Genomic DNA, 70727 nt, shown 5'->3' on the forward strand with positions numbered 1-70727 from the left:
CTGTGGCTGTGGTATAGGCTGGCCATAGCTCCAATTCTACCCCTAGCCTGGGAACCTCCATATGCTGCAGGTGTGGCAGTAAAAAAGAAAAAAAAAAGCAGAATTTTAAAATGCACTGTATACATTTGTTGACAAAAATAAGATCAATAGTCTAAGGAAGAAGTAGATTATTTTATCTGAGCCAGCTGAGGATCATAAACCAAGAGGCAGTCTCTCAGACGCAAGGATGATTCAAAATTCAAAAATCAATCAATATGAACACCACACCAATAGAATGAAGGGGGGAAAAAACCCTGATTATCTCAACTGATGCAGAAAAAGACATTTAACAAATTTCACAAATATTCAAGATGCATGCACTCAACTAGGAAGCACAGACCACCTCACGTTATAAAAGCCATATATGAAAGCACACAGTTAACATCAAAATCAACAGTGAAAAACTGAAAGCTTCACCTCTAAGATCAGGAAAAAGGCAAGGTTGCACATTCCCCACTCTGCTATTCAAAAAACAAATACTAGGAGTTCCTGTTGTGGCTCAGCAGAAACCAGTCTGACTAGCATCTGTGAGGACGCAGGTTCAATCCCTGGCCTTGCTCAGTGGGTTACAGATCCAGCACTGCTGTGAGCTGTGGTATAGGTTGCAGACGCAGCTTAGATCTGATGTTGCTGTGGTCATGGTGTAGGCTGGCAGCTACAGCTCCAATTTGACCCCTAGCCTGTGAACCTCCATATGATTCTGGTGCGGCCCTAAAAATACAAGAGTTCCCGATGGGGCTCAGTTCCCGTTGTGGCTCAGAGGAAACGAATCTGGTTAGCATCCGAGAGGATGCCGTTTCAATCCCTGTCCTCGCTCAGTGGGTTAAGGATCCGGGGCTGCCATGAGCTGTGGTGTAGGTCACAGATGCAGCTCGGATCCTGCCTTGCTGTGGCTGTGGTGTAGGCCAGTGGCCACATCTCTGATTTGACCCCTAGCCTGGGAACTTTCATGTGCTGCAGGTGTGGTCCTAAAAAAAAAAAAAAAAAAAGGCAAAACAAACAAAAAAGCACTATAAGTCCTAGACAGTAGAGTAAGACAAGGAAAAGATATGTCATTAATCCAAATTGGAAAAGTAATAATATTATCCCCTCCTTTTTTTGCAGATAACAAAATCTTAAACGTACAAAACCATGAAGATTCCACAAGAAAACTGTTAGAACTAAAAAACAATTTTACAAAATTGCCAGATACAGAATCAACACACAGGTGCAATCGCTATGGAAAACAGTAGGGAGGTACCTCAGAAAACTGAATACAGAACTACCATGTGACCCAGCAATCCCACTCTTGGGCATATATCCGGACAAAACTTTCCTTGAAAAAGACACCTGCTCCCATATGTTCATTGTGGTGCTATTCACAATAGCGAAGACATGGAAACTACCTAAATGTCCATCAACAGATGAATGGATTGAGACGATGTGGTACATACACACCATGGAATACTATTCAGCCATAAAAAGAACAAAATAACGCCATCTGCAGCAACATGGATGGAACTAGAGACTCTCATACTAAGGGAAGTAGCTCAGAAAGAGAAAGACAAATACTGTATGATATCACTTACATCTGGAATCTAATACACAGCACAAATGAACCCTTCCACAGAAAAGAAACTCATGGACTTGGAGAACAGACTCGTGGTTGCCAAGGGGGAGGGGGAGGGAGTGGGATGGACTTGGAATCTGGGGTTAACAGATGCAAACTATTGCCTTTGGAATGGATAAGCAATGAGATCCTGCCATATAGCCCTGGGAACTATACCTAGTCGCTTATGGTGGAACATGATGGAGGATAAGGTGAAAAAAAGAATATATATATATATATATAGTGTGTGTGTGTGTGTGATTGGGTCACTTTGCTGTACAGTAGAAAATCGACAGAACATGGTAAACCAACTATAATGGAAAAAATAAAAATCATTAATTAAAAAATACATAGTCTACCTTATTTATACCTATGGGAAAAAAATCCACAGACGAAAACCAGTTGCATTTCTGTACACTCACAAGGAACAATCTGAAAAGGAAATAAAGAAAACACTGCTATTTGTTGTATCATCAGAAAAGATGAAATAGGAGTAAACAGCCAAGGAGGTAAAACACTTCACTGAAGATGACAAAACACTGCGAAAAGAAACTAAAGGGGGTACAAATAAACAGAGGTTTCTGCACACTATGTGGAACACATATCTGACACTTCTGTGTAGACAACCTTGTTTTAAATGTTATTTGTGCTTATTTCATATATTGTCCATAGAAATGAGAAATCCACATGATCTGGAGGAACTCATCATCATGGTAAACCATAAGAAATTAAAATTGAGACAAATAATCTGTTCCAAATATATTTACATGCATCTCTCAGAACACACACACTTTAACTGAACAGATCTTTGCACCTCACTCCTCTTCCTATCTTTTGTGTGAACTTAAAAACTCTCCTCGGGAGTTCCTGTTGTGGCTCAGTGGAAGCCAATCTGACTGGCATCCATGAGGACGCAGGTTCCATCCCTGGTCTCACTCACTGGGTTGGTTAAGCACAGCCGTGAGCTCTGGTGTAGGTCACAGACACAACTCAGATCTGACGTTGCTGTGGCTGTGGGGTTGGCCGGCAGCTATAGCTCCAATTCGACCCCTAGCCTGGGAACCTCCATATGCCCCGGGGGAGCCCTAAAAAGCAATAAAATAAAATAAAAACTCTCCTCATGGCCCCTTGGTGAAATGGTTTCCCCTTCAGGGACCATTGACCTTGGAGGACGTGGCCATCGAGTTCTCCCAGGAGGAGTGGGCCTGCCTGGACCCTGCCCAGAGGGCCTTGTACAGGGACGTGATGCTGGAGACCTGCAGGAACCTGCTCTCCCTGGAGGAGCATCGCTTCCCTCTGGGAGTCGGGATCTGCCCTTGGGTATCTTTGCATTTTCCCCTGTGTGCCTCGTGGGAGCCTCTGCTTTGCTTGGCTGAGCACTAAGCCCTGATTCAGACATGAAAAAACTCCATGATGTGGCATCAGAAGTTTAAACTTACCTCTTAAAGGTAAGTGGGTGATCTGCCCACTTCGTGATACACCAGGAGTTAAGAGCTCAATTATTATTATTATTATTATTTTGTCTTTTTGCTATTTCTTTGGGCCGCTCCCGGGGCATATGGAGATTCCCAGGCTAGGGGTCGAATCGGAGCTGTACCACCAGCCTACGCCAGAGACGCAGCAACGCGGGATCCAAGCCACGTCTGCAACCTACACCACAGCTTATGGCAATGCCGGATCGTTAACCCACTGAGCAAGGGCAGGGACCGAACCCGCAACCTCATGGTTCCTAGTCGGACTCGTTAACCACTGCGCCACGACGGGAACTCCAAGAGCTCAATTATTTATAAAGCCAAATGGCAAGCTTTTTAAATATCCAATTCCATTTTGTATCCTTGTACATTTGATTCAGTTGTTCTAGGAAGAGGCTACATATCTGACTATTATACTATCCCCATACATGCAGAAGGAGGCAAGCATTAAAAGAATTCGTGAAATATTTTGTCTAGGTCCATTGATAATATTCTCTCTCCTCAGCGGACCAAAGAGCTAGAAAAGCCACAATAGGAGTTCCCGTCGTGGCGCAGTGGTTAACGAATCCGACTAGGAACCATGAGGTCGCGGGTTCGGTCCCTGCCCTTGCTCAGTGGGTTAACGATCAGGCGTTGCCGTGAGCTGTGGTGTAGGTTGCAGACGCGGCTCGGATCCTGCGTTGCTGTGGCTCTGGCGTAGGCCAGTGGCTACAGCTCCGATTCGACCCCTAGCCTGGGAACCTCCATATGCCGCGGAAGCGGCCCAAGAGATAGCAACAACAACAACAACAACAACAGACAAAAGACAAGTGACAAAAAAAAAAAAAAAAAAAAAAGAAAAGCCACAATAGCATACTACTTTTTTTTTTTTTCCTTCTTGTGGGCAGGAATCTCAGTTTCTGATCTGAATATTTCTTCTGTTTTAGAGCAAGAGAGTGAACCCTGAACCGTGAAAAGTGACATGAAAATATCAAGAAACGCAAATGGGCACGGAAAGCGCCAAGAGTGTGAACTGAAATCAGAGCTCGGATGGACAGAGAAGAACCTGTGGGAGAGTTCTATGAGAAAACACGTTTATATCTTGCGAACTCTCAGAGGAAATTTTTCTTCTCTCCAACCTATTGCTCTGGTTTTCAACATGTAAAATTTATACTTTCAGGAGTTCCCATTGTGGCTCAGCGGTAATGAACCAGACCAGGATCCACAAGGATGTGGGTTTGATCCCTGGCCTTGCTTAGTGGGTTAAGGATCTGGCATTGCCATGAGCTGTGGTGTGGGTGGCAGACAAGGCTCGGATCTGACATGGCTGTGGCTGTGGCCTAGGCTAGCAGCTAGAGCTCTGATTAGACCCCTAGCTTGGGGACCTCCCTATGCTGCGGGTGTCGCCCTAAAAAGACAAAAAAAGAGAAAGCATATCTCAATGGTGCTGTGACAATGGTTTTGGGGTTTTTTTTTTTTTTTTGGTTTCTAGGGTGTCAAGTTGGGAGCTGTAGCTGCCGGCTACAACACAGCTCAAGGCAATGCTGGATCCTTAGCCAACTGAGAGACCAGGGATAGAGCCTTGTGGATACTAGTTGGGTTCCTTACCGCTGATCAACATCAGGAACGCCTGCTGTGACAATGTTGATGAGCATACTAATGCCATCCCTTTTGTTCATAGTAAGGAATATAGGAATTTCTGCTCAGGACACAATCCAAGTTCATGTTCTCATCTCTGAGACTGTCATCAATGCTACCGTTCATTGTCCATTCCCTGTGTGTCGCTGTTCCTTTCAACTCAACAAATACAGCTTTGAACGCTCTTAATAAGGGAGCCTATGAAGATGAAAGTTGCCTTCAGTGAAACACTGTAATTTGCCATGTTTACGCTTTCTCCGTGTGGAGTTAGTTCACCAACCTAGCGCTCTCTGAACCCCCGACTGGCAGGATTCTATCTGAGGCTTCCTCATGGAAGCATGACCAATTTTTAGGGGTAGGGCTGAAGGTTCCAAGCTTCTCACTATGGCTTGTTCTGGTGACCAAACCCCCATTTAGGAGCCATTAAGTAGCCCACCCAGAGTCACCGCAATAGAACCAAAGACATTAGGGAGCTCGTGTCACCTAGGGATTGAGCTCTTTGCCAGGAACCAGGGGAAGAGCTCAACACATGTATTTTCTATTATCTCACAGTCCTATAAATGTCAATTGTGTTATTTCATTGATTCAAAGTATTTTTAGAACCATCTTGGTACTTAGGAGATTTTCTGTCGTTCTTCTCTTACTGAGAGAGGGGGCATGGAAATTGCTGATCCTAAGTTTAGGTTTATTTCTCCTTGTTGGAGTCCTGCTTTTTTTGTTCAGAGGTTTTGAAGTTCTACTGCTAGGTACATAGTTTAGGATTTTCATGTCATCTGATGGATTTATCCATTTATGATTATGAACTAGATTTTGTCATCCTTGGTCTTGTTACTTCATGTACTTTTTAAAAAAAATATACTTTGATCTTAATATAGCCACACTATTTTGAATAATATTGATTTTTTTCCCCATGCTTTTATTTTGTCCTTTAGTTTTTGGAGTGCATTTTTAAAAATTTTATTTTAAATTTAATTTTGTGCTTAACATAACTTTTATAGGCTTGTTTTAACTCTTTTTTTTTGCTTTTTAGGGGATGGAACCGGAGCTACAGCTAGCTACCCTATGCCACAGTCACAGCAATGCAGGATGTGAGCCGCGTCTGAAACATACCACAGCTCACAGGAACACTGGATCCTTAACCCACTGAGCAAGGCCAGGAATTGAACCAGCAGTCAGATTCGTTAACCACTGAGCCACGAAGGGAACTCCCCAAAATAAAATATTTTGTTAAAATACTTTGATGACATGGACATGGATGGTATGTCTAAGGCTTAAAACCCCCAAGGTACCCATATGAGGCTGCAGGGGTAGATCCAGGAAAAGTGTGTAACATAACAATTCCTGGGATCTAATCCCTGACAGTTTTAACAAACAACATTTATTATTGGAGTTTCCGCTGCTTTTTAGGGCGGAACGTGTGGCATATGGAAGTTCCCAGGCTAGGGGTCTCATCAGAGCTGCAGCTGCCAGTCTACGCCACAGCCACAGCAATGCCAGGTCCAAGCTGAATTTGTGATCTACACCACAGCTCATGGCAAGGCTGCATCCCTTGACCCACTGAGTGGGGCTAGAGTTTGAACCTGTGTCTTCATTGATACTAGTTGGGTTTGTTACCACTGAACCGCAAAGGGAACTCCCCTCCACATGTATTTTAACATTAGACTGTAACTTAATGGAAATACAACTGTTATATCATAACTCAGGGGTATTAGAATAGAGGAAGCCACATGTAATATTTCCCATGAAGCAGCAGTGATGTCAATAGGATTTCCTCGGGAACAGCGAACATACCCAAGTGAAAGGAACACTTAAAATGTTATTTTAAAGTTATGCTTGCTCTGAAAGACATGAAATAATTCTAACATATTTTTCAATTTTTACTTTTGTTCATGGTGATAACACCAACATAATAACTCTCCTCACCCTTTGAATAGCTTTGCATTAACGGTCAAGGGTCCCCTTAACTTCTCTACCTGCAGCCCCTTGAGGCCAGTTTTGCCAAAGAGGATGTGGGTGGAAGTGACACGTTACTCACCTGAATGATCAAGTCTGCATGTCATGAATCCCAGGATCATGGCCCAAATGTCCACTTTTCAAGTACACCCGAGAGAAGGGAAAACACATACCCACCACGACCTCTTGCGAAAGATGTCCAGAGAAGCATTCTTCGTTAAGAGCTCAAATGTGGGAAGAACTGAAAGCTCCAGCAAACGAGGACTGGATGACCAAACTAGATCATATTGCTCAGCAATAAAATGTCATGAGGCACCGATGTTGAAATGCGGATGACGCCTGTCAACAGAAAACTAACCGAAAGAAGGGAGCAATAAGGCTATAGAGAATCTGGCTGAATTTATATGAAATGCCCAAGAGTCACATTCATGCCGACAGAAAGTAATTGATTCTTTGTGGCTGGGACAAATGAGGAAGTAACTGCTTATGTGTGCCCCCCATTTTTTTTTAAAGGGGGTTGATGAAGGTCAGCCCCCGAAAATGTATAAATCCTACTGCACTGTGCACTGAAAAAGTGAGAATTTTGTTGTATGCAAATTCTATCTCTGCAGCACAATGGGATGGATAGCATCTCTGCAGCGCCAGGACACAGGTTTGACACCCGGCCTGACACAGTGGGTTAAAAGGATCCAGTACTGCTGCAGCTGTGATGTAGGTTGCAACTGTGGCTGGGATCTGATCCCGGGCCAGGGAACTCCGGATGTGGGGAATTCCATATGCCACGGGGTGGCCAAAAAAGAAAACAAACAAACAAAAAACCAAGCCAAATTTTCTCTCAATAAAACAAACATAGGCTGTTATTTCCATGTCAAATTCAGAAACTAGTTCTGACCTACTAACCATGTCCTACGAGGTGCTGGACAGATGAGCTCCGGTTTCCACTGTATTCATGGAAGGAAAAGACAGTGACAGGAACAATGGCCAGAAGGGGAGGAACCAGAGGGAGGACCATTTTAAGGTAAAACAATGTATCCTCTTTCTCAAAACCCCACTTGCACATTAGCGACAGGTATCTTGCGTCCGGGTTGTGAGGTCTCTGTTCATTATCTCGTGCCATTTCAATTCTCTCGCCCAAATTAAAATGTGAGGAGCCCCTCCGTGTTTATAGAACAGGTGCTGCTTTGCATCGGTCATTCCTCTGTGTTTATTTTAATGCCACACGAATCTGAAAGTAACTCCTTCATTTACGTACTCTCCGGATTTTCCACTAACACAATAAAAAGGAAATACCAATATACAAATTGAGCTAAGCAGGTTTTTTTTGTTTGTTTGTTTTTTGTTTTTTAGGGCGGCACTTGCAGCATATGGAGGTTCCCAGGCTGGGAGTTGAATCAGAGCTACAGGTGCCGGCGTACACCACAGCCACTCTAAGGCCAGATGGGAGCCTGGACTCTGACCTACACCACAGCTCACTGCAATGCTTAACCTCCTGAACAGGGGCAAGGTATTGAACTTGCATCCACTACTAGTTGGGTTGATTACTACTGAGCCATGATGAGAACTCCCTAAAATATATTTATCTTTTGGCTGTACCTGTAGCATTCAGCACTTCCTGGGCCAGGGTTCGAACGTGTGCCACAGCTGTAACCAGAGCTAGAGCAGTGACAACTTAGGATCCTTAACCTACTGAGCCACTGGGGAACTCTCACAGTAATTTTCATCAAACAAGTATAAAAATAGGTAATGTATCTAAATAGAATTTCACAACAATTTTCAACAGTCATATTGTGCAATGAGATCTACATGTGCATCAGGAAAAGCAATTTAGCAAGTATATTATCACATGATGGAAACTGTGGTCTTTTTTTTTTTTTTTTGCTTTTTAGGGCCACACCCACAGCACATGGAGGTTCCCAGGCTAGGGGTCAAATCCGAGCTGCAGCTGCTGGCCTACGCCCACGGCCACAGCAATGCTAGATACTGAGCAGTGTCTGTGACCTACACCACAGCTCACTGGCGACCCCCGACCCTTAACCCACTGACCAAGGCCAGGGATCGAACCGGAAAACTCAGGGTTCCTAGTCGGATTCGTTTCTGCTGTGCCACGACCGGAACTCTGAAAATTGTGGCCTTGAAAAAAAAAAAAAAAAAAAGAGAGAGAAATTGTGGTCCTTTCTCAACCAAGAATTCTGGAATTTCAAGTGTAAACATTGTTTTATATGAAAGCATCTGATTCCATGTCTAATGTCTGACTACTGATACCTTTAAGCCTTACTACAAAACCTGCTGATTCTGCCCAACGGGGCAGGGCAAACTGATGAGAAGGCCTGAGTGGGCTCCCTCCCTCAGCATTAGTTCCAAGTTTATCCTCTGGGTACCATCACCCCAGCCTGGTCCAGCATCCATCATAACACAAGCCAGCCACTGTTCTATCTAGTTATCTTTGGAATGACTTGGCAAGCCGATCCTGCACTCCCCGGAAAACCTCATTATGTAATAAGCATCCTTGTAACCCTTTAATATATGTAGGCATTAGTCCTGACATTCGAAGTTTAGGTGGGGCTCTGTCCTGTTTCAGTGGAGTACGCATCAGTGCAAACTAAGAAAAAACTGTTGGAGGGTGACTATATGAGCTGTCGAAAACAACTCTCATTGCATTCTTAAGAGGGAACTCAGGAACACGGATCCTTTCAAATTATTTCCTTAGTGCACCAAGCACAAAAAATAGGCTGTTATCTTTACTTCTGAAATGTTCTCCTATTCTCGTGTATTTTTCTTATGCTTACTCTATTTCTATTTTCTTTCTTTTTTTTTGTCTTTTTTTTTTGCCATTTCTTGGGCCGCTCCTGCGGCATATGGAGATTCCCAAGCTAGGGGTCTAATTGGAGCTGTAGCCGCTGGCCTACGCCAGAACCACAGCAACTCGGGATCCGAGCCGCATCTGCAACCTACACCACAGCTCATGGCAACACTGGATCCTTCACCCACTGAGCAAGGCCAGGGATCGAACCCGCAAGCTCAGGGTTCCTAGTCGGATTCGTTAACCACAGAGCCACGACGGGAACTCCTCTATTTCTATTTTCATCTCACATAAAGCTGCAACCCAGGGGTCTGATTTTCACCTCCACACGCAAAAAACCACGTAGAACTATAGTCAAATTGGGTCCATCATGAATGGGGAGGCAGGTTATTTGGGGGAGAGAATCTGAAAAGTTCACTAGTAGGATATTTTTATTAGAGCTTCAGACGTAACCTGGGATACACCATGGAGCACACAACTGAAATGCCGATTATGAACATAGCACATTTTCAAAACTGCAAGTTCCTTGACTCTAACATGGAGAGAGACTGTTATAGACGCCACACAACTTAGACAGCCAAACAATGTATTATTAGTGTTCACGGGTTCTGCCATCCCCCATGGTCTCTCGTTTACGCCACACTGCATCTTAAAACTGTGTCCTCGTTTTCTAGGTTACGTGGGTATGAATAAACCCCACCGGATGAAGCAGGTCCTTGCAGCGCACCGGTCCCTGCCCTGAGATCCTCATGGTGACAAATGAAAAAGCATGGAATGAAACGATCACATCCGTGGGTTTCGAACCTCAGGTTGCATGTCACCCACCGGCAATGGAGCCTTTTCTAGAAACCTCAAATAATAGAAAAAAAAAAAAAAATCTTGCAAGCTGAAGAAGATAATCACACTTTCCCCCAGATATCCTTGGTTCCGCTGACAGGCCTAGTTTCTCCAGTATAAAGTTTCCTATGTGTGTAAGAATCACCGCTACCTTTGTAACATTTCTGTTGAGTAGGACTTCTGTGGGGTATAACGTCCTGAGGTCACTGCCTAAAGGCCCTGACATGCTTGTATGGCTCCTATCTGACATGAATTCCTTCCTGAGCACAAAGGTACCCGTTTTGATAAAGCTGGTCACAGTCATTACCTTTGCAAGGTTTCTCTCCACTAAGAATTCTGTTATGTGCCGCGAGGCTTAAACTTTGGATAACCTTTGTGATACAGTCATCGCACTTGTGTGGTTTCTCTCAAAGGTGTATATGCTGGGAGTTCCCGCTGTGGAATCTAACTGCCAGTGGCTCGGGTTGCTGTGGAGGTGGGGCTTCGATCCCCAGCCCGCTGCAGTGGGTTAAAGGATCCAGCGTTGCTGCGGTGGCTCAGATTTAATCCCTGGTCCGGGAACTTCCATGTGCTGTGGGTGCAACTGTAAAATAAACAACTTAAAAAAAGAGATGTACATTCTGATACCAAAGGCCTGGTATTACAGGCTTTGTCATACACATAAATTATACATGATTTCTCTCCTTGACGGAATCTGTGATTTTAAGGCTTTAACACTTGCATAAGTTTTATCCCAGTCATTGTATTTGCAAGGTTTCCTTCTATTATGAATTCTCGGAGGATCCTCATAGCTTCAGCTTTTACTAAGAGCAGCGCTACATATATTGGGTTTGTTTGTTTGTTTATTTATTTTGTTTTTTGTCCTTTTAGGGCTGCACCCACGGCATATGGAGGTTCCCAGGCTAGGGGTCTAATCAGAGCTGTAGCTCCTGGCCTGCGCCAGAGGCACAGCAACATGGGATCCCAGCCGCATCTGCGACCTACACCACAGCTCACGGCAATGCCGGATCCTTAACCCACGGATCGAGGCCGGGTATCGAACCCGCAACCTCATGGTTCCTAGTTGGATTTGTTAACCACAGAGCCACGACGGGAACTCCTAGGTTTACAATGCTTCTTTTCAGTATGTATTTTCTGATGCCGAGCAAGGTTTGCAAATTGGGTAAAAGCTCTGCCACACACATGGCATTTGTAAGGCTTCTCACCCGTATGAATTATCTTATGTCGATTAAGATGGGAACGATCCGTAAAGGCTTTGCCGCATTCGTTGCATTGATGAGATTTCTCTCCGAGGTGAGTTCGCTCATGACGCCAAAGTTGTGAACGTTGGCTAAAAGCCTTATCGCATTTATTACATTTGTAAGGCTTTTCTCCGGTATGAATTCTCTGGTGTGCCACAAGGCTTGAATGCTGGCTAAAAGCCTTGCCACACACACTACATTTGAGTTCTCCGGGGTGACTTCTCTCCTGACCCCAAAGTTCTGGATGTTGGCTGCAAGCCTTGCAGCACACATCACATTTGTGCAGTTTCTCTCCAGTATGAGTTCTCTCATCATCTGAAAGCTGCGAATGTCGGATAAAAGCCTTGACACACCCACTGCATTGCTGGGGTTTCTTTCCCGGATGCCTCTTCTGATGTCTGCTGAGACTTGAAACTTGGGTAAAGGCTTTGCCGCACTCCTCACATTTATACGGTTTCTCTCCCGTGTGAATTGTCTTATGTTGAGAAAGATTGGACTGTTTCGTGAAGGCTTTGCCACACTCGATACAGATGTAAGGTTTCTCTCCAGTGTGGATCCTCATATGCTGGGTAAGGATTGACCGCACGGGAAAGGCTTTGCCACATTGATTACACTTGTAAGGCTTCTCCCCACTATGAACCTTCTCATGGATCCAAAGGAGTGAACGCTGAATGAACGACTTACCACACACGTTGCATGTGTACGGTTTCTCTCCCGTATGTAGCCTCTGATGACTGGCGAGGATGGAGTTTCGACTAAAGACCTTGCCACAGATGTCACATTTATATGGCCTCTCTCCTGTATGGATCACCTGGTGGTTCCTTAAGGCTGAATGCACACTAAATGCTTTGCCACAGGCACTGCACTTGTAAGGTTTCTCGCCAGTATGGATTGTCTTATGCTGAGTAAGGTTTGAATGCTTCCTAAAGGCTTTCCCGCACTCAACGCAGAGGTAAGGTTTCTCTCCAGTGTGGATTCTCTTATGTTGAGTAAGGCCTGAGCGCTTCCTAAAGGCTTTGCCACATTCATTACACTTGTAAGATTTCTCTCCAAAATGCGCTGTCTGGTGACTTGCAAGGACTGATTTTCGACTAAAGACCTTGCCACAGACATCGCATTCATACGCTTTCTCTCTTGTATGGATTATCTGATGTCTGGTGAGGTTGGAGCGCTGATTAAAGGTTTTGCCACACTCGTTACACTTGTAAGGTTTCTCTCCAGTATGAACTCTCCGATGACACGCAAGGTGTGAATTTCGACTAAACTCCTTGCCACATATATCACAATTATATGGCTTCTCTCCTGTATGGATTAACTGGTGTCTGCTGAGGTTTGAGCTGTAGGGAAAGGTTTTGCCACACTCATCGCATTGGTAAGGTTTTCCCTTGTACGCTTTCTGGTCTTGTGTCAGTACTGAAGGATGCATAAAATCACTCCCATGCGTATGAGAAATGCTGCGGTGGACAATGGGAGAAATTGTTTGCAGTGGTGAAAATGAGGCACTACGGCTGATAGTCTTGTCAGCTTGATTAAGTTCACCCACCTTCTCTTGACCTTTAAAAACACGCAGCTCATTCCGAAAGCTTAATGTGAGCCTGTTTTCAACAGGCTTGATTCCGACATCCCTTCTAATAGGTCCATCTCTTCTGTCAGTGAGACATTCGCTATGGGTTATGGGCATTTTTTTGTAATTTCTTTCATCATCTCTCCACTGACACCCAAAGATATGCACGGGGTCCTGGATTTCCTTGAAATAAAAATCTCCGATTCCGTGGCTTTCATGTCTTCCCAACATCACTGTCTGTAATGCTTCTCCCATGTCAACGTTCGCTTTTGGTTTTAATTTCTTGATCGCCTGCATATGTGAGACGGCTACAAGATATAAAGAATCAAAGGTATCCTATTAATTACAGATCGTAAATAAAGGATTCAGGTTGAAAATGTGCTATTACACCAGGAGTAATATTTATCCTAAACAGAGTTATACAATTTCCCAACCATGATCTTCAAATTTTTAGACACACTAAAGAAATAGGATTTATTAAAGAAAGGATAATCACATGTAATTCAAATTAATGTTAGGGTAACCTAGTCAAACACCCTATGACAAAAACACTCATATTGTGCAAACTTACATTAGCTGCTAAAGAAAGGGTATTCTTCACCGTGACCTCCAAAAACATACCTGCTGGCCGTAAACATACTGCTGTCTCATAACTGAGAAGAAAAAACTATTATATTTTCTTCGTAATTACTACATAAATAAATACAAACAGACAAAGTACTGTGAGGGTAAAGAATCCAAAACAAACTTATCTAACAAATAATCTAAATAACCAGCAGTTTAGGATTGCAAAACCATTTTAGCATTGAGACGATAAATCAATTATAAACAATTTATAAGAGTACAAAATATATATCTTTTTTTTTCCCTTTCTTTTTCTTTTTAGGATCACACCTGTGGCATATGGAAATTCCCAGGCTGGGGGTTGAATTGGAGCTGCAGCTGCCAGCCTACACTTCAGCTCCTGGCAATGCCGAATCCTTAACCCACTGATTGAGGCCAGGGATTGAACCCGCATCCTCATGGATACTAGCCAGGTTTGTTACCACTGAGAGACGACGGGAAGTCCTTTCTCTTTCTAAAAAATATTTATTGAGGAGTTCCCATTGTGGCACAGTGGAAACGAATCCAACTAGGAACCATGAGGTTGCAGGTTTGATCCCTGGCCTTGCTCCACCATTGCCAGGAGCTGTGGTGTAGGTTGCCGATGTGGCTTGGATCAGATGCTGCTGTGGCTCTGGCTGGCAGCTATAGCTCCAATTGTAACCCCTAGCCTGGGAACTTCCATATGCCATGCGTGCAGCCTTAAAAAAAGCAAAAAAAAAAAAAAAATGAGGACTTAATTTGAACCAGACAGTGAACCAGACAAAGGAGATACAGTGGTAAATGAGGTAGATGTGATCCCCAACTTCTTTTTGTTTTTGGTCGAAAGGCCAGGGAATGTGGAAGTTCCAGGCCAGGGATCAAACTGTGCCATGGCAGTGACAACTGCTGGATCCTTAACACACTGCACCACTTGGGAAATGGATAAATTTTTAGCAACACAATCTCTGAAGAATGAACAATGAGGAAATAAAAAAACTGAACAGACCTATGTCTATTAAGGAGATTGAATCAACTAATCCAAAACCATTCAATAAAGTAAAGCCAGATAGCTTCACTGCTAAATTCTAGCCAACATTTTAAAACAATTAACACCAAGCTCCTTCAAACACTTCAAAATAAACTGAAGTAGAGGAAACACTTCCAAACACCGGAATTACTCTTACACTAAAGCTGACAGACACTATAGGAAAACCACAGACCAATACTGCTGATGAATACTGATGAAAAAAATCATAAATAAGGGAGTTTCCTGGTGGCCTAGTGGTTAAGGATCCAGCGTTGTCACTGTTGTGGCACTGATTTGATCTCTGGCCTGGGAACTTCCGCCATGCCATGGTGCAGCCAAAAATAAATTAATTAATTAAAAAAAATCACAAATAAAACAAAAGTAAACCAAATTCAACAGCACATTAAGAGAATTACGTCCCATGACTAAGGGGAAATATATTTTTGGAATGCAAGGATGGTTCAACATATAAAGACTTTTCAATGTAAATCTGAACATTAATAGAGTGAAAGAAAAAAAAAGCTACATGATCATTTCAATTGATGCAGGAAAACCATCTGACAAAAATTAACAAGTTAAAAATACTCAATAAAGTGGACTACAAAACAACTACCTCAACACAAAAAAGGACATCTATTAAATGCTCAGAGCTAATATCATACTCAATGTTGAAAGACTGAAAGCTTTTCCTTGAAGATCAGGAACAAGACAATGATACATGCGCTCACTATTTGCATAAAACTTATTAGTGAAAAAAAGTTACTAGAAGTCTTAACCAGAATAGGCCGAAAAGGAAAGAAAAGGTACCCAACCAGAAAAAGGAAAGAAAGTTATGTTTTCTGCTGCTATGATCTAACATGCAGAAAAAAACCTGAAAATTCTGCAAAAATCCTGTTGAAATGAATAAACTCAGAAAAGTTGCAAGATACAGCAACATGTAAAAATCAACTGTGTTTATATATTAATGACAAACAATCTGAAAAAAAAAAAAGAGAAAACAATTCCGCTTAAAGTAACATCAAAGAGTATAAGACACTCAGGGAGTTCCCGTCGAGGCGCAGTGGTTAACGAATCCGACTAGGAACCATGAGGTTGCGGGTTCGATCCCTGTCCTTGCTCAGTGGGTTAACGATCCGGCGTTGCCGTGAGCTGTGGTGTAGGTTGCAGACGTGGCTCGGATCCTGCGTTGCTGTGGCTCTGGCATAGGCCGGTGGCTACAGCTCCGATTCGACCCCTAGCCTGGGAACCTCCATATGCCATGGGAGCGGCCCAAGAAATACCAAAAAAAAAAAAAAAAAGAGTATAAGACACTCAGGCATAATCTTACCAAAGTAAATTTCAATACTGTAAACTAAAAACACTGCTGAAGAATATCAGAAAAGTCACAAATAAATGCAAAGATATCGCAAGTTGATGGATTGGAAGACAATATTGTCAGGTTGTCACTACTACCCAAAGTGATCAACACATCCAGTGCAACACCTAGCAAAATTTCAAGTGTTGCTCGTAGAAAGAGACAATCCATCCTGAGATTCAAATAAAGTATGCAAGAGACAATGAACTGCAAAAGTAAGCTTGAAAAGAACAAAGTTGGAGGTCTTTCACTTGCTTATTTCAAAAATTATCACAAAACTAAGCTAATCAAAGCGGTGTGGTACTGGCATAAAGACAGACCAGCGGAACACAACAGAGATGTGAGAAATAAACTCCTGTGTACGTGGTCAAATGATGTACCGCTCGGTTGTCAAGATTATTTGACAGGAATGGAGCAAGAGACTCTCACACTAAGTGAGGCAAGCTAGAAAGAAAAAGACAAATACCGTACGATATCACTTATTCGTGGAATCTAAAATAGGGAACAAATGATCCTGTCTAAAAATAACAAACAAAGAAGCAATAAAAAACCAGAAACATCATGGCCAAGAAGAATAGACCTGGGGTTCTTTGGGGTGGGGGGAAGGGGAGGGAGGGGGATGGATGGGCACTATGGGGATTTGGGGTGCAAACTCACATTTGGAATGGATGGGCAATGGGATCCTACTGTACAGCAGAGGGAAATGTGTGTGACTGGGTCACTTTGTTGTACAAGAGAGCTTGATGAAACACTGTAGATCAACTATATTTTAATAATAATAAAAATAAAAAATAATAGAAAAAGATTACTTAATGGGAGAATGTAAGTACATTCCACAAAAGGTGCTGAAAAAACTGGATAAGCCCATGTGGAAGAATATAGTGGGACCATTGCCTTACACCACATACATCCATACATAAGACCAAGTCTAAAACTCCTAGCAGGGAACGCAGGAGGAAACCTTCATGATGTTGAATTCAGCAATGATATATGAGATATGACGTCGGAAGCACAGACAAAAGAAGTCCAATCGGATAAACTGGACTACATCAAAATTAAAAAGTATTGTGCATTAAAGCACACTCAGTAGATTGAAAAGACAATCTATGGTCTGGGAAAAGTATCTGCAAATCATCTATTTGATAATACGGAAATACAGGGAATATGCAAAGAACTCTATAAAAGGGTCTGATCGGCAATTCCATGATGGGGGTGGGGGTGGTTCTTCATGCCAGCAAACAACGTTCAGCCATCAGCTGGGGTCCCACCGTTAAACTCAATTGAGACACTATCCACCTGGAGATAATGTCATATATGACAGGCTAAGGGCTTGGTGTTATAAAACTGCCCCCAATCCCACACTTCAGATGCCAAACACAAGTCCAGGATGTCACCCGGGCTTCTGACCACTAGTCCCCTGTTCTCCCCCAGTCTCCACGTGTTCACCAACCTAAAAACGCTCAGAACCCTCTCCTCGTAGGTTTGCATGGAGGCTTTATGACCAAGGCATGATTGATTAAACCAGCGGCTACTGGCAAGTAAACTCAATCTCCAGCCCCTCTCCCCTCCAGAAGGTCAAGGGTTAGACTGAAAGTTCCAACCTTCTAGTCACATGGCTGGTTCCCCTGGCCACCAGCCTCCCGTTTAGGGAATGTCCAAAAGTCACTTCGTTGCCATAAACTCAGCTGTGACGGAAAGGGGTTTGTTATGAATAAATAACAAGACACCCCATTTTACCTTCGTGGCTCTGAAGTAATTTCAGACGCTGGGGACAAGACACCTAATGTTGTAACAGAAGATGTTCCTACTGCTGTCCTGGCTCAGGAAATTCCGAGGGTTCTCGCAGCTCTGAGGGGCCGCCTCAGAACCCAACCAGGCTGAGACTGTGCTCTCAGACTTCCAGCCTCCAGAAGGGAGAGAAATACATTTCTGTTGTTAATTTGCCAGGCAGTCTATGGCATGTTGTTATAGGAGCGGAAACTAACTAAGAGACCTATGATCTAGCAGTTCTGTTTTCTGGTATGTGAAACAAAGTAACTGAAAGCAGGATCTTGGAGAGACACCTGCATAGGCATGTTCACAGAAGCATTATTCACAGTAGCTGAGAGGCAGAAGCAACCCAAATGTCCACTGACAGATAAATGCACAAAAAGAAGGAAACCCCCAAAGACTCAAATCCTATCACTTGCCACAACGTGGATGAACCTGAGCATGTTACATGAAAGGAAATTAAACCAGTCACAAAACATACTGTATGAGTCCACTTATGTGAAATATCAAAAATTGTCCATTTTAGAGTTCTTGCTGTGGCCGTGGATTAAGAACCTGACCTCAGTGGCTCGGGTCACTGCAGAGTTGTGGTATCAATCCCTGGCCTGGGAGCTTCCATATAGCCTAAAAAGACCAAAAAAAAAAAAAAAAAAAAAAAGGAATGCAATTTCCAGGGAGCTCCCTTGTGATGCAGTGGGTTAAGGAATTGGCACTGTCCTGCAGTGGCTCAGGTTGCTGCTGTGGCATGGGTTTGACCCCAGACCCAGGAATTTCCACATGCCACGGGCTTGGCTGAAAAAAAAAAGGCAATTTCCATAAGGGGTAGTAGGAATGGATTGGGAGTTTGGATTAGCAGATGCAAACTACTGTTTGTATGTATGTCTGAATCACTTTGCTGTACATCAGAAACTAACACGACACTGGAAATCAACCACACTTCAATAAAATAAATTTTAAAAAAGAATGCAATTTCCAGAATGTTAGAACTTTTGCAGAAAATACAGGTATTAGAAACAACAGTGAAGGAATTTCCTGGTGGCCTAGTGGTTAAGGATCTGGCACTGTCATTGCGGTGGCTTGGGTTCAATTCCTGGCCTGGGAATTTCTGTGTATCTTGAGTGCAGCCAAAGAGAACAAACAACAACAACAACATTGTTGAAGAAGTCCGTGAAGAACAAGAAATGAGCTAAATTTCCTGTAAAATATAATGATATATATAAACATTAATTCAGTTTATCAACATGGATGTGTGAATCAAAACAGGGAGTGTTAATTATTAGAATATAGCAGTCAAGCCCCAAAATAAAAACTCAGTGAAATTTACACAAAACTCAACAAATTGTATGTAGCAAATGGAAAACATACAACAGAAAAAGTGATGAATTTTATATAACAAATTGCAGCAAGTCAATTTAAGGGTATTTCTGGGATTAAGAGCAACAATAAAAAAAATCACACATTCTCAATATGTTAACAATTCCCAACATAAGAATTTTAACAAATTTAATTCAAAAAATGTAACAAGTTTCAGTACTAAGTTAGGTGAAAAGAAAAGGGAATTAATAAGAATACGTTTGCAAAATTTTCTGGACGAAGTGTATTCTTTGGAACTGCTGCTTAACTCTGAAGAAGGAAATACTGTAAACTATAGAAAACAACATCCATTTCCCAATTCTCCCTCCTACACATTGCAAATATGAAGCAAAGAACACTATCATCAAAAAATATGGAGCTAATGATGAAAAAAATAAAAATCAAGTTCATTTATGACACACAGACATGTACAAGATGAAAGCAGCAGTGGCTTAAACACAATGAATTATGGTACATCACTGAAGGCATCAGACAACTTCAAGTTCCCTCAGAACCCTCAGCATCCTGGGACATGCTGACCACTCATGCTTCAGGTGGCACTTCTATGCGTAGCAGGATAACACTGCAACATGTGAGCAAAGGTATGTAGGTGTTCTCCATCAAGAATTTTGTTACCGGAGTTCCTCTCGTGGCTCCGTGGTTAACGAATCTGACTAGGAACCATGAGGTTGTGGGTTCGATCCCTGGCCTTGCTCAGTGGGTTAAGGATCCGGCGTTGCTGTGAGCTGTGGTGTAGGTTGCAGACACGGCTCGGATCCCACGTTGTTGTGGCTCTGGCACAGGCTGGCGGCTACAGCTCCGATTTGACCCCTAGCCTGGGAACCTCCATATGCAGCGGGAGCAGCCCAAGAAATGGCAAAAAGACAAAAAACAAAAAAAAAAAAAAAAAAAAAAGAATTTTGTTACCAAGTAAAGCCACTCCACAGGAGAGTCCACCAGAAAGCATTTGTTACTGAAAGGTGGACTACCACAGCAAAAAATAGGATAAAATTTTGGACCCGAGGACTGTGTATTTCAAAAGCAAGTTTCAGAGGCAAATTCATACAAACCTAAGAGAGTATGAAACCAGGAAGAATTTACAGAGTTCCCACTGTGGCACAGCAGAAACGAATCCAACTAGTATCCATGAGGACATGGATTCGATCCCTGGCCTCGATCAGGGTTAAGGATCCAGCATTTTCGTGAGCTGTGATACAGGTCACAGACAGGCTCGGATCTGGCATTGCTGGGGCTGTGGCTGTGGCCAGCAGCGACAGCTCTGATTCAACCCCTAGCCTGGGAACTTCCACCTGCTGTATTTGTGGCCCTAAAAAACAAAAACAAAAAAGAGAAAGAAAAGACAGAAAAGAAAAAGGAGAATTTTCTATTTTCCCCAACCACGTACAGCAGTGCATAAGGTAGAAAAATAACAAGAGGTGGGATCAGATATTGCAGGATCTGGAGATGGGACCTTGCACTCTGCCCACGGATGCCATGCTAAGAGCCTGCAAGACTGGTATATGCCTCACTTAGGACTGACCACGTAGGGATCAAAGAGAAGATCTCTCTGTCCACTGTCTACAGTTTTGCTAAGTAACAATCACAGATGATCCATCCCCCTCCCCACACCAAACTGTGTGGCAAAAATAACCAGAAGGGCTGCGGGATCTGAACAGGCAGACAGGGCTGGAGACAGCTCTCTGCAGGTTCTGGGGGGACAGACGGCGTCCAAGAGCAGCCCGTGCTTTCCCATCTCCTGATAGGTCTTCCAAGCACAGCAAATGGAGACGGAACAGGGAAAAGTCCAGGGAGGAAGACTGTGGAGGCACAAGCTCTGATCAAAACAGACTGAGAACCAAGCATCTGATGCAATCAAGAACAGAAAGAGGGGACCAAGCGGAAAAGTGACCCGTTCGAAACAGTCCGTCCCACGCTCCTCCAAGTCAAGGAAACAAAGTGGTTGCAGGAGCCAGACAGTGGAGGGCAGAGCACGGTGACAACCGTGCCTTGGGCTCTGCTGGACCTGCAGCGCCACTGGAGGGTGAAAAGACAAATTCTACATGTCGAGGGATGGATCGGTAAGTTACAGAGAAGAAAACCTGCCTTCAAGCGTTCCCAGGAAATAAACGTTTGTGTTCCCCTAGAAACCTGCCACTTTAGGAAAGTTTCCCCAACTCTATGAATGGTGTGGTTTCCCCTCTCTCTTTCTGAGCTCTGCTGGCACCTTTCATACATTCCCACTTGTTAGATTTTTTTTTTGCTATTTTCTCTTCACTCTTCAGAGCCCCCAGCTCTTTCCCTTGCTCCAAAATGGAGATACCATTCACACCAGAAACAGAAATTTGAGTTCCTCTTGCGGCACAGCGGAAATGAATCCAACTCGGATCCCTGAGGACATGGGTTTGATCCCTGGCCTCGCTCAGTGGGTCACAGATCTGGCATTGCCATGAGCTGTGGTGGAGGTCGCAGACGTGGCTCAGATCCTGTGTGGCTGTGGCTGTGGTGCAGGCCGGCAGCTGTAGCTCCCATTCGACCTCTAGCCTGGGAACCTCCATCTGCCATGGGTGTGGCCCTAAAAAAAAAAGAAAAAAGAAAAAAAGAAACAGGAATTTGTACTTATAAAAAGGGACACAGGGCCCTTGGACATTTCCAGAATCCCAGCTCCCTATCCAGCTGAGGAGCAGGACACTACAGATGGGACTGGAAAAATACTTCACGAGGTCAGGCACTGTCTCCTTCCTTCCAAATGCCGAGGGGAGGGTGTAACAGGCAGATGGCCAGCCTCTTCCAAGAACAATGATTCAAAAGCACAGGGGCAGAAAGTAGGGAATTTGATATTTTAAGTTGGCCACTGGGCTTTGTAAATACTTAAGCTCCGGAACAAATGCTAGTATATCATGAAGTGGGCAGATCACCCAAAGAAGAGTGAGTTTAAACTCCTGATGCTACAGCATATCTGAGTCCAAAGGGCTTTGAGATCAGTCAAGCAAGGCAGAGAGGCTCCCAAGAGGCACAAGAGGGAAAACGCAAAGATACCCAAGGGCAGATCCCGACTCCCGGAGGGAAGCGATGCTCACCCAGGGAGAGCAGGTTCCTGCAGGTCTCCAGCATCACGTCCCTGTACAAGGCCCTCTGGGCAGGGTCCAGGCAGGCCCACTCCTCCGGAGAGAACTTGATGGCCACGTCCTCCAAGGTCAATGGTCCCTGAAAGGAAAACCCGTTTCACCGAGGGGCCCTGAGGAGCATTCTTTTCATCACACAAAATGAGAAGAGAGGAGCTCCTGTTGGGGCCCTAAAAAGCAAAAAAAAAAAAAAAAAAAAAAACCCAAACAAAAGCCCTCCAAATAAACCAAGAGGATCCATTGGGTTGAAGAGTTTGTTCTGATGGATTTGAATAGAGGCATTTTGAGCAAGTTACGTGCCCGAAGTTGTAATTTCTTTGCTTCCTTAAGAGATTAGGATTATCAGCCACGTCCGTGTGCATGACTGATTTTTGTGGCCAATACACGAAATGTTCAAGTAAAAAGGTAACAGGGACTGTGGACACAGGGGTGTCAGGTATGATGCTCTACACGCTGAGGTGGAACATGCAGGCGAGCTGGGGCCAAGCGCGGTCTTCGGAGACGACCAAGTCCACAGTGGCTTTAAAGAAAGATCGGGATCTTAAAACCATGATGAGGATGACATAGGAATGACTGACTGTATTTGAACGTTTCCCCTGTGCGAAGTATTACTCTTAGCACTTTACATGTGTTAACATGTTACCAACATAAGAGCTCATAGAGAAGGACCCCTTCCCACCTCACAAAGGAGCAAACTGGGTCATAGACACTTCAAGAAACTTGCTTCAGGGGTTCCGGGATGGCACAGTGGTTAAGGATTCAGTGTGGTCACTGCTGTGGCTCAGGGTGGATTCCTGGCCTGCGAATTTTGGCTCAGCCAAAAAAGAAAAAAGAGAGAAACTTGCCTCAGAACAAACAGCTAAGAAATGACAGAGCAAGCATCTGAACTCAGGCGACTGGCCTTTAAAATCGAACCCCCAAAAATCAAAGAGTTGAGTATTAAAAGTACATTGACTGAGGAGCTCCCACTGTGGCGCAACAGGATCAATGATGCCTCTGCAGAGATAGGAACTCAGGATTGATCTCTGGCCGGGTGCAGTGGGTTAAGGATCTGGTGTTGCCTCAGCTGTGGCTTAGGCTGCAGCTCTGGCTTGGATTTGATCCCTGGCCCAGGAACTCCATATCCCACGAGGCAGCCAAAACGGAAAAAGAAACAAAAAAAAAAGCAAATGCATAAAAAATCATGATATATGCATATGTACACATCCACACACAATGTCACCATGCTTACTACTTAAATTACCAACACGATAGTGTAAAAAAGAATTAAGATATGTTTTCAATTTCAGAAAAACATAAAACATTTATAAAATGACAATGTCATGGACGTGAATATCCACACACTAACACACACATGGCAACACACAATTCACTAAAATGAGAGCAACTATTTCTCAATGTATTCTGGATTATTATTATTTTCTTGGCCATGTCTGCCAGCATGTGGAGGTTCATGGGCCAGGGATCAAACTCCCGCCACAGGAGCAGCCCAAGCCACAGTAATGACAATGCCAGATCTTTAACCTACTGAGCCACTAGAGAACGCCTTGGATGATATTTAATTATCATTTTTAGGGAGCTCCCATCGTGGTGTAGCGGAAACGAATCCGACTAGGAACCATGAGGTTGTGGGTTCAATCCCTGGCCTTGCTCAGTGGGTTAAGGATCTGGCGGTGCCGTGGGCTGTGGTGTAGGTCGCAGACACGGCTTGGATCCCACAATGCTGTGGCTCTGGTGTAGGCTGGCAGCTACAGCTCCAATTAGACCCCTAGCCTGGAACCTCCATATGCCGCGTATGTGGCCCTAAAAAGACACCAAAAAAAAATATATATATATATATATGTATAATATATATAATTTTTATTCATTGCAGCATCTCTGGGACAATGCAAATGTACTAACTGTACTTAATTTAGTTTGTCAACATTATTCTAGGGTAGGTTAGTAAAAAAATGGTACAAATATGAACAAATATCTAATACTTTAATTTTGATAAAATACATGTAATTGAAAATACAAATACAGTTTTATCCATTTAAATTTAGATATGTAGTTATTAACAAAAGCCAAACAGAATTTGTTTATTCCAGATAAGATATTGATTCAAAATTGGAAAAGTTATTAGTGGTAAACATTAATTTAACAGATTAAGGAAAAAATTATCAAAATAGTAGAGTTGAGAAATTCTTAGATAATTAAAAATCATGACAAAAAAAAAATACTTTCATTGAGCAAGAACACTCTTTAGTGTCAGAGAAGACTGGCAAGTCCAAAGAAAGGGATTTTGGAAGGACAGATGAAACAGTCAATTGAGACTATGACTTTACCTGAGAAACAGCCATTCCTGACTCCTTTCCTTTCCTTTCCCTCCTCTTCTGGATTTCTTCCTCAGGCAACATGAGTCTTTAGAGATCAATCCTGAAAGTTGAAAAAGATGATGCTTAGAATCAACACACCTCCTTCCTGTGCCACAACCACACACACAGGGGAGAGCTCACCATGTGGAAGAGACAGGCCTCTGTCACCCACGGTCACAGGAGGGACTCAGGACAGGAAACTCCCGCACAGAGACCAACAGGGGAGCTTTCCCACCCTTTCTTGAGATCGAGCTCCCCTCCTGATGAGGACCTTACCTTTACTGTGGCCATGGGCACCTCAGCTGGACCCCACAATCCCCTGCAGGTCACAAAGTAGCCCTGCTCCATCCCCGCCCCCTCAGCCCAGATCCCAGCTCTCAGGATTGGGAGGACACGGAGCCTTGCTGCTCAAGGATGGATCCAGAATGGAATCACCTGGGGAATTCAGACATCTTCCAAATTCTGCTTTTGTTTCCTTTGGGTAAACAGCTACAATGAGATTGCTAGGTTGTCTGTCTGCTCTAGTTTTAGCTTTTGAAGAAGCTTCCACAGCGTGTTCCAAGACTGCTGGACTATTTACATTTCCACCAACAGTGCAGGAGGGGTCCTTTTTACCCTCGCCCTTGCTGACACTTGTTCTTGTCTATTGCTACAGCATTCTGAAAGTGGTGCCACCTCCCTGTGGCTCTGCTCTGCCCTGGGGGCTTGGGGCCACAGGGACCCAGCCAGTGAAAGGGGAAGAAAGAGAAGGAAGGAAACTTGCAGAGCAGGCATTAGGGACCAGAGGTCGGGGTGTGGCTGGCAGGTTGAATGGGGAAGGGGGGTGGTCAGAGAAGGCTCCACTCAGACGGTGACAGCACAACAAACGCCTCGGGGAGGAAGGGTGTCTGTCACCTGCATAGGAGCAGATAGTTTGAGACAGAGACACCACTGAGAGGGCACTGAGACAGCAGTGACCTTGGCCCAGGAAAAGGAAGGAGACTGGAGTGGCTGGAGCAGGGTGAGGAGGAGACAAGCAGGAGAGGAGGTCAGACAGGCATCAGGGGAAGCGGAAAAGCCCCGTTTTGGTCTCCAAACATTCATCTTCCATAGCTCAAGAGAATTTTAGCAAGTGTGTATTCCATCACTCTTTTTTTCTTCATTATTATTATTATTATTTTTTTTTTGTCTTTTTGCCATTTCTTGGGCCGCTCCTGCGGCATATGGAGGTTCCCAGGCTAGGGGTCAAATCGGAGCTATAGCCGCCGACCTATGCCAGAGCCACAGCAACTTGGGATCCGAGCTGCGTCTGCAACCCACACCACAGCTCACAGCAACGCCGGATCCTTAACTCACTGAGCGAGGCCAGGGATCAAACCCACAACCTCATGGTTCCTAGTCGGATTCGTTAACCACTGCGCCACGACGGGAACTCCCCTTTATTTTTTTAATTAAAATTTTTTTATTATAGTTGATTGACAATGTTCTGTCAATTTCTGCTGTACAGCAAAGTGACCCAGTCATACATATATATATACACACACACACACACACACACACACATTCTTTTTCTCACATTATCCTCCATCATGTTCCATCACAAGTGATTAGATATAGTTCCCTGTGCTATGCAGCAGGATCTCATTGCTTATCCACTCCAAATGCTATAGTTTGCATCTACCAACCCCAAACTCCCACTCCCTCCCCCTCCCCCTGGCAACCACAAGTCTGTTCTCCATGCATGCCCATGAGTTTGTTAAAGAAAAAGACAAATACCATATGATATTACTTATATCTGGAATCTAATATAGAGCACAAATGAACCATCAGTCATTTTACCTTTTTTTTTTTTTTTTTTGCTTTCTAGGGCTGCACCTGCAGCATCTGGAGGTTCCGAGGCTAGGCGTCTAATCAGAGCTATAGCTGCCAGCCTACACCACAGCCACAGCAACAAAGCATCCAAGCCATGTCTGTGACCTACACCACAGCCCATGGCAATGCCAGATCCTTAACCCACTGAGCCAGGCCAGGGATTGAACCTGCATCTTCATGGATACTTGTCATATTCGTTTCTGCTGAGCCATGACGGGAACCCCCTATTTTTTCTTCAGTATCTTAAAACAATGATAAATAATGTTATGTATTTTATCTATTTCAAGGGAGAGATCTAGGCTTGAGAAGGAAACTGGGAGACAAGTGGGTGGTGCTGAAAGCCACGCGACGAGATGATGAGGAAAGGCAGTGGGTGTAAACAAGAGAAAAGGTTCAAGGACTAAGCCTGTGGATGCCCCCACATTCAGAGATCAGGGAGTTCAGAAAAACCCATCGGGGGAGAGTGAGAGGTGAATAGGGAGGGGAGAAGAAAACTGAAGCAAAGACATTTTTAAAGGTTTTTTTTTTTTTTTTTTTTTTTTAGAGCCGCACCTGCGGCATATGGAAGCTCCTAGGCTAAGGGTGCAATCAGAGCTGCAGCTGCTGGCCTACACCACAGCTCACAACACCGGATCCTTAACCCACTAACAGAGGCCAGGGATCAAACCTGCATCCCCATGGTTACTAGTCTGGTTAGTTATCACTGGGCCACAATAAGACCTCCGAGATTTCTAAAGGTTAACGGGATGTCTTTAAGGTCAAGAAAACCAGTCTTTCTTTCAAGGTTACAATTTACAACCTTGTAAATCAACTAGACTTCAGTAAAACTTGAAAAAAGAAAAGAAAGAGCCATCTGTGCAACTTGCTGCTGATTTTGGCAGGCAAGGTGAGAAAAGGAGTAAATTACTGGATTGAGAAATGAAGAGGTCGTTGGTGCCTGTGGAAAAGGCAGCATCTGAGGAACGGTGGATGTGAAAGCCTGAATGGATGATGTTCAAACGGTAACTGGAGGCAAGAAGTGAAGACAAAGAACACAGGCAAGGTTTTAGTACACCGTGCTCTGAAATGGATTGTTTAAAAAGGGTACTCAATAGGGGGAAAATGCATTTAATTGAGCATGCTTTGTTTTAGTAGTTCCCGCTGTGGCTCAGTGGAAACAAATCCAACTGGTATCCATGAGGACACGGGCTTGATCCCTGGCCTCGCTCAGTGGGTTGGGGACCCGGCACTGCCGTGGGCTGCGGTGTAGCTCAGATCCCCATTGCTGTGGCTGTGGTGTAGGCGAGCAGTTAGAGCTCCAATTTGACCCCTAGCCTGAGAACGTCCATATGCCGAGGGTGTGGCCCTAAAAAGAGGGAAAAAAAAAAAAAAGAATGCTTAGGAGCTCTCTACTGGCTCAGCAGGTTAAGGCTCTGGCGTCACTGCTGTGACGTGGGTTTGATCCCAGGTCTGGGAATTTCTGCCAGCTATGGGTGTGGCCAAAAATAAAATAAAATAAAATAAAAACAGAGAACCATAATAAAAAATGAATAATCACCCTTTAAAAAAAAAGAATGCTTGGAGTTCCCGTCTTGGCTCAGTGGTTAACGAATCCGACTAGGAACCATGAGGTTGTGAGTTCTATCCCTGGCCTTGCTCAGTGGGTCAAGGATCCGGCGTTGCTGTGAGCTGTGGTGTAGGTCACAGACGCGGCTTGGATCCCCCATTGCTATGGCTCTGGCGTAGGCAGGTGGCTACAGCTCTGATTGGACTCCTAGCCTGGGAATCTCCATATGCCAAGGGAGCGGCCCTACAAAAGGCAAAAAGACAAAAAAAAAAAAAAAGAAAAAAAAAAAAGAATGCCTCGTTTGAAAGATGGTAGAGCACATGATAAGGTTTGTGTGTTTGTCAGTGTGTGTGTCTGCTTGTCTGTCCCTGTCTGTAAGACACACAACTCCACCGACTGTGTACGCTGATGAAAATAAGCTCCTAAATGCAAAATATCTGATGCCAAAAGGAGCTGACAGGGGTGGAGCTGGCAGCTGGGGCACAGCCAGGAGCAGGGAGTGCTGTTGCTGGTCAAAACGGAACAGAGCACACAGGCCCTGGGGCAGAGGAGTGAGCCTCTCAGAGGGGATCTCGTCCCTTTGCTTCAGGGGCTCGTGGAAGAAGAAACAAGGTCTTTGAGAGAAAAGTTGGGGGAGGAGGAGTTAAACTTCTGGGGGGGCGCGAAAGGAATGGATCCGACAGAGAATTTGAGGGAACAGAGCCAGGAATCTGAAGGGAGACCAGGCAGTGTTGCTGCATATTTTTCTTCAACTTAGATCAGCCGCATGCACGCACACACAGGGCAGCACAGAGGAGGCAGGGCTGGACGGATGAGGTCTGGGAGAAGCAGGGAGTAGAGGGGGCGGAGGAGAACAAGTGCACTAGTCCCTGCTCTGGGGCAGCTGACCTGCGTGGCTGTAAGTAAAGGAAAGGGTGTGTTTATCTCCACGACTTAAAAGTAACCTGGGGGAAAAAAAAAACCAAAAAACCTGGGAGCTCCTGCTGTGGCACAAAGGGATTGGTGGCGTCTTGGGCATGCTGGGACACAGGTTCGATCCCCGGCCTGACACAGCGGGTTAAGGATCCAGGGTTGCCGCAGCTGTGGCTTAGGTTGTGACTGCGGCTGGGTTCTGATCCCTGGCCCGGGAACTCCATGTGCCCTGGGGCAGCCAGCAAAGAACAGAAATAAGAAAATAAAATAAAAATAACCTGGATAAGGGAGGGGAGTATATGCCATTGGCTTATCATTTTACCCTTGAGGCAGACAAAACCAGCCCAGAATACGGATCAGTCAGCGAATGAATGAGAAGAACACAAAGTGAAACCCGTACACCCTCCCGTGTGGTCGCCACTTTGGGGGACCGATGTGGGCAGCGGTCCTCTGCCCTGTAAAGGGAGAGGAGGGGGCTGGCCAGGAACAGCACAGGAGGGCAGAGCCAAGGGTCCTCCACCCAGACAATGCCCCTTGCCCTCAACAGGTGCAAAGAGCAAGTCTAAGTTCAACTAGAACCACAGTGAGCTCATTCAGGGGGTAGCTGCCTGAGCCTGGGCAGACCAGCTTTGGAAAATAAAAGAGCCTAAAATCAGCAGAAACAGCAGAGGCCTCCTGGCAGCCTAGACCCCTTGACGGAGGAAAGTTCTTGGGAGCTGAGAGTTCTCTCTCTGCAATGACACGGGCTTAAAAAAAAAAAAAAAAAAAATCACAGCCTGAGATCCTGACTTGAATGGGCTTGTTGGGATGGTGCAAACCCACAGCGGAAGAACTGCAGGAAGTGTGTGTCTGAACAGAAAGGTAGAGAGGAAGCTCAAGGACTTGAGGGAGAAAACACAAGTGAGTCAGGAAGAGAGGAAACATTTTTTCCTCTCAAGTTACCTAAGTGGGAAACCACCAGCGCTGCCGCTGTAGAGACAGTGGAGAAACGTGTGTGCATGTGAGGTGAGCGTGCGCTGCTGCGTAGGGACCCAGGATCCTTTCTGCATGTGTCCTCACTGGCTCAGCTCAATCTGAACTCTACTAACTGGGGAGCACGGGGTCACCTGGCGAGAATGGACAGAGCTTTTCCTTCATCTAGTTCCTGAGTTTTCCTGCAAGTATTAGGGCTCGGACTCCCCCAGACAAGGCCCCCTTCCTGCCTCCAGATTCCCTTCTCAGACTACAGTGTCTCTCCTCACTGGTTCCACATTTAGTTTAAAACATCTTGCTCTTCTGCACCCCTGACCCCCAGCTGCCCTGTGACTATAGTGTGTGTGTGTGTCTGTGTGTGTGTGTGTCTGTTGTGTCTGTGTGTGGTGTTCTGGGACATACGTGGAGAAGACACTAGAGAAATTACCACTGGCAGGAAGAAAGTAGCAGCTCCATCTTCCCAACAACGAGGCTTTATACTTCAATTTGCCTTGGTGTTGATGGTCCTCTATTTCTAGAACAATCTTTTCCCCCAAGTCATAGGGTCTTCTGCCCCTCTCAAGTTGTGCCCCTAAACTCATCCCCAGGAGGTCCCCCCATTAAACCTTTCTGCCATCTGCACCTTAAGAGCCAATGTTTCCCTTTGAGACTCAAACTTACAAAGTCTTATGGAGCCCAACACACTCCCCAGACAATCCACAAGGATCCCTCATCCTGCTATGAAGCCCCACACAACATTTCAAGCCCCAACAACTCATGCATTTAGATGGAATGATACACATGAAGACAGCCAAGGACGCACGAGACCCAAGAGACCCAAGACACCGTACTTTCGCAGTGACCTCAGCCCAAACACTGTCACCCCCCAAAACTACATGCCCCAGGGAGACCCCAACATCCTCAAAGAAAACACTCCAAATTCTTTGTCTCTTCCAAAATGCTGCTGAAACTTTCTTCACTGGCAACACAAAATATCTGAGAACAAGGTAACTCGCAAAATGTTCTCTGAGGTTTTCCCTACAATTACACTATGGGATGCATGATGCCTCTTGCCCTCCCAAAAAACCCTGCAGAAGGCACTGAGTGGAGTGGACTCTGCTGGACACCTAGACACCCATTAGGACTGAAGCACCCATCTTCCTGCAGGCTCAGCTTGGGACTTGTTCTAACACCAAAGGAATACACCTCCCTCTGCCGGTCCCATTGCCTTCATTCCTCCACAGGGGTGCTCAGTAGTTACTCAATTAAACCAGGCCCACAAATCTGAGTCTCAGCATCTGTGTCCCAGGAAATATGAGCTAAGACACTATAGCACCTCAAGCCATCTAATGCACCTCACTGGGATCCATAAACCCAGTTCCAGGTGCTCCAGCCGGAACCAAGACATCCTTTTTCAAGGGGCTCTACACAGCCCTTGGGCCTACAACACTCACTGGGCTCACCTAGGGGCCCACATTTGCCTCCACATCCCTCCTGCAGACTTTTTTTTTTTTTTTTTTTTTTTAGGATGGCATTTTATTTATTTATTTATTGTCTTTTCTAGGGCTGCCCGCACCTATGGCATATGGAGGTTCCCAGGCTAGGGGTCTAATCAGAGCCCCACTGAGCGAGGCCTGGGATCGAACCTGAAACCTCATGGTTCCCAGTTGGATTCGTTAACCACTGAGCCACGACAGGAACTCCCCCTCCTGTAGACTCTTACAGAAGTCCCTCTATCTTCCCCGTTTTTCCTCCTCTCCTCCATGCATGCATGAGCAAACAAGGCTGAGAGGCTCAGGGACCTCTGGGCACAAGCTTCTCAACGGGAATGCACACAAGCTGCAAACTGAAGGACACTGGGCATCCAGTGTGGCGATGAAGAAATTGGCCCTCCTGGGGAAACACGGAACGGGATCAGCTTAGGAATAAGCTCTGAGCAAATCTCTTCATCACGAATAGAGGGGCTGGGATGGGAGAAGGTTCCAGTCACCCCAGTCCATCCTTCATCACGTGCAGACAACAGTTAAGAGGGACCTGCGGGAAACATCTTCATAGCACCCCACAGCTCGCTACTTTAACAGATCACATAAAAGGGAAGAAAACGGAGTATGAGGCTGACTGATTTAACTGATCTCAACGGCTAAAAGATCCCTGACAACCGTGCCAAGTACTCACTGCAATAGGCCTTCACACCGTGTTGCTAACTGTTCTCATTCTTTTTTTCCCCTTAGTTTTCCTATTTCTCTATCAACAGCTGTGTCTACTTCTCCTAGTCCCCTCGCCCACATGTTTACAGTGATGCCAACGGAATAAGATGCCCCCCTACTTGAAAAGCACATTTTCCTGCGGGGTGGACCGTGGGACACTGGGTGTTACAGGGCTCGCCCGCGTCACCCCCCCCAGCGGGGTGCGGGGAAGGGCTGACGGCGCAGGGGAGGCCTGCGGGCCAGAAGGACGGCCCGAGGAGCCGCGAGGACAGAGGGGCTGGAGGGAGGGTGTCTCAGGAGAGGGCGGGCTCCCGAATCCCAGGACCAGGGCGAGGATGCGGCCTCTCCGGGAGCGGGGCGGCCGGTGCCGCCCCCAGGGGCCGGGGGCGAGGTGGGGGCGCGGGTCCTCCTCAAGGAAGACGACTTTACATAACGGTGGGATGGGGTGGTCCCTCGGTGAAGGGCCTAAAACAGGAAAACGGCGCCCAAGACGGTGTCTAAGTGGACTGAAGGCCGAAAAGCCGAACACAGGGACCAGCCTCAGAGCGAATTCAAACCCAGAGGGAAACGACCCCAGACCTGTAACGGCGTCGACTGGATTTACTCGGGGCGGAGGGCCGGGTGCTGCAATTTAAGGTCCACAGTGACTCCCCTACCCTGAGGATGGGCTGGGGGAGGGGCTGGGAAGCGCAGACTTAACACTAGGAAGAAACTTACTGCCGGGCAGAGCAACCGCCGTTCCGCGCTCTCCGCTTCCGGGTCCGTTGGCCGCTGCCCACGCGCAGAGTTAGAGGCGGGCTTCCGGGGGCGGGGCTTGGGCGGAGCGCTACGGGACAGGGGCGGGGCGAAGAGAGCGACTTGGTGTGCGCTGAAACTGGGAGAAGCCTTGACTTTGGGATTTAGAAGTGCTTTGGTGTTCTGTTAATGCAGCGTTGCTTCCTGCTTAGGTTAAGTTACTGTCTTAACTGTAACGCCGAAGGTTGTGTGAAACGCTTATGAGGAAACTAAGATGTTTTTCTCTTAAGTTGAAAACGGTTTAAGTCAAAAACTATTTATGCTAGTGGGTTGCACCGGAGTTCTGCGAGTGCGGCTGAAGCAATTCAGTGGTCTGGGAACTATTTCCCAGAGGGATCTGTATTTCCCTGTTAGATCCCAGAACATTTCCTGAAATAAGATTTAATTTAAGCAGTTTAAGTGAACGAGAACCGGAGGTGTCTGTGTGGTATGCGAACTAGAACATGACACACAAAACTGCCTGTGTAGAAAGGGCTATTTCATACTGACACACTACAGAACAGCACTTCCATTCCTCTTCCCCGTTTCAGCAGGTCAACTTAACATTACTCAGTTCTAGAGACTTGCAGGGACAAGACTGATAAAATAAATTTTCATATATTGAGATACAGGGAAGTCATTCTACCTTACACATGAGTTAATGTGAATTTTGTGCTAACTACAATAGCATATTTGTGGCCAATCAAACATACATTGTACATCTGCTTTTGTTGCAGAAACTGCAGAAACCATGGCAGCAAGAGACAAACCGCACTCAGGGCTGCGGCACAGCAGGGTTTATTCAGCACCAGTTTGGGCTCAGAGGAATCACCTCCAGAGTCTGAGCACCAGGTCTTTGTTCTCAGCAACTTTTACACCAGACAGGGTCTTGTTTTCCCCTGCAAGCAGCCTGGACCACCCCCTTGCCTGAGTAGAGAGTCTGCCTACTTAAGAAACTGAGCAAGCTAGGGTTCAGAAGCGAAACTGACAAGCAATGCTTGGAACACAATTAGCAGAGGTGCTGACTTGGACTTGGGCATGTAGTTGCTACACAGTTACAAGAAGGATGGTATGAGGGGAGCAGAGCTCAAAAGGCTCCCAGCTGCTTTTTCAGACAAGGGGGAGGTGTCATATCTCTTAGTTAAATCTCCCACTTCACTTTAATTATGAAAGAAAGGGACACAGTGACCGGAAGTAAAGAATGTCCGTGTTAAAAATAAAGATTAGCAGCAACATGGATGGAACTAGAGACTCATACTAAGTGACCTTAAGTCAGAAGGTGAAAGATCATATGATATCATGCATATCTGGAATCTAATATATGGCACAAATGAACCTACTTTCAGAGAAGAAACAAACTCATGGACATTGAGAACAGACTTGTGGTTGCCAAGAGGGAGGGGGAAGGAGTGGGAAGGATTGGGAATTTAGGGTTAGTAGATGCAAACTATTGAATTTGAAATGGACAAGGAGTGAGATTCTGTATAGAACAGGGAACTATATCTGATCACCAGCGATGGAACTTAATAGAGGATAATGTGACTAAAAGAATGTGTGTGTATGTGTATAACTGGATTACTTTGCTGTACAACAGAAATTGACAGAACATTGTAAATCAACTATAATAAAAATTTTTTAAAAAAAGATTAGAAGTTCCTATTGTGACTCAGCAGATCAAGAACCTGACTAGTATCCATGAGAATGTGGGTTCCATCCCTGGCCTCGCTCAGTGGGTTAAGGATCCAGCGTTGTGGTAAGCTGCTGCATAGGTTGCAGATGCAGCTGGGATCCAGCATTGCTGTGGCTGTGGTATCAGCTGGCAGCTCTGATTCAACCCCTAGCCTGGGAACTTTCATGTACCGCAAGAGTGGCCAAAAAAAGAAAGGAAAGAAAAGAAAGATTGAATGGCTCTTTTCTCGGGATGCAATGCTGGTTGTCCTTTGATGCTAAGACTCCTTTTCCAGGTGCCAAAGTCATGCTGACTTGCTGTGTATGTACTGGTCTGTTCTTTTTTTTTTTTTTTTTTTTTGAAACCATGAAGAAATACTGAAATAAGAGTTTTAACTAAAGAACAATCTCCCTCTTGTCTAAAAAGGCAGCTACAAGCTTTTCCAGCTATGCTGCACTATACCACCCTTCTTGTAATAATGTAACAACTGTGTGCCCCATGTCCAAGCCAGCAGCCCTGCTGATCATGTACCCAGCATTGCTTATGAGTTCTGCTTCTGTAACCTTGCTTGCTCAGTTTCTTAGGGAGAAACACTGTCTGCTTGGGGAAGGGGGGGGGGGGGAGTCCAGGATGCTTACATGGGAAAATCAAGACCTTGTAATGTATAAAAGTTACTGAGAACAAAGACCTGGTGCTCAGACTCTGGAAAGTGACTCCTCTGAGCCCAAACAGGTGCTGAATAAACCTTGCTTTTCCATATCTCTGAGTGCTGTTTGTCTCCTTCCACTGCCACGGTTTTTGCAACAATATAACCCTGACTTGTTTAATGTTCTTTGTTTTGGCAATGTATAAAACTGTGCTGAAAACCCTGCTTGTCTGGTGCAGTTTCTCAGAGAAATCTAGGAAGCAGACTTCCAGGTTAGTTCTCAGTTTGGCTCAAATAACTCTTTTCTAGTTTTATTATTGATTATTTATTGACAATTTTCATCAACATGACCTGGGAGATTTACCTAAGACCACCCACCCCCCCACCCCCCAAAAAAGCAGCTGCAGTGCCTTTTCAGTTCTGGGCCCCTCATACCATCCTTCTTGTAATTGTGTAGCAACTACATGTCCAAGTCCAAGTCAACACCTCTGCTAATTGTGCTCCAAGCATTGCTTGTCAGTTTCGCTTCTGAACCCTAGCTTGCTCAGTTTCTTAGGTAGGCACACTCTCTGCTCAGGCAAGGGGGTGGTCCAGGCTGCTTGCAGGGGAAAACAAGACCCTGTCTGGTGTAAAAGTTGCTGAGAACAAAGACCTGGTGCTCAGACTCTGGAGGTGATTCCTCTGAGCCCAAACTGGTGCTGAATAAACCCTGCTGTGCCGCAGCCCCAAGTGCAGTTTGTCTCCTTCCGCTGCCATGGTTTCTGCAACACTAGGACCTGAGACTGGAGGTCTGAGGCATGTGATAACTTAGGTCACTAACCATTGCTTTAAAAAGAGAGATTTCGGAGTTCCCTTAGTGGCTCAGTGGTTAACGAATCCGACTAGGAACAATGAGGTTGCAGGTTCAATCCCTGGCCTCGCTCAGTGGGTTAAGGATCCGTAGTTGCCGTGAGCTGTGGTGTAGGTTGCAGATGCGGCTTGGATTTGGCATTGCTGTGGCTGTGGTGTAGGCCGGCAGTTGTAGCTCCGATTCCACCCCTAGCCTGGGAACCTCCATGTGCTGCTGGTGCAGCCCTAGAAAATACATAAATAAATAAATAAAGAGATATTTTGGAGTTCCAGCTGTGGCTCAGAGGAAATGAATCTGACTAGTATCCATGAGGACGCAGGTTCGATCCCTGGCCTTGCTGAGTGGGTTCAGGATCTGATGTTGCTGTGAGCTGTGGTTTAGGTTGCAGATGTGGCTCAGATCTGGCGTTTCTGTAGTGTGGTGTAGGCCAATGGCTACGGTTCCAATTGGATCCCTAGCCTGGGAACCCCCATATGCCACAGGTGCAGCCAGAAAAAGACAAAAAAAAAAAAAAAATATATATATATATAGTTAACTGCTATAAATTGCATTCTTCTGTCTTTTTTGCTAAATTTTTAAAATTGCCTCTTAAAACCAACTCTTTCCCCTGGTTTTTTGTTTGTTGTTTTTTGCTTTTTTAGGGCTGCATGTGTGGTATATGGACATTGCCAGGCTAGGGGTCAAATCAGAGCTGCAGCTGCCGGCCTGCACCACAGCCACAGTGACACAGGATCTGAGCTACACCTGCTGCCTACACCACAGCTTTACACAACACTGCATAGTTAACCTACTGAGGGGGGCCAGGGATCGAAATCAAATCCTCATGGATACTCATCAGGTTCATTACTGCTGAGCCACAACAGGAACTACCTTTTTTTTTTTATCACCCCCCTGTTTTATTGAGATATAATTGATAAACATGACTATCTAAGTTTAAAAGTGCATAGCATAATGGTTTGACTTATGTTGTGACATGACTATCACAATAAGTTTAGTTAGCATCCATAATCTCATATAGATACAATAAAAATGCACAAAAGACATTTTTTTTTCATTTTTTATGAAGAGTGCATTTGTCTTAAAACATTTATAATTTTTTTTTCTTTTTATTCCTGGCCTTGCTGACATGTGAAATCTGAAAAAAGGACAAACTGAACTTCTTTGCAGAACAGATGCTGACTCAGACATTGATCCAGGCAGGGCTGCCGTGAGCTGTGGTGTAGGTCGCAGACGAGGCTTGGATCCTGCTGTGCTGTGGTTGTGGTGTATGTAGGCCAGCAGCTACAGCTCTGATTCGACCCCTAGCCTAGGAACCTCCATATGCTGCATGTGTGGCTCTAAAAAGATAAAAAGAAAAAATTTTTAAAATGAATACTATGGTTATGATTAGACAATACAAGCAGTAATGCAAATGTGAGACTTATTTACCTTCAAAATATAATCTGAATGAGTCTGGCATTCCCTCTTTTTTTTTTTGCGGGGCAGGGGGTGCTGTGCCCGTGGCAGGTGGAAGTTCCTGGGGCAGGTTTCAAACCAACGCCCCAGCAATGACCTGAGCTGCTGCAGTGACTACACTGGATCCTTAACTTGCTGTGCAGCAGGAGAACTCCATTTATTATGAATTTATTTTTTTAACAAAATTTTTTATTACTCAAATGAATTTATCACATTTGTAGTTGTATAATGATCATCACAATCCAATTTCATAGGATTTCCATCCTACAGCCCCTGTACATCTCCCCACCCCCCAAACTGTCTCCTCCAGAGACCATAAGATTTTCAATGTCTGAGTCAGCATCTGTTCTGCAAAGAAGTTCAGTTTGTCCTTTTTTCAGATTTCACATGTCAGTGAAAGCATTTGATGTTGGTGTCTCATTGTATGGCTGACTTCACTTAGCGTGATAATTTCTAGGTCCATCCAATTTATGAATTTATTCTTTTTGTCTTTTTCCCTTTTCTAGGGCTGCTCCCACAGCATATGGAGGTTCCCAGGCTAGGGATCTAATCGGAGCTGTAGCCACTGGCCTACGCCAGAGCCACAGCAACGCAGGATCCGAGCCGTGTCTGTGACCTACACCACAGCCCATGGCAACGTTGGAACCTTAACCCACTGAGCAAGGCCAGGGATCGAACCCACAACCTCATGGTCCCTAGTCGGATTCGTTAACCACTGCGCCACGACGGGACTGCCTATGAATTTATTCTTTACAGAGATCTAAGCACTAGAATGATCATATAAAAGAGAAGGTGTGAAAAAGTCTCCCACTTTATAGAATTCATAATGTAGTCGGCACAGCAGGCACTAAACTAAATACTATGTGCAATACTTTTGTAATTTCAGATTCATTTCTGCTGCGCCACGATGAGAACTTCCCTCTGGAGGGATTCTCTGATATCCTACTGACCACAACAAGAAAATGTCAATAGAATTAAGAAAAATTCAATGAATAATCATGAAGGAAAAAGGGAATTTTATTCAAGCGAAACTGAGGGTTCTGACCCTGGGGGATAGGCTCTCAGAAGCTCATGGAGCTGTCACTCTGGCTAGAAGTTGAAGGCAAGTGTCATATACATTTTCAAGACAAAGGATCATTTATCAAAATGACAGTGATGATTTCATGTAAAGTTCACCAAAGATATATAGCTCAGGTCAGCATGTTCAAGGTGAGAGAAAGTCACACGACCCCCCAGAGAGTTGGGGAAAAAAACGCTATTCTTTTTTTTGCCAGGCTCTTGGCATTCAAAAAACACCTGGGCCAGGAATGGAACCTGCGCTGCAGCAGTAACACCAGGTCCCCAGCATGCTGAGCCAGCAGAGAACTCCAAGAAACTATAAATTGACCTTTATTTTATGATGGAGGAGGCATTCCCACCCGTGAGGAGCTGTGGTTAATGTGTAACGCAGATGCACACTGCACATTAGGGAGGAGGCAGAAGGCGGGCAAGCACACACAGAGAAATTTTATGTTTAATTTCTCCTGTCCTGTCTTAAAATATAAATTTTCTTTCCTCAACTCCAAGCACAAGATATTGTGTTATATTTATCCCTATTTCTGAGATTCTAGTTCCTAAATTTGTGGCATATTTACCATGTCTTCATTTCATGTAAAGGTGCAACCCATGGGTCTTATCTTGGCACAAAAAATGTCTGCAGAGGAGTTCCCGTCGTGGCGCAGTGGTTAACGAATCCGACTAGGAACCATGAGGTTGCGGGTTCGGTCCCTGGCCTTGCTCAGTGGGTTAAGGATCCGGCGTTGCCGTGAGCTGTGGTGTAGGTCGCAGACGCGGCTCGGATCGCGCGTTGCTGTGGCTCTGGCGTAGGCCGGCGGCTACAGCTCCGATTCAACCCCTAGCCTGGGAACCTCCACATGCCGCAGAAGCGGCCCAAAGAAATAGCAAAAAAAAAAAAAAAAAAAAAAATGTCTGCAGAAATCACACGGTGTATGTTTACAAGTGGGAAGGTGGGTTTCGGGGGCGGGGGGCGTCGAGTCTGAACCTGGACTGCTGTGGTGTTTTCATTACAGCTACAGAAATAATCTGGATTACACCCTGGAGTTCATAACTCCAATGAAAATTATGAATATATATTTCAAAAATGTAAGTTGTTTGAATCTAACATGGGAAGAAATTGTTACAGATGTTCTTCAACCTAGAAAGCATAGTGATTGTTATCATGAAGCGCCCCCATGTGGTGGGATATGCTTGGGTTAATAGAAGGAACATGATTCATTAGGGTTATAAGAAAAAAGATTACATTTTAAGAGCTCCCGCCTTGGCACAGTGGGTTAAGGAGCTGGCATTGTCTCTCTGGTGCCTCGGGCTGCTGCTGAGGAACCGGTTAAATCTTGTGCAGTGGGATAAGTATCTGCTGTTGCCGCAGCTGTGGCTCCGATTTGACCCCTGGCTCAGAAACTTCCATATGCCCATGGGTGTGGCCAAAACTAAATTTTACTTTTTTGGGGGGTGGGGGTCCCTGTGACACATGGAGTTCCCGGACCAGGGATCAGATCTGAGCCATAGCTTTGACTTAAGGGGCAGCTGCGGCAATGCTGGATCCTTAGCCCACTGTGCTGGGCTGGGGATCGAACTTTGTGTCTCAGAGCTCCCAAGAGGCTGCCGATCCCGCTGCGCCACAGCGGGAACTCATTTTTTACTTATTTGGATGTGAGAAGTATGATATTCTACATAAAATGTTGTCCAGGAGTTCCTGTTGTGGCGCAGTGGTTAATGAATCCGACTAGGAACCATGAGGTTGCAGGTTCGATTCCTGGCCTTGCTCAGTGGGTTAACGATTCGGCATTGCCGTGAGCTGTGGTGTAGGTTGCAGATGTGGCTTGGATCCAGTGCTGCTGTGGCTGTGGTGTAGGCTGGCGGCTACAGCTCCGATTAGACCCATAGCTTGGGAACCTCCATATGCTGCGGGAGCGGCCCTAGAAATGGCAAAAAGACCAAAAAAAAAAAAAAAAAAAAAAAAAGTTGTCCAAATTACAGTTCCAGAGGCAAACCTTGCAGCCCTCACAAGCTTGCTCTACTCTGGTTCTTCAAATTACTACCCTCTATAACACGGTCTCTTCAGTTTTCAATAATAAGAGTAATCATTATTTTTTTTATACAGCAGCTATTCCTTTTCAAAGGACAGAGGCTGTTGCCCCCTCCCCATTCCCCCCCACCACATATGCCATCTCCAGTGACCCATCATTCTCCTCACAGGAAAACCTTCTCCACTTCCTGTCCTACTGCGTCATGGTCATCAGGCAGAGTAAGCCTTTCCTATACTGACCAGAGGCCCCGAGTCCCAGCAACAAATCCAGAGGGGCTGTGGCCACAGAAATCGCACTCACTTAGAAAACACTTTTACACTCAGATTCTGCTCCTCCATACCTTGGGGGAGTTCCTCCCCAAAACCTATATAAGCTGGTATTGAGTGAGGTGCAGGTTCTAGCTACTGGCTTTGCCACCGGCGTTAGTTTTATATATGGTTTGTCTCCTTGAGGGCAGATCCAGTCTTTATTCATTTTTCTTGACTGAAATATGGTTGATACACAACATTATGTTTCAGGTGTATTACCTATGGTTTAACAACTGCATACCTTATGAAGCACAGAGGTAAGTCTAGTAGCCATCTATCCCCAAAGTTATCACTGACTATACTGCCTATGCTCTATATTATAACCTGGCGCTTTACTGCGTAACTGGAGACCTGTGCCTCTTAAAGCCTTCTCCTATTCCACACACACCCGAAATCCCACTCCCCCTCTGGCAATCATGCTTATTTACGAATCTATTTTTCTTATATTTTGTTTTTTATGTTACATATATAAGTGATATCGTGAGTATTTTTGCTTTTTAGGGCCACACCCGTGGCATACAGAAGTTCCCAGGCAAGGGGTCCAACTGGAGCTGTAGCTGCCGGCCTACACCAGAGCCACAGTAACACAGGATCCGAGCCACGTCTGTGACCTACGCCACAGCTCACGGCAACACGGGATCCTTAACCCACTGAGCGAGGCCAGGGTTCTTCATGGTTCCGAGTTGGATTCCTTCCCGCTGCGCCACGACGGGAAATCCACGAGCTACTTTTTGACTTATTTCGTTTAGCATAATACTTAGAGCTATCCATGTTGTTGCAAATTACGATTTCATTTTATCATGGCTCATAGTCCACTGTGCGTATGTATGCTTATGTACACATCCACACACACATGCACAGATACAGACAAGTGTGTGCACGGGGGGGGGGGGGAACGGGACACACCTATCTAGGTAGCCTTCTTATCTTGGCTATTGCAAATAATGCTGCAATGAACAACGGCGTGCATATATTTTTTCGAAGTAGTATTTGTTTTCTCTAGGTAGATATCCCGATGTGCACGCGCTGGATCATATGGTAGTTCTATTTTTAATTTTTTGCACAACCACCATATTGTTGTCCAAAGTGGCTGCACCAATTTATAATCCCGACAGTGCACCAGGGTTCCATCGTCTCTCATCCTCACCAACACTTGTTACTTGTTGTCTTTAAAGCAGGTGTTTTGAGAGGTGTGAGGTGGTAGCGCCTTGTGGTTTTGATCTGAATTTCCCTGATGACTAGCAACACCAAGCATCGTTTCATGTGCCTGTTGGCCATCTGTACGCCTTCCTTCTCCATGATGGGGTCTCTTGGCCTGAGAAAGGCTTGCATATTTGCACAAGTTGCCTGTCAATCATGACCTTTTAAAGTTTTACCCTCCTATGAATTCTCTGATGATCCCCAAAACTTGAGCTTTAAAGAGAAGCACTGTCACACAGGTTAGGTTTACTTTTCTTTTCCGTATGTATTTTCTGATGTCTCGTGAGGCTTGCAAATTGGGTATAAACTTTGCCACACTCATGACATTTGTGAGGCTTCTCCCCGGTATGGATCGTTTCATGTTGAAGAAGGTATGAACGCATTGTAAAAGCTTTGCCGCACGCATCACATTTGTACGGTTTCACTCCAGTGTGAGTTCTCTCATGACCCCACAGCTGTGAGCGCTGTATAAAAGCCTTGTCGCAGTCTTTGCACTTATAGGATTTTTCTCCTGTATGAATTCTCTGATGTGCCATCAGGCTTGAACGCTGGGTAAATCCCTTGCCACACACGTTACATTTGTGTGGTTTCTCCCCAGTATGAATTCTCTCATGGCCCCAAAGTTGTGAATGCTCGACAAACGCCTTGCCACACACTTTGCATTTGTGTGGTTTCTCCCCGGTGTGCATTTTCTGATGCCTAGTAAGGCGTGAACATTGGGTGAACGCTTTGCCACATTCATTACATTTGTAAGGTTTCTCTCCAGTATGGATAGTCTCATGTTGAGTAAGATTTGACCGCATGGTAAAGGCTCTGCCACACACGACACATTTGTAAGGTTTCTCTCCAGTGTGGATTTTCTCATGTTTGTTAAGGCTTGAACGCTCGGCAAATGCTTTGCCGCATTCATTACACTTGTAAGGCTTCTCCCCTGTATGCATTTTCTCATGACTCCAGAGGAGTGAATGCTGGATAAAGGCCTTACCACATTCGTGACACTTGTAAGGTTTCTCGCCAGTGTGCATTCGCTGATGATTTGTAAGGTGTGAATTTCGACTGAAGACCTTGCCGCACACATTACATTTGTAGGGCTTCTCTCCTGTGTGCACTCTCTGGTGTGTCGTGAGGTTGGAACACTGATTAAAGGCTTTGTCGCACACTTTGCATTTGTAAGGTTTTTGTCCAGAATGAATTCGCTTGTGATTCCTGAGGTTTGAGCTTTTGCTAAAAGCCTTCCCACAGTCATTACAGGTGTACGATTTTTCTTTAGTGTGTGCTCTCCTGTATGGTGCAGGTAACAAAGTGTGTATAACAGCAGGAGGAATCCGTTGAAGCGACGACCCTGAGGAACCTCCGCTGACGGACCTCTCCACTTGACGGCACGCATGCACCTTCTCCTCGCCGGGAACTCTCTGCAGTTGAGCCACCGGTGCCTGCAGCCTTACTCCAGTCCCACCTTCCGGACACTCTCTATCTTTGTTTCCAGCAATGCTTATGTTATTTTTAATTTCTAACAAAGTCCTTATGAATGGCTTGTCCTGTGGGAAATAGTCATATGGACGACTCCTTACAGAAACATCCAGAGGAAAATGAACGAAGGATTTACTCTCTTGAGCTTCTCTGTAAGTGCGGGTTCTATTATCCGGCAGAAGCACTTTGTCATCTCCGGCGTCACACCTCTGCTCACACGCACATTCACACTTATTTTCACAGACTTTGTTGAGGTCAACATCCTTGATGCCTCGACTTTGGTTTCTTTCCAGTGTCACCACATGGTGAACGTCTCCTTCATTCATGTCCTCTCCTGGCGCTAAGTCCTTGATTCTAAGTCCAGGAGAATGGCTTCCTATTAAACAAGAGTTCCAAAATAAATATTTCATATTGAATTAGTCATAAATGTGTTTGATAATGTGGAAATATAATGTAAGAAAAAATTTGCTTAAAAAATCTGTTTATCAGGAGTTCCCATCGTGGCTCAGTGGTTAATGAATCCAACTAGGAACCATGAGGTTGTGGGTTCGATTCCTGGTCTTGCTCAGTGGATTAAGGATCTGGTGTGGCCGTGAGCTGTGGTGTAGGCTACAGACGCGGCTTGGATCCCACGTTGCTGTGGCTGTGGTGTAGGCCAGTGGCTACAGCTCCGATTGGACCCCTAGCCTGGGAACCTCCATATGCTGTGGGAGCGGCCCAAGAAATGGCAAAAAGACATAAAAAAAAAAAAAGACAAAAAAAAAAATCTTTATCGCATATTTTAGTAACCCAGGATAGCTCTAGCAGGGAAGTTAATAAGCAACCACAGTTATACAAAATAATTGCGTCTGACATTCTAAAGGATTCTTTCATAAGAACTGAAGAAAATTTATACTCCAGAAGGAACATATAATAGGAAAAGTGAAATATATGTTGAGCATCACTGAATTTTGAAATATCCGATTAAGGTAAAACATACGTTTTCTTTCTATAAAGATTAAGAATTAGGGAAAATGGAAATCTCAACTATGATTTCTTGCCTATAGTTAATGACAGCCAGTCATATTGATCAACTCCCTAACTATGAAGTATGATTTAATTATACAGTTATAGGGCCAAAAATATGTATAGTATATAGTGCGTCCTTTGAAACTTTGTTATCTCAGGCAAGAGAAAACATTACTATGGAAACAATTACAGAAAGACAACGTACAAGATATATATACTACATATATACTACAGTGGAACATAAATCTTATAATAAACATGACAAAAAATTTGATGTACCTATTATCTTTGTGGATGTGATCATATTTGGTAAGAATAATGTGTGAACTACATTATATATTTTAAAAATAGAATATCAATTTTGGCATAAGTTTTTTAGTGAAAATGTCTTTACTTGTTACTTGAAGTCATAGAATCTCTTTTGCCAGAATTTTTACAAAGTATCTGAAATCATATTTTTGGATTTTTTTTTTTTTTTTTTTTTGGTCTTTTGTCTTTTTAGGGCTACACCCTCAGCATATGGAGATTCCCAGGCTAGGGGTCTAATTGGAGCTGTAGCCACCAGCCTAGGCCACAGCCACAGCAACGCCAGATCCAAACTGCATCTGTGACCCACACCACAGCTCATGACAATGCTGGATCCTTAACCCACTGAGCGAGGCCAGGGATCGAACCCACAACCTCACTGTTCCTAGTCGGATTCGTTTCTGCTGTGCCACGATGGGAACTCCATATTTTTGGATCTTTTAGCATTACAACCCCAGACATACAAGAGAAATCCGATGAGAAGTGCTCTTACCATGTGTACATGACTACATACTTATCGTGAATCATGGAGTTCCTATCGGAAAGGAATCCAACTATCATCCATGAGGATGGGGGTTCGACCCCTGGTCTTGCTCAGTGGGCTAAGGATCCCGCGTTGCCTGTGAGCTGTGGTGTAGGCTGCCAGCTGCAGCTCCAATTTGACCCCTAGCCTGGGAACTTCCATATGCCGTGGGTGTGGCCCTTAAAAAAAAAAAATCAATGGCAATTAATATGCACTTATCCAAAAGTAGTAAGTTCTGACTACAGAACTGTCACCAATAAGCAGTGCCCTTCAGGGGCATTAGCAAGGGACCATGAGCAGAGAGGGATTTGGGTGGAAGGGCAGTGTTGCCAGCAGCACCTCAGCACAGAAACAATTTCCGGCCGTGCTGTGCTGATCTGCGTCAGACATCCATGAGCAGAGATGTGGTCCGTAACACAATCAGCCAATGACAGCCTGAAGGACCGGACAGCAACGGGATGTATGTCCACAAGGACCAGGTGACTTTTTATGGAATTCAGTTGAAAAACAGAACAGGCAGCAGAGCAGGCTTCACGGATTAATAAAAATATGTAATTCTAGAAACTTGAAAATGTCTTTGGAAAATTTCTAGCAAGTGTGAGAAGCGGTTCGTAATGAGGGAATTTAGAGTGTAAAAGCTGCCATGTGTCCTTAAACAAGATTAAGATATGTACATGTTAGCTTCGTGTCCCAAGATGTGCATGATGAAATCCAGACAGGGAGAAATGAGTATTAAAGTATCTGCAGCAAAAAATTCCTGGTGAAACTAAAATATAATGCAAAGTTTACTTACAGAAAACTACGTATATAAGGAACAAGCAACGTAACCTAAATAAACATAACATGGCAAATCAACCGAATGGTATTTCTGTGACTAACAAAGTAACTTAATCAAAAAAGTTTACTCTGAAGACATGAAAAATCTTCAATGTAAAAAAGGCCATAGATTTAACTGAGTGAAATGTGTGTGAATGCAGTGTCATATCCTTACGCACCTATGACAACGGCCAAAATCCACAACACTGACAATACCAAACACGAGTGAACGCGTGTGAGAGCGAGGACTCACTGGCGGCTGGTGGAAATGCAGAACGGTACAGCCACTTCTGGAAGGCAGTTTGCGGTCTCTAACAAAACGAAACACATTTTTTTTTTTGCTTCTTGGGGCCGCACCCGCAGCATATGGAGGTTCCCAGGTTAGGGGTCCAATCGGAGCTACGGGCGCCGGCCTGCACCACAGCCACAGCAAAGAGGGATTTGGACTATGTCTGCGACTTACACCAAAGCTCACGGCATCGCTGGCTCCTTAACCGACTGAGCAGTGCCTGCGATCAAACCCGCCTCCTCATGGATACTAGTCGGGTTCACTACTGCTGAGCCACAATGAGAGCTCGTCAACATGCTCTTAAATATGACCTCTCAAGTGCACTCCTTAGTATTTACACAAATAAGGTGAAAACTTCTGTATATGCAAAAACCTGCATGTGATTTAGAACAAATACTCCTAAAATTTGTATACAGTAAACTACAGAAGTCCCTGAACAGCCAAAGAGACCTGGATAGAGAAAAACAAAGTTGGGAGACACCACACTCCCCTATTTCAAACTGTAGGACACAATATGGTATTTAATACAGTAGGGTGGTATAGGCAAAAAATTAAGAGTGTAGAAATAAACCCACACATACATGTGGTCAATTTATTTATGACAAAGGAGCCAAGAATACACAGTGAGGAAAGGGCAGTGTCTTCAATAAATGGTGTTGAGAAAACTGGATGGCCATGTGCAAAAGAAAGACGCTGATTCTCTCTGTTTTCTCCTTTTTTCTTTTTTTAAAAACGATTTTATGGAGTTACCGTTGTGGCGCAATGGAAACGAATCCGACTAGGAACCATGAGGTTGCAGGTTCGATCCCTGACCTTGCTTAGGGGGTTAAGGATCCAGTATTGCCATGAGCTGTGGTGTAGGTTGCAGACTCTGCTCAGATCTGGTGTGGCTGTGGCTGTGGCGTAGGTTGGCAGCTACAGCTCCAATTAGACCCCTAGCCTGGGAACCTCCATATGCTGTGGGTGCAGCCCTAAAGAGACAAAAAAAAAAATTATTTTCCATTATAGTTGGTTTATAGTGTTCTGTCAATTTCTACTGTACAGCAAAGTGGCCCAGTCTCTCTCTCTCACACAACACACACACATACACACATTCTTTTTCTCACATTATTGGACCTCTATCTTACAGCATTTGCAAAAAATTAACTCAAATGGATTAAAGACTTGAATGTAGGACTTGAAACCATAAACTAGAAGAAAATGCTGGCCATAATGTCTTAAATCTGACCCCAAAAGTAAAAGCAACAAAAGCAAAAATAAACACATGGGACTACATGAGATGAAAAAGCCTCTGCACTGCTAAGGAACCCTTAACAAAATAAAAAGTTCTATGGATTGGGAAAAAATAGTTGCAAATCACTTATCTCATAAAATGTTAATATTCAAAACATATGAACTGCCTCTACAACTCAATAGGAAAGAGAGAAACAATTCAATTAAAAAATGGGCAGAAGATCTAAATATACATTTTTCTGAAGACAAGACAGAGATGGCACACAGGGGCATGAAAAGATTGGTCATCACCAGGGAAGTGCACATCAAAACCACCATGAGGTATCGTCTCGTACCTGATAGAACGGCGATTATCAAAAAGACAATCCCAAGAGGAGGTGAGTATGTGCAGGAAAGAGAACTCTCCTGATCTACTGGTGGGCATGGAAGTTGGTACAGCTGCTATGGAATATAGCATTAATGTTCCTCAGAAAAGGGAAAAAGAACTACCATACGGTCCAGCAGGTCCACTTCTGTATGTTCATACATAGTTAATTAATTAGAAAAGATTTATATATAACCCCCTGTTCACTGAAGCCCTATTTACAAGAGCCAAGATATAAAAACAACTTAAGTATCCACTGATGAATGAACGAAGACATATGTACAAGGGAATATTATTTAGCCCCCCAAAAATCTGAAATCATGCCATGTGTGACAACATGCATGGAACTTGAGGGCATTATGCTAAATGAAGTAAGTTAGACACAGAGAGTTCCAGGCATTCCACAGCAATGCCAGATCTGAGCCGAGTCTGCTACCTACACTGCAGCTCACTGCAATGCCGGATCCTTAACCCACTGATCGAGGCCAAGGATCAAACCTGTGTCCTCATGGATACTGGTTGGGTTCATTACTGCAGAGCCACAACAGGAACTCCACATAACCCAATTTTACAATGGACAGGAGTTCCCTTATGGTGTAGTGGGTTAAGGATCTGGCAGCATCACTGCAGCAGCTCAGGTTGCTGCTGTAGCACAGGTTTGATCCCTGGCCTAGGAACTTCTGCATGCCTCAGATGTGCCCAAAAATAATTAAAAAAAAAATTCTGCTGTATAGCCCAGAGAATTATCTACCCAAAATACTGTGATAATCTATGTGAGAAAGGAATCTGAAAGAGAATGGATGCGTATATAACTGAATCACTTTGTCCTACAATTGAAATTATTGCAACCTTGTAAATTAAAACTATACTTCAATAAAACTTTAAAAAATAAAAAAGATAAAATGGACAAAGAAATCTGAATAGATTTTTCTCCAAAGAACAGAAAAATAGCCAATAGGCACACAAAAAATAGGTTTCACATAATAGGTTATTAGGGAAATGCAAATAAAAACCAAAATGAGATAAAACTCATTTACCTGAAAGGGGCTGTAACACAGAGACAAGTAAGTTCTTGGTAAGGATGTGGAGAAGCCGGACGCCTCATACACCCCTATCGGGAATGCCAAAGGCTGCAGTTGCTTTGGCCAGCAGTCTGGCAGTTCCTCAAAAGATTAAACAGTTATCATAAGACCCAGGAACTTCACAACTACCTACTACTGAACAGGAATAAAAATCTATGTCCACACAAACAACTGTATAAAAACTGTTAACAGCAGCATCTTTTTTGTCTTTTTTTTTTTTTTTTTTTTTTTTTAAGAGCTGCACCCACAGCATGTGAAGGTTCCCAGCAGGCTAGGGGTCGAATCTCAGCTGCAGATGCCGGCTTACATCACAGCTCATGGCAACGCTGGATCCTTAACCCACTGAGTGAGTCGAGGGATTGAACGTGAATCCCCATAGATACTAGTCAGATTTGTTTCTGCTGAGCCCTGACAGGAACTCCAGCATTATTCATAATAGCCAAATGGTGAAAGTGCAACCCAAACGTCTCTCTACGCAAGTATGGATATGAATAAGGTACTACCCCAAACAAGAACAATAAAAAACCTGCACACCAGGGCTTAGAGCAGCTTTACCCATAACTGCCAAGACGTGAAAGCAATCAAGATGCCTTTTAGCAGGTAACTGGAAAAATTAACTGTGATACATCCAGACAATGGAAGGATTATTCAGCACTAAAAAGAAATGAACGATTCAGTCATGAAGAGAAACAGAGACACTCATATGCATATGACTAAGCAAAAGAAGACAATCTGAAAAGGCTATATAAACGGTTTGATTTCTACTGCAGGACCTTCTGCAAAAGGCAAACTATGGAGACAGGAAAGAGATCTGTCATTCCAGGGGTGAGAGCGAAGAGAAACAGGCAGAGCATAGGCAATTTTTAAAGTGATGAAAGTGCTTTGAACGATACCACCTTGGTACACGTCTGCGATTACGCATTTGTCCGAGCCTGCAGAACATACAATGGTAAGGCTCTACGGTAAATATGCACTTTGAGGGGTTAATGTGTGTCAGGTGTAGATTCCTCTGCGATGACAAAGGTCCCACTCTGGTGAGGGATGTGGATAATGGGGGAGGGTCTGCATGTCTGGGTAGGAAATGCCAGAAACGGGAAACCTCCGTACCGTCCCCGCCGTTTTCCTGCAACCTGAAACTGCTTGAAACAGTCTATGTGTAGAGAAACAAAAGTGTATGTGAACAGTAGGTACTAAGTAACATGCAACAGAGTAGAAGGAATAACTCAGACTGTCTTTCCAAAAAATTCTAGAGGTTATATAGGTTTAGGGGAAACTAGTGTTCAATCATAAACACTCAAAAAAGAAACTGTGTCGAATATGACCTGTGATATTCACTCCATGACCCCACAGACCAAACTGTAGATATAAAACAAAGCCACAAAAAGTATGATAAAAACATATGGAACTAATGATTATTAAAGAAAGAAAAATCAAGGCCATTTACAACAATAAAATCTGCAAGATGAAAACATCAGTGGCTTAAACAAAACCAATTACTGTAGTTTAAAAAAGTCAGCATCATTCAACCTTATAAGCTTCCTCAATAAAACTTGTCAAAATTTTATTTGTTGAAGGGAAATGAATAGCACGGGGAGTTCCCTGGTGGCTCAGTGGATTAAGGATCTGGCACTGTCACTGCTGTGGCTTAGGTCACTGCTGTGGCAGGGGTTCAATCCCTGGCCTGGGAACTTCCAGATGCTGGGGACACAGCCAAAAAAAACAAAACAAAACAAAACAAAACAAAACACACACAGGATGAACAATGCAGCATGAACAGCAGTGCAGTCAGTGTCATTGACGTGAGGCTGTGAACCTGGACAGCGTTCTCTTTAGCCCAAGTTCCTAAACCTTTTATTTCTGGCTCAAAGGAGGTGATCATTTTACATCTGATCACACTGTCACACCGCCCTGGGAGGCACGTTATTCCCTGCAAGAACAAGAGGGACAAAGGGAGGCCCTTATCAGTCAGCCTCTCCTGATCCCTTCTCGCTCAGTGTCTTGGGACATGCTGACCGTGCTACTCAATGGTTGCACGAGATATTTCTACATGTAAAGCAAGATAATATGGTAACATACTAATCGGTGCTCTCTTTCAAGCATGTTCTGCACCCAGTAAACGCCTTCCACGGGAGTGTGCACCAGATGCTGTCCATCACCTAAAGGTGGATTACCACAGCAGAAGAAGGGGATCAAACTGTAGACCCTTGGAATGCGTACTTCAAAAGCAAGTTTCAGAGGTAACACTGTAAAGGAGAGAAAGCAAAGGTCTTTTTGGAGTTCCCGTTGTGCCTCAGTGGTTAACAATACCGATAAGGAACCATGAGGTTGTGGGTTCGATCCCTGGCCTCGCTCAGTGGGTTGGGGACCCGGCGTTGCTGTGAGCTGTGGTGTAGGCTGGCAGCAACAGCTCTGATTAGACCCCTAGCCTGGGAACCTCCCTATGCTGCGGGTTCGGTTTAAAGAGACAGGGAAAAAAAAAAAAAAGAAAGAAAGAGGAAAGGTCTTTCCATGTTCCTAGGCTAGGTAGAGAGCTGGAAGAGAGAGAAAAATACAAGATATGGGAGTAAAATAAGAAGGTCAAATTTGGGGAGCAGTGGGTCAAGGATCTGGCATTACTGTTGTAGTGGCTTGAGTCTGGGCTGTGGCTCAGGTTCAGTCTCTGGCCAGGAACTTTCACATGTCTTGGGTGTGGCAAAAAAAAAAAAAAAAAAAAAAAAAAAGTCAAATTCTCTGTGGGGTTCTTGAGAAGGGGTGGTGTGCTGCCCACAGGCTGGAAGCGGGAAGGCCCAGGCTGAGACACTCGCAGGGAGCAATGAGAACAGAGCGGATCGCAGGGTCTAGTCTCTGTATCACTGCCCAGAATCATTCTCCCAGGAGCCAGCCTATCCCGGTTTACTCACATGTGGCCCAGGCAACTACAGTGGCTTAAGGGCCTGAAGAGGCAGAGATGGCCTGACTCGGCCTCCTGACTTTCATGAAGCCCCAGATGCAATGGAAGAGCAGCTATTTTGTTTTGACATCCTCTGAGCAATTTTCCCAAAAATACGAAATGTGAATGGAAATGAAATAGTTCCTGGGGTCAGGTCTACAGAGAACTTAGCCCCCATCTGTATTAACAGAAAACCAGGAGAGATTAAGGGGAGAGAGGACTCCTTGAAAGCCACCTTGGTCCCCCCCTCAAGCCACGGCACCAAAACAGTGGGAGGGGCCAGATGGTGGAGGGTTGTAGGTCATGACAAAGCCTTTGCTTGGCTCTGAATCAGTGGGGGCATCACCGTAGAGCCGGAGTTTCAACTTTCACATATTTGAATAACAGAGTGACAAGTGTGAGTGTGTGGAAGGGATTTCTTTTGAGAATCCTTAAGACACAAAGTTTAATTTTTCCATAGTTGCCCCTCTGAGGATAATTTCCCAAATGACATTTAATGGCGTTTACTCTGTGCCCATCTGAGCTCCTATCTCTGTTCACATCTCTACAGATTCCCATGGGTCTGGATTTTTCTCTGTTTTCACTTTACCTTTCAAAGTCCAGGGCTCTTTCCCTTGTTCTAAAATGTACGTAATATTCAACTTATGAGAGATTTCAATTTATAAAGAAAAACAGAATATGACATGCTATGCTGTTCTAGAAAACATGGCCAGCTCTTTGTTGAGCTAAGAAGAAAGAAAATCATAGCTGGGTCTAGAAACATATTACAAAAATGAGTCAACCGATTGCCTCCTGAATGCCTAGATAGGTATACAGATATCTAGCCCTCTTCCAGAAGAGTCAAAAGCACAAGGGTAAAACCACAGAAGGAGATACTTCTAAAAATTAGGCATAAGAAGCTTCCATCATGGTTTAGCGGTTAACAAACTCAACTAGTATCCATGAGAATGCGGGTTCAGTCTCTGGCCTCGCTTGGTGGGTTAAGGATCCGGTGTTGCCATGAGCTGTGGTTGGTGTAGGTTGCAGATGCGGCTCGGAGTTGTTGTGGCTGTGGTGTGGGCCAGTGACTACAGCTCTGATTGGACCCCTAGCCTGGGAACCTCCATATGCCGCAGGTGTGGTCCTAAAAAGACACACGCACACACGCAAGAATTAGGCATAAGGCCTCCTGACTACTACAACCACAACTAATTAATCATGAATGCAGGACTTTGGATGACAGAAGTTACAGTATCATAAGCCACATTAAGAATCCTTTCAGAGTTCCCATCGTGGCACAGCAGAAACGAATCTGACTAGGAACTATGAGGTTGCGGGTTCGATCCCTGGCCTCAATCGGTGGGTTAAGGATCGAGCATTGCCATGAGCTGTGGTGTAGGTCGCAGACATGGCTTGTATCCCCTGTTGCTGTGGCTCTGGTGTAGGCCAGTGGCTACAGCTCCAATTAGACTCCTAGTCTGGAACCTCCATATGCTGCTGGTGTGGCCCTAAAAAGATAAAAAAGGCAAAAAAAAAAAAAAAGAATTCTTTCATTGCGAAATGAAACCAACACATTCAATTAATTTCAAGTGCAGGGAAAGGAAGCTCTCACAAGCATGCTAGGGGCTCCTGAAAGACAAGAGAAAATGCAAAGACAGACAAAAGTAGTTATGGACTCCCGGAGAGAAGCGATGCTCACCCAGGGAGAGCAGGTTCCTGTAGGTCTCCAGAATCACATCCCAGTACAAGGCCCTCTGAGCCGGGTCCAGGCAGGCCCACTCCTCCTGGGAGAACTCGATGGCCACGTCCTCGAAGGTAAACAGTCCCTGAAAGGAAAGCACCTTTCACCAGGTGGACAAGGAGAGAGTTCCTAGTTTGACACAAAATTATAGAAGCAGAGACGTAAGGACTGACTTGGCTGGAGTGAATGTTCTGATCGATCCATGCAAGATACTTTTGAGCAAATTACTTTTCTCTTATTTACATTTTTTTTTTTTTGCCTTTTTGCCTTTTCTAGGGCCACAACCACGGCATATGGAGGTTCCCAGGCTAGGGGTCGAATCAGAGCTGTAGCCAACGGCCTACGCCACAGCCACAGCAGCGCGGGATCCGAGCCGCGTCTGCAACCTACACCACAGCTCACGGCAACGCCGGATCCTTAACCCACTGAGTGAGGCCAGGGATCAAACCTACAACTTCATGGTTCCTAGTCAGATTTGTTAACCACTGAGCCATGATAGGAACTCCTAAAAATTTTTTTTACTGAGCTGAAGCTCATGTCACATACAGTTAGCTATTTTAAAGTACCATTCAGTGGCATTTATTACCTTCACAAGGTTGCAAAACGGCACCTCCCTCTGGTTCGAAAACATTTTCCCATCACTGAAGGAAACTCACCAACTAGGCCGTCACCTCCCGTGCGCCCTTGTCCTTGGTCCTGCACACCGTCAACGCTGTCACTACGCATTTCCCTACTTGGCAAATTTTCCTATCAGTGGAATGGTACGAAACCTGAGCTTTTCTGTGTGGCTTCTTTTACTCAGAATAGTGTTTCTTGGAGTTCTCGCTGCAGAGGTTGGGGCTGCTGCTGTGGCATGGATTCGATCCCTGGCCTGGGAACTTCCACATACTTCGGGTACGGCCAAAAAAAAAAAGGTAGTTTGTATCAGCACTACATTCCTTTTTCAGGACTGAATACTATTCAATTCTGTAGCTATATCACACTTACTTATTTACTCTTTCATCGCTGGCCACTTGTCAGCACTTCTTGCCTAATATTAGTAGTGCTGCTGGGATTTTCGAGTACAAGTATATGTGTGAGTACCAGTTTTCAATTCTTGTGGGGATACACCTAGACAGGAATTAGAGCCACACACGTTAACTTTTTAAGGATCTGCCACACTGTTTTCCACAGCAGCACATTATTTTATCAGCAATGTGGCAGGATTCTCATCTCTCCACATTTTTACTGACACTTTCTATTTTGCATTTTATTATAACCACTCTAGGAGGTGCGAAATATCTCATGGTGGTTTTACTTATTACTATTTTTTCTTTTTTGGCTGCCCCATGGCATACGGAGCTCCCGGGCCAGGGATGGGATCTGAGCCTCAGCTGTGTCCTACACCACAGCTGTGGCAAGGCTGGATCCTTTATAACCCACTGTGCCAGGCCAGGGACTCTGAACCTGTGCCTGAGCTGCTGCAGTCAAACTCTTTTAACCTACTGTGCCATAGTGGGAACTCCTCCTGTTTTTTTTTTTTTTTTTTTTTTTTTACTTTTTAAAAGGGCCACACCCGAGGCATATGGAGGTTCCCAGGCTAGGGATCTAATCGGAGATACAGCTGTCAGCTTATGCTACAGCCACAGTAACGCCAGATCCGAGCTGCCTCTGCCACCTACACCACAGCTCAGAGCAACGCCGGATCCTTAACTCACTGAGCGAGGCCAGGGATCGAACCCACAACCTCATGGTTCCTAGTCGGATTTCCTTCTTCTGAGCCACAATAGGAACGCCTCTTATTTCTTCAAATATTCTTTTTGCCCTCTCGCCTTTCCTTCTGGCACTCCTATTATGTGCATATCTGTGTTCTTGAGAGTGTCTCAAAGGTTTCTTAGTCTCTCTTCATTCTTCTTTTTTCTACCTCTCTTTTGCTCAGAATGAATAATTCCAACGAGCATATGTTTAAGTTTACCGACTCTATTCTGTTGATCTGTGGTTGAAACCATGTAATGAAATTTCAATTCTGTCATGGTACTTTTTGGCCTTACGATTTCCATTTCTTCTCTTTTCTATAATTTCTCTCTCTTTACTCATATTTTTTATTTGTTGAAACACTGTTCCATTTGCCCTTAGTTCTTTGTCCATGGTTTCCCGCAGCTTAGCATGCTTATGAGAGTTGATTTAAAATCTTTACTTTGTGCTCGCAGTGTCTGTTTTTCCTTGGAAACATCATCATTAACACAGTCATCATACACAAGTTGCCCAACCTAGAGAAAACCTTAGACATCTGTACGGAAGCTGGCGTGCTTAAAAGCAGCCACTGTGGCATTTTTTACAGTAGTGAAAAATGTGAAAACCCCTTGTGTCTCAAGAAAATGTCCCAATGAGGATCGAAAAAACAAAATAATCTCTGTTTACTAATGTGAAAATAAATCCAATATATATGGCATGTAAATATTTAAATTTTCAGAATAACACAGCCTAACAAAACAGTTACTGAAAAATATTTTCTAAAACCACATTACCACATACAAATGCATTTTTACAAGCTCTGTCCTAAGAACAGCTGTTCTTGATGGCGATAATAAGTGATGGTGGAAGATGTGACGAGAAGGGGAGAGTGTACGTCTTAGTCTTTACACTGCATCACTGTGTGTTGAACCACAAATACATATACATGAAAAAAACATTAAAAAAAAAGGGGGGGGGGAGAGTTCCTGTTGTGGTGCAGCAGAAACGAATCTGACCAGGAACCATGAGGTTGTGGGTTGATCCCTGGTCTTGCTCAGTGGGTTAAGGATCTGGCATTGCTGTGGCTGTGGTGTAGGCTGGCAGCTGTAGCTCCAAGTAGACCCCTAGTCTGGGAATCTCCATATGCCGTGGGTGCGGCCCTAGAAGGACAAAAAAGACAAAACAAACAAATAAAAACCATATACACATGAGATGTTTCATATAAAGAAACATAATGCTGAACAACAATAAGGAGAATCGGAATGTGGCTCCAGGCTCTCAGATGACATCAAAGTTATGCTCCTATGCCTTGGCTAAGTTAAAACCATTTTAACCTAAAACAGCTGGAGCTCCTGCTGTGGCTCAGTAGGTTAAGAACCCGACAGAGTGTCTTTGAAGATGCAGGTTCGATCCCTGGCCTTGCTCAGGGGGTTAAGAATCCCGTGTTGCTGTGGCGGTGGTGTAGGTCGGCAGCTGCAGTTCCCACTCGACCCCTAGCCGGAGCACTTTCACACGGCCACAGGCGTGGCAGTAAAGAAAAAAGAAAACAAACAAACAAAACCATCTGCTGCATGAATATCTGGGTCTTTGTGAGAAGGAGGTGGTATGAATAATTTAAGGGAATGCTTCCTGTTAGACAACTAAGTTGATGCTACTTTTAAACACTAATTATGTCATAAAACACCCTCTCCACACCTTATTTCTATTTCAGAACTTCCCATTTCATTCTTAAGTACTGGTATTTTGGAGTCAGAAACATCCTGATTCACTCAACTTCAAATGCATTTATAAAATCTCACAAAGCAAGTTTCTCCGTGTCGGTCTTCCTTCCCAGACCTCCTCGGGAGTTCGTGCACCCTAACACATCCTTACACACGCAGTCGCTTAGATCCTGGCTTATGCGGAGCTCAGAGGGCATCAGGAGGGTGCTCTAAAGCATCCTTCCTGGCCAACCACACTCACACCACAGAGCCTACGCCCCATCTCCAACCCAGGCCTGGGTATAAAACCCTTCACAGGATGAGCACCTAAAGGGCTCCTCCCAAGTTCCATGCCACTGGTCACAGTGAGGAGTAATCTGCAGGGAGAAAAGAGGAGATGAGGGAAGGCCTTGTGTGCTAGGAAATATTTGAGACAGGGAACTTCAGAGACTGAGAAGTTCAACAAGTCCAAAGCGTATTTTAGGGAGGAGAGAACAGTCAGAGGAGAACAGGACCTTTACCTGGGCATGCGCCATTCCTTCCTCGTTCTTCCCTCTTCCTCTGAGCTACTTCTCAGAGAAGATGATTCTGTGTGACAAAAAACGTGTTCTTTAATGCTTTGAATCAACATACCTCCCTCCCCTGCCTCAAGCAGACACAGAGGGGAGACTCTGAGGATGGGGGAACAAAGGCTCACGGTGACAGGAGGGATGCAGAGACAGTAAGCCCCTACAGGGAGACCAATAGGTGAGTTTTTCACCTATTTCTCCAGGAAGCTCTCCCCTCCTGCTGAAACCCACGCTCTGCTTCACCTGCACTGATCTTTGTTCACTTTACATTCAACCAAAGGAACCTCCCTTGTCCGAGCTCTTGGCTCTGCCCCAGGCAGCCAGCATCCACTGACTGGTTGATGCAGCATAGGATGCTTATCCCATCCCACTTAGAGCAACCCTGGAGGGCCGGCCCAGCCTCAGCGCTCCCTGCTGAAGCTCTACTGAAGAGGCTAGATTTCTGCCCTGGAGGCACTGCGGAACCATGAGGCGGGTTTAACGCCAAGAGATGACACCATTAAACTTAAGATTTACCCTAAAACCTACAATTATACTTATTCAATATTCAATTAGTGGCACAGTAACCATCCTTCCGTGGAACAATGTATCATCTTCAAATCCCCATCCATTCCTCTTACCTACAACTAATAATTAAATCATCAGATGACAGACTCTACCTTCTAGGCAGCTTGTAAATTCAGCCTTTCCTTTCAATGATGCTTTCTCCCCCACGTAACACTTGATAAAAACATTACTGAATACTTAATAATCATGTTGTACAACTAGAGATGGAATAAAATTCATTGAGTAATTAAAAATAATTAAGTCAATTAATTATTAAGAAATAAAAAATATTTGCCTGTGTTTCAATGTCTTTTTGGAAACAGGTTGTGGACATTGACTCAGCACGGTGTAACTGCAGAAGGAGAAGCGTGCATCAGATGGTGGATGCCACTGTGCTCACAAAAATATTACTTTCACGGTGATATCATTCTATTATGAATATCATTTTATTAATTTCCTATTAGATTACTGGTGCTAAAATTTGTCTATATGCCAGATGGTACAAATTGGCTCCCAACACATCCAGTAGTGCAACTTGCAGCATTATTTAAGAGTGGATTTTGGAGTTCCCGTTGTGGCGCAGTGGTTAACGAATCCGACTAGGAACCATGAGGTTGCGGGTTCGGTCCCTGGCCTTGCTCAGTGGGTTAAGGATCCGGCGTTGCCGTGAGCCGTGGTGTAGGTTGTAGACGCGGCTTGGATCTCGCATTGCTGTGGCTCTGGCGTAGGCCGGCAGCTACAGCTCCGATTCGACCCCTAGTCTGGGAACCTCCATATGCCGCAGGAGCGGCCCAAGAAATGGCAAAAAGACAAAAAAAAAAAAAAATAAAAGAAAGAAAAAAAAAAACAGTGGATTTTACGCCTGCAGCGGAACTGGAACTAGGTCATTAAGTACATGGATACAGAGTTTCTGCCGTGGCTCAGTGGGTTAAAAATCTGACACAGTGTCTGTAAGGATGCAGGCCATGATACCTGGCCATGCTCAGTGGGTTATAATAAGGATCTGGCATTGCCACAAGATGTGGTGCAGGTCACAGATGTCACTTGGATCTGGCATGGCTGAGGTGTGTGCTGGCAGCTTACAGCTTCAATTCAACTCCTAGCCTGGGGACTTCCATGTGCTGCAGGTATGGCCCTAAAAAGAAAAGAAAAAAAAAAAAAAAAAAAAAAAAAAGAAATACATGGATATAATACCTAAGGAACTAGGGAAGTCAAAGTTTGTCAGTGTTGACAAGGCATTTTCTATCTTCAAAACACAGCCTTCTTGGAGTTCCATGAGAACCCGGGTTCGAGCCCTGGCCTTGCTCAGTGGGTTAGGATCCCGCATTGCCATGAGCTGTGGTGTAGGTTGCAGATGCAGCTCGGACCTTGAGTTGCTGTGGTGTAGGTTGGCAGCTACAGCTCCGATTGGACGCCTAGCCTGGGAACCTCCATATGCTGCGGGTGCAGCCCTAAAAACACAAAAAGGCAAAAAAAAAAAAAAGTAGCCTTCTGAGCCTCCTCAGTGGAATAAGAATGGCAACTTTCTTGCACATGACTTCATCACCTACCACTCATATTCTGGCTGACGCTGGACATACACAGAAACACATCCAAGACATGTTTTCACAAAACATGGTTTAACCTTTTCTTCATAACCTCTGCCTTCGATAAAACCTACTTTGTATTTTTTAATATATTTTACACACATATTTTTTTATGACAAACATTAAAAACAAATAAGTATTGTGGTTTCCGCATTCAGTTATGATGATCTGTGAAGACCATAATTCAACAATGATTCGAAGTTGCCTCAGGTCCTTTGGCTCTGTTCTGCTCTCTCATATAAGCATTTTTCTTTGCCAAAGGTTCTTCCTAAAATTTAGTCTGAAGTCCAAAATAGAATATTCCACTTTAGAAATGGAGGACCAACCACCTGTTTTCATGCTGTTGATACTGGATGTTGCATTTATACCAATGAATTCTAAATCACATCAGTTCCCCCCCTCTGTTGCAATACAGTTGCTACACAATGTTATGTTAATTTTCGGTGATTTAACATTTGCACACATTATGAAATGACCATTTTTTTTTTTTTTTTTTTGCTTTTTAGGGCCATATCCACGGCATATGAAAGTTCCCAGATGAGGGGCTGAGTTGGAGCTATAGTTGTCGGCCACTGCCAAGCCACACCAGATTTGAGCCTCGTCTGAGACCTACACTGCAACTCATGGTAACACTTTCTTTTTTTTAAATTTTTACATTTTTGTCTTCTTAGGGCCACACCCATGGCATATGGAGGTTCCCAGGCTAGGGGTCCAATCGGCGCTATAGCTGCCAGCCTACACCACGGCGACAGCAACGCCAGATTCGAGCCACGCCTGCAACCTACACCACAGCTCACGGCAGTGCCGGATCCCCAACCCACTGATCGAGGCCAGGGATTGAACCGCAACCTCATGGTTCCTAGTTGGATTTGTTTCTGCTGAGCCACAACAGGAACTCTTATTTTTATTATTTTTATTTTATTTTATTTTTAAACACTGGATCCTTTAACTCACCAAGCAAGGCCAGGGATGAAACCTGAATCCTCACGGATACTAGTCAGATTTTTAAACTGCTGAGCCACAATGGGAACAGCAAATCTATAAAAAAAAAGATTTACTCCATGATATAGAGAAAGACAAACTGAGAGAAAGGTAGGCCTCTATCTTTGAGCCCTTGCCTTTTTTTTTTTTTGTCTTTTCTAGGTCTGTACCCATGGCATATGGAGGTTCCCAGGATAGGGGTCTAATTGGAACTGTAGCCACCAGCCACCAGCCACAGCCACAACAACGCAGGATCTGAGGTGCATCTGCGACAAACACCACAGCTCACGGCAACACCGGATCCTTAACCCACCGAGTGAGGCCAGGGATCGAACCGGCAACCTCATGGTTCCCAGTCAGATTCACTAACCACTGAGCCACAATGGGAACTCCGAGCCCTTGCCTTTTAAAAAAGAGTTTTTCATAATTGTTGGAGAACTGGAGTACATTTTCTTTTTTCTTAAATGGCTACACCCTTGGAAGTTCCTCAGCCAGGGACTGAAACTGAATCCTTTTACCCACTGTGCCAGGTCAAGGATTGAAACTGCACCTCCGCAGCAATCTGAGCTGCTGCAGTGGGATTCTTACGACACCATGCCACAACAGGAACTCCTAGGGTACATTTCAATTCTAATTATAACTGCGTACCCATCTCAGAAAACTGCCAAATGCAAACGTAAAACCAATTCTGAAAATTAGGTGTCTTTCTCAGACTCAGAAAATCTGGTTTACTTTAACTTCATGTTACAGGTGGGGAGAGAGCCTCACAGAGGAAGCAATTTTACCAATTTACCTGGAAGAAGTCTGAGTTGAGTGAGCAGAACTGGGTTTAAGGGCTGGTCTGGATAGCTTAAAGCAGAAAGGGTTTGTCCTAATTCCTGATTACCTTTCATATTCCTGAGCAAGAGAACCTTCTTTTTCATGATTTAATCAAACATTTACTTCCTCTTTTCCAGAAAACATGATAATCAAAATATATGAAATTATAAATAGTTACTACTCCAGAAAAGCATGAAAGGGGACCGTCTATGGAGATGAACTCCAAACAATCTCTTCATCATGAGCACGTGGGCTCTGCTGGAACCGTTTCTCATCAATGTGAGAGATGCTGGGACCTGGGATCCTGTACGGATTGCAATGCTTGCACCAGTACAAATGTCTCCTAAGCAACAGAATCCAAAGAAAAGGGGCTAAAAATAACTACAAACATGCACAGTTGTGACAAATTAGGAACAGTAAGATAAAAAAGGCCAAAACCCAACCGCCCCTTCTGAAGTGTGGGAGCAAAAGCAGGGTTCTACACGTGATCCCTGCACACAGCAGCACCAAGGGTGTGCAGAGATCACTTAAGCCACACCTCCTGTCCAACCCACAGATCCTCCACCCTCATCCTATATAAGGGACCAGCTCCCCCTCAGGGAGTGAGCAAGGGCACCAGTTTCTTGCTCACTCCGTGCAGTAGTTAAAGAGTTTCAATAAAGCCTTGCCTCAATGCCTCATCTGGCCTGTTACCAATCTCTATCGATTAAAGAGTTCAAGAACTCCAGTTAGTAACAAATCCAGCCCATCCTTCCACATCTGCACAGAAAGGACAAAGGGGACGTGAGGGGAAAGTCTACTTAGTTGGACACTTCAGCTCAGGCTTAATGATGTAGCAGATCACTTCAGGGAGGAAAGAAGCTACTGAATATCAAACTGCTTAAACTAGATTTTTAACCAACATCCTTACCACATGCATAGTGAAATACTGTAATTTGCCAGATACCAAAAAATAGTTTCAAGATAGGACACAGTAAAAAGCATATAAGCTTTGTACTTTGCACAATAAAATGTGGAGGGAAAATGATCTGGAAATTAGAAAAAAAAATCCAATAGGTTCTGAGATTAGTTAAAACAAGTGTGAGGATACATCAAATTCAGAAAAGGATGGCATGCGCCACAGTGGAAACAGAACAGTACCGCTAAAAAGCCATTTTTATTTATTTATTTTTTGTTTTTTAATTTTTTTGGTCTTTTTCCCACGCCAGAGCCACAGCAAGGCGGAATCCGAGCCTCATCTGCGACCTTCACCATAGCTCATGGCAACGCCGGATCCTTAACCCACTGAGCGAGGCCAGGGATCGAACCCGCTACCTCATGGTTCCTAGTGGGATTCGTTAACTACTGCGCCACGACGGGAACTCCAATAACAGCCATTTTCAAGAAGCACTATGTGCTGAAAAAAATTCTCCCCTCATTTTTTGAAAGCTAAGAGGAGAACCTGGAGTTGACTGAGCAAAGTTTCTGCCCTTGGGATGAATCGGGGTTGCAAATGGGGTTACCCTCTTATGATAGAAATAGAAAATGCAGATACCTCCATCGCCAGGTTTTGCCACTCTCCTTTCCTCCGCATAATTTAAATGTCAACAAATTTTATATAAATTAGGTTAGAGAGACACAAGCTAGTACTTCACAACTTAACATTCCATATCCAACCTACTCCATATTCATCTGGGTTTCGGGCCTCTGCTTTCTCCACCGTATGCTTTGTTTTCTATAAAAGTGTCCTGTTTCTTCTCCTTTTGTCCACTTCTGTGCTTTCCCCCTCTTTTCTACCCATCATTTTTTTTTTTTCCTGTCTATCCCTCCTCCCACAGATTGGCCTGTTTCAATACCTGTCTTTCTTTCTCCCCAGGATTTCTGACCCTTCGCTAACGGCACGTATTTCTGCCTCTGTATCCACCCCCCTCTGCTCTCCCAGGAGGGAGGTGAAGGGCGCATACACCCATTGCTTCACCCGAAGAGGCTGGGCTTGGGGACCGGGAGCCAGAGCAGGAAAACAGGCTGCAGGAGGTCGGTGTCTCTAAAGACTGAAGGTAGAAAGCTGGGGAGTCGGCCTCAGAGCGATTTTAACCGGACCCGGACCCTGAGGCCCGGGACCTGAACCCAGTCTTCGCGCGACGCCGCGAGAGACCGAAGGGGCGGACTCAGAGCGCGAGCCACGAGCGCGTTCAGGGACTGCAACTTACCCGGAGACCCCGGACACCCGGGCGTGGAGCAGCGGAGCCTGAGGACCGCATAGCGCAGTTAGCTACGAACTAACAACCCGAGAGACTCGCTGCTGTGAGGGCGCCCGTTGTTCCCAAGGATTCACTTCCGGGTCTCCGGGACCTGCGCATGCGCAGTGGGGCTGCGCGGGGCCGGTGGGGGGCCTCGAAGCGTCGCATCTCAGATGTTCGGGTGGAGGCGGCGTTGCTGTTAGGGCGCCCCCTGCGCCCGCAGGGATCTGGCCCTCGAGCCTGCTCTCCCTCTGTGAAACATTGCTTTCCGTTCCTCTTCCTTCGCCACGGGCGTTGCTTCTCTGCTTTGGATCCTTGGCCTGTGTCTGGTGTCGTTTGGAGCCGGGCCAGGTGCAGAAATAGAGCCCCGCGGGCCACTTACATTGAAAGAGGAGAATTGATAATGATTGACACGGATCCTTTGGGCAGCGAGGAGGCGGGAGCGATGGGACCTCGGGGGGAGGGGGTTTATGGGCGTGGTTGAATCCTGGAACTTCTGAGACCCCAGGCGGTTACAGCACAATTAACTGAAAGCCTAAGTTTCAGAGTAGGTGATGGAAACCGGAGTGTGACAGGGAATGCAAAGTTGGGCCTGTGCAGAACGTGCATTTTTAAATTTATGTATGTCTTTATTTTCTTTTTTGGCAGGCCCATGGCATGTGGAATTCCTAGGTCAGGCATCAGGGCCAGGGCTCAGCTCCCAGCTGAAGGCCAGATTATATAGTCCAATGTGCCCGCCAGAGATGGCACCTGCGCCCTGGCGCTGCAGAGACAACAACGATTGCTTTGTGCTACAGTGACAAGTCCGGAATGTGCACTTTTATCCTCACTTCCCTCCAGAGTGTCGTTTAAACTTCTGTTCACCATTCACTGGGAGGCATCAAAAATCACGAAGGTGATTTTTTTCAACTCCAAACCTGTCATTGTCTGAGGGACTTTGTTGGGGGCCTATGACGAAGGTGGTGGCTACAGTCTGGAGCATGAGAAATAAACTTTAGGAAGGAATGAAACCATATATTCATTTTTTACCATAAAGATTTTTCTTTCCTTTGACTTTATATTGCATTTATAGGATGCAGTTAAACAATTACATGCATCTGACACATTTACAGGATGTGTAGAATAAGACTATTCTGATAGAAATGTTCATTTCCCAACTATCACCCACTAATGGTGTTACTGTCACTGTAGTTTTGCTGCTTATTAACTTCTTCTATACTTTGGCATATTTCTGATTATTTTTTTCTTTTGGCTGTTTTGTGGTATATTGAGTTCCTGGACCAGGGATTAGATCCCAGCCACAGTTTCCATCTAAGTCACAGCTGCAGCAAGGCCAGATCCCTTAACCCACTGTGCTGGGCTGGGGATGGAACCTCTGTCCTGGTGCTGCAGAGATGCCGCTAATCCCGTTGCACCACAGTGAAAACTCCCTGAATTTTTAACTTCATTGATTGATCGGTTGTGGGTAAACCTATTTCCTTTGTCCCAGGTTCCTGGTGCCAAACTTCATACCCCCCTCAAATTTCCACTAATTGAATCACTTTGCTGTACACCTGCCACTTACAAACATTGTAAATCAACTATGTTTCAATTAAAAAACAAAAAACCAAAAACCTTGGAATTTCCTGGGTGATACAAGTGTCTTCATTACACTAAGGAGGCAACTCTTCCGTTCTGTTCCTCTTCCTTCGCCATGGGCGTTGCTTTTCTGCTTTGAATCCTTGGCCTGTGTCTGCAGCAGCTTGAGTCCCTGCCACAGCTTGTGTTCAATCCCTGTCCAGGAGCTTTGACATGCTATGGGTGTGGCCACCCTCCCCCGCCCCCCACAGCTTTGTGGGTTCCTTACAAAGCTTTGGAACGGGAGCCTGGACAGCAGAAAGAAAAAACAGATGATCAGAAGTTTGGAATAGTCAGCTGCACAGCGTCTGGAGATGGGAGGGAGGCTGGGGATTTGGCTTATTCATATGGCCAGTGATTTAGGCCATCATGCCTGGTAAAAAAAAAAAAAACCCTGATTAACACTCTGGACAGAGGAGCTTGAGGGCGCTTCCTGGTGGAGCACTGAACCTACTGTGCTGGGAACCGTCCCAAACCTTGCTCTGTGTATCCCTTCATCTGGTTTTATAATTAAATGATGTCAACAACAAAACGACTTAGTAACTAGTTTGATATCCCTTATTTAGGGAAAACAAGCCATGGATGGGCTGGGGGAGTACAGTACCTCAAAAAGTGGTGAATCCCTCTTCCTGAGGGATTTTGGGCATGAGCACCTTGCCTAGAGCTTTAGAAAGGGCAATGCAGAGACAGGACATGATTGCTGAAGAGGTGGAAGTTTTCGCTTCTGTTGTGTCTCGTAAGATCCATGAGCTCATGTTTTCTCTAGTAAGGTAAATTAGGTAAAGTTGAATCGGAGGATTGTGAGTGGTGTATGCTAGGGTTCCTGTGACAGGTATTTCCTGTAAGTGCAGGCCAGTTAGGGAACCACTGTCTGAAACTGCCAGTGCTAATGGCTTGCATGAGTTGGCTCACAATAAGAGGTCCTGATAAGGAACCCAGTTCTTCAACGGAAAACTAACTGGGAGAATTCAGGAGGGTCCAAAGGAGGGAGGAGACCCCAGCCCATAAGAGGTCCTGCCAACCTCAGAAACACTCAGGCTGGAATCCATCTTGGCTGAGAGATGCACCTGCCAGCAGGAAGGGCCCTGAGTCTGACCTAGTTCGGGCTTGAGCCAGATGATTGGCTAGAGGACTTCTCACGTGGCAAAGTGTGTTAAGGACCCAGCATTACCTGCAGCAGCTTGAGTCCCTGCCGGGGCTTGTGTTCAATCCCTGTCCAGGAGCTTTGACATGCTATGGGTGTGGCCACCCCCCCCCCCAAAAAAAAACCAGATGATTGGCCAGAGGCACCCCAGAGAGACCGCCTACATAAAAGCTGAGCCTGCAAGCCTTGTGGCAGAGCAGTTCTCCTGGGTTCCCTTCCCAATTAGAGTCTTTTGTTTTTCCCCTTGCTTATCTCAACCTACCTGTGTTTACCAAGTATTATGGCATGGAATGCATTTGAAAGGTCCAGCATCTTCCTCATAGATGTATTTAGCCATTCTCATCAAGATTCAGAAAGCGTATTAACCATTACAATTGCTTGATTCCTAGATATCTTTGTAATTTATGTTGGACAAGGAGAAATTTAGGTACCTTGAGAAAACAAATTAATTTTTACTATTTGCCTTTGAAAATTATTTTGAATACCTTTCTTTCTTTTTTTTTTTTTTTTTGGTCATTTTAGGCTGCCCCTGTGGCATGTGGAGGTTCCCAGGCTAGGGGTCAAATTGGAGCTATAGCTGCCAACCTACACCACAGCCATAGCAACGCCAGATCCGAGCTGCCTCTGAGACCTACACCACAGCTCCTGGCAGTGCCCGATCCTTAACCCACTGAGTGAGGCCACGGATTGAACCCGCCACCTCATGGTTCCTAGTCAGATTCGTTTCTGCTGCGCCACAACTGGAACTCCAAATATGTTTCTTTTAAGTAATTAATTAAAAAAAATGTTTTTGGTCTTTTTTTTTGTCTTTTTTTTTTTTGCCATTTCTTGGGCTGCTCCCACAGCATATGGAGGTTCCCAGGCTAGGGGTCCAATCAGAGCTGTAGCCACCGGCCTACACCAGAGCCACAGCAACGTGGGATCCGAGCCGCGTCTGCAACCTACACCACAGCTCACGGCAACGCCGAATCGTTAACCCACTGAGCAAGGGCAGGGATCGAACCTGCAACCTCATGGTTCCTAGTCGGATTCTTTAACCACTGCGCCATGACGGGAACTCCCAATTTAAAAACTTTTAACTAGTTTATTTAACATTTTTTGGGGGGAGGGGCTGCAACCAGTGCACAAAGAATTTCCTAGACCAGGGATTGAATTGTGCCAGAGCAGCAACCAGAGCCATGGCAGCCACAGTGCTGGATCTCAACCCTCTGAGCCACCAGGAACTCACTATTTTACCTTTTTTTATTAGCCTCTCTGCCCCCATATAGAAGTTCCGAGGCCAGGGATCGAATTCGAGTAGACGCTGTGAGCTACCCCACAGCTTCAGAGACAGCGCAGAATCCTTAAGCCACTGGACTACAAGAGAACTCTGACTGTGTTTAGAATACTGAGTTTTTCTGCTCAAGAACACAGTGTGGTCTGTTTTATTTTATCCTCTTGCAATTGCATCCCCAATTTCCAAGGGTGACTTGTCACGTCTCCCTTTTGTACACATCTGGGTACTTGTTTTGCGTAAGTTGAAGCCATGTGATGGGCGCACAACGGTTTGTCATCTGTAATCACTTACCTGGCCTCACTCACGGGAAGGGCAATCTGCCACCCTCATGTACAAGAGCTTTTAGGTGTAGGGAAGCCAAGTTTGGGGCTGAAGTAGAAGTGAAAAGAAAACAGCCTCCTCACCCCCACCCACAGGAAAGTACATCCAGATGGGCAAGAAGGGAATTATGTCAAAGGTACCACACATGAAATCATTGGTATTTATTTCACTTCTAAGTGAAACGGAAATAAAAAGGCAAAGGATAAAACAGATTCTCCAAATTTCATTTTATTAGTCTTTCATCAAAATTATCTACATCAACATGCTGAGAGAGTCCATGATCCCAGGGTAACATGTAAATCACAGACTGTATGTAATGAAATTTATCAATATGTAAAACACCAATGACAATATCTATATTAACACGCTCTAGTAAAATACCACACACTGAAATCTATAAACGAGACGAAAATTTAAAAGGAGGTCCATAAGGTGAGCCACGCGAAGAATACATATATACGGTCAAAAAGCATTGCATGGATTTGACTTGGGTTTTCTATCAAGTCAGTAAAAAGCCAATCAAAGCGACACGATGACGTCATCATAAATTCATCCAACCGAAGAAGAGAAACCTTTTTCCACACTGACCGTCCTTCTGGGTGTGTGGACAGCCTTCCTCCCAGGACTGGGGGTGAAGGAGGGAAGACCCACAGCCTTTGCATCAGGAAAAGGGGGAGGGAGTAACCTGTGGACTCGGCTCCACTTGAAAATATGCAAATACACAGGAAGTGCCCCCGGAAGGTTGTTCTCACGATAAAATAAAGCTGAGCTTTGCTCACTCTAAAATAACGCCGCTGTAGAACCAGCACCTCGGTGGGAGCCGTCCCGCGAGGTGGGGGCCAGGGGCTGGATGCACCCAGGTGACTGCCAAGATACTCCAAGTGCATACATTGCCTAACAGGAATGACAAACTTTGTAAACTTCGTCCTCGGGGAAACCCAGATCTCACCATTCTGAGTCAAGCTTTTAAGCGCCTTTGCGAGGTCCGCCCCGGGGTCTCACGTTCCCAATGAACGCGCTGGGGAGAATCGGCGCTGCCCCCTGGTCTGAGAGAATCTGAGAAGCAGCAGGGCTTGGCTCTCGCGCTCAGAGCTGAGCTCTCTGCCGAATAAGGCTGGGTCCCCTTGGGGCAGATCAAGCGCAGTCTGATTCACTGACAGGCTGTCTGGGGCCGAGATGGACTGTCCTTGCAGCCCTGAGCTTCCCCTCCATCCTTAGCTGGACCCTGGGGCTCTGGCAGTGGGGTTGGGACGAGCCAGCTGTCAGCGGGGAAGACATAGGCCGCCTGGTTGGCCATGGCGTAGAAGGTGTGCACGGCCGCGAACAGGGGCCCCCGGAGCTGGGCCAGCTGCTCCCGGGTCGGGGGCGAATGTCCCTGCTGGTGGTACACCTGCAGCATGTTCTGACAAATGGCCTCGGACATGGTGCGCAGGGAGGTCACGAGGTGTTTGCGAAGTGGAGGGGGCTGGTCTCCTGGGGACCTGGATCTGGGCCGCTTGCCGCCCCCAGGGTGCCTCTCCGGGGACCTCCTGGGGCTGGCGTCCCGGGTCTTTTCACTCTCGCTGCTGTGGCCCTCGGCAAGGACCTTCTCTCTCTCCTTCTCCAAAGACACACTGCACTCATCTGGAGAGGCCCCTGCGGACAGAGCACGTGGGTGAGAGCCCTGCCACAGCCAGGGCATGGATGCCCCGCTCCCAGGATCTCACCCTGTGCCTTCCGATAAGCCCCACCTACCTCCTGTTCCCGCCCCGCCCCCTCTACCTTATTAGATGGAGGCGATGCCAGCCCCATCCTGGGCCCTCCCGTCCGTCCTCCCTGGGTCCTGGAGTCTCCACATGGCTTCAGCCGTTGGCAGCCCTCCCGGTGCCCACGCACTGGGAAGGTTACCTGCCTTTTCTTTGTGCACCTGGGGACCCCAAACAAGATCCTACCTGTTCCATCGCAGGTGCGGTCCCTGGACTTGCTCTTCCTCTTCCAGGACCTCTCTGGACTGGAGCAGCAGTCTGAACCTGTGGAGAAAGGGGGAGTTTGAGGAAGTGGCTGCCACAGGCAGCCTGGAAGCCCCGTCTCTCCCGGGGCTCTCTTTGGAGTCCAGATGGCAACCAAAGCGCCTTTCGGAACTGCACATCCTAGAGTGTGGGATGTGCTGGGCCTGGCTGCCCAGGCTCACCCAGTTCCCTGCGCAGGGGGACTGTGGGCAAGCCTGTCCCTGTTCCCCAGAGAATGAAATCTTACCTGACGATTCAAGGCAGCTGGTTGCTCCTTCTGGCTCAGGGTCCTTGGAATTGTCCTCGTGGTTGGTCTTGGGCGCCGACCCTGGAGAGAAAGAGGGAATGAGATGACTGGCCGCCTCGAGGCACAC

General features: G+C 45.2%; 3 protein-coding genes and 1 long non-coding RNA gene across 22 annotated transcripts in view; 1 reads left to right on the forward strand and 3 right to left on the reverse strand.

Annotated features, from left to right (window-relative positions):
• Positions 1-9882: 9882 nt before the first annotated feature.
• On the reverse strand, positions 9883-32912 carry LOC100627241 (uncharacterized). Of its 3 annotated transcripts, none has more exons than XM_021097245.2 (4): positions 32864-32912; positions 24650-24740; positions 22278-22404; positions 9883-13419 (listed from the first exon to the last, which is right to left on the reverse strand). In XM_021097245.2, exons 2-4 carry the CDS (start codon positions 24719-24721, stop codon positions 11366-11368), a joined length of 2253 nt encoding a protein of 750 aa, XP_020952904.2. In that variant the 5' UTR covers positions 24722-24740; positions 32864-32912; the 3' UTR covers positions 9883-11365. The 3 variants fall into 3 exon arrangements, with proteins under 3 accessions (XP_020952904.2, XP_020952905.2, XP_020952908.2); XM_021097246.2 differs by having other exon boundaries at positions 32726-32912; XM_021097249.2 differs by lacking the exon at positions 22278-22404.
• A 5627-nt stretch (positions 32913-38539) lies between these two features.
• LOC110261296 (zinc finger protein 28-like) lies at positions 38540-64106 on the reverse strand. Of its 17 annotated transcripts, none has more exons than XR_014806510.1 (7): positions 63978-64106; positions 57809-57875; positions 53833-53959; positions 51302-51468; positions 49181-49306; positions 41586-43980; positions 38540-39397 (listed from the first exon to the last, which is right to left on the reverse strand). XR_014806510.1 is itself a non-coding variant. In XM_084961577.1 (7 exons), exons 3-7 carry the CDS (start codon positions 57821-57823, stop codon positions 43945-43947), a joined length of 471 nt encoding a protein of 156 aa, XP_084817703.1. In that variant the 5' UTR covers positions 57824-57875; positions 60943-61026; positions 63978-64106; the 3' UTR covers positions 41074-43944. The 17 variants fall into 17 exon arrangements, 10 of the variants coding, with proteins under 10 accessions (XP_084817703.1, XP_084817702.1, XP_084817708.1 ...); XR_014806511.1 differs by having other exon boundaries at positions 38540-39373; positions 41562-43980; XM_084961577.1 differs by lacking the exon at positions 38540-39397 and adding an exon at positions 60943-61026 and having other exon boundaries at positions 41074-43980.
• A 72-nt stretch (positions 64107-64178) lies between these two features.
• LOC146402439 (uncharacterized) lies at positions 64179-65017 on the forward strand. Its single transcript, XR_014806630.1, has 2 exons — positions 64179-64358; positions 64656-65017. It is a non-coding gene; the product is annotated as an uncharacterized LOC146402439 (long non-coding RNA).
• A 4498-nt stretch (positions 65018-69515) lies between these two features.
• Positions 69516-70727, reverse strand: part of LOC110261367 (protein FRG2-like) — a 1646-nt gene continuing 434 nt past the window's right edge. Inside the window, exons 2-4 of the mRNA XM_084965681.1 lie at positions 70601-70681; positions 70297-70374; positions 69516-70000 (exon numbers count right to left, since the gene is read on the reverse strand). Of these exons, the coding sequence (XP_084821807.1) occupies positions 69516-70000; positions 70297-70374; positions 70601-70681 (644 nt within the window). The remainder of the gene's footprint in view (positions 70001-70296; positions 70375-70600; positions 70682-70727) is intronic.

This window comes from Sus scrofa, chromosome 6 (genome assembly GCF_054392235.1).
Source record: "Sus scrofa isolate SSC_HxYL_T2T_F1_AM1 chromosome 6, Sscrofa_HxYL_maternal_Yorkshire_Landrace_v2.0, whole genome shotgun sequence".
NCBI lineage: Eukaryota > Metazoa > Chordata > Mammalia > Artiodactyla > Suidae > Sus > Sus scrofa.

Coding starts and splice junctions, on each gene's coding strand:
- LOC110261296 (XM_021097276.2), bottom strand. CDS start 64,028: ATGCGGTCCTCAGGCTCCGCTGCTCCACGCCCGGGTGTCCGGGGTCTC. Junction 53,960..63,977: donor CGGGTGTCCGGGGTCTCCGG/GTAAGTTGCAGT, acceptor CTTTCCTTTCAG/GGACTGTTTACCTTCGAGGA. Junction 43,981..53,832: donor CAGGAACCTGCTCTCCCTGG/GTGAGCATCGCT, acceptor CTTGTTTAATAG/GAAGCCATTCTCCTGGACTT.
- LOC100627241 (XM_021097245.2), bottom strand. CDS start 24,721: ATGTTGCCTGAGGAAGAAATCCAGAAGAGGAGGGAAAGGAAAGGAAAG. Junction 22,405..24,649: donor CAGGAATGGCTGTTTCTCAG/GTAAAGTCATAG, acceptor TTTTCCTTTCAG/GGACCATTGACCTTGGAGGA. Junction 13,420..22,277: donor CAGGAACCTGCTCTCCCTGG/GTGAGCATCGCT, acceptor TATATCTTGTAG/CCGTCTCACATATGCAGGCG.